Raw genomic sequence first — 72,089 nt, forward strand, 5'->3', positions numbered from 1 at the left:
TTGGACACCTTCGAGTTACCGCTACAGCCAACGACTGCCGCCGCCACCGGGCCGAACCCGCAGAGCATGCAACCGCCAAAAGTGCCGCACCAACAAGAAGGCCTTAGAATGTCGGGGTATGAACTTTCCTTGATTTGCTAACATGTTGAATGGTTTGTCATGCACAATTCGTCTTCCCATCATTTGGAAGTGCTATATGTATCATCGATTTGCTTTTGGTTGTTGGAAATTGATGAAATTCGAGGCTTAGCGGAAAAAGTAGGCGCATTTGGGAACGGGGCTAGCGTTAGGTACGCGGATAAATGGGCTTGTCTGTTTGGGGTTGGAGATACCCTAACAGGAGGGAAGTCAAGGTGGTGTGACATTGTCTCCATGGATTCACATGCAGATTAGAAACCACTAGTGACAAGAAGATGCTAAATATCAGCTAGTTATGATTTGGTGGAATCATGAGAGGAGGGACGAGAGTCATTGGGTTGGTTACACGCAGGTGTTGAGGTGGTGGATGATTTACTATGAGCGGCACCTTGAGTTCATGCCAAATCCAGGTTTTCACTAAGTTAAAAATGAGCATGTTACATATAATCCACACGACACCTACCCTTTTTTGTTGCTAATATAAATACAATAGTTTAGTTAATAAGAATTTATAGAATGGAATGATTCATTATACTTGTCTGTGCAAACCTGATACATTTTGTTGTCACTGTTTATTGGAGAAAGCATATCTCACTTTCGGGCTCTAGAGATACATCGTTGATGATCTTGTGATTGTGTTGCAATGGCATAGGATTCAATACCGATTACCCTTTTATATAGAGGTGCATTCTTCATCGATAAGTTTACAATCTTAAATACAATAAAATACCATACCATACTATCTGATCTCGCTACCAAACTAGGTGTATTTTCTAGGTATGAATATGATAGGAATATGAAGTATTGTACACCATTAACTCCTCCAAATACATACCTTGCTATGACTATGTGCCAGGCCGAGAGATCCTATACACGCATAGGTTCGTAAGGTATGTTCATGCCCATATGGCACTTCTAGCAAAAAATACCTACATTCAAATGAATATCAAATTTGTACAATACAAATACAGGACATGATGATGTATATGTGTGGGTAAGAGACTATGGTTACTACCCGCATTATGGGCCTAAACACTGGTACATCACTCTCGCGTATTTTAAATCTCATTTGGTATCATGGGTGTGTTCCTTATATCACCCAGATTACCTCGTACTACCACATATAGCCATTAATACATGATCAGTGTAAATTATGAATCTATAGCTGGCACCCACAATGGCACTATATTGAGCTCATCTAGGCAAAAAAAATCTGAAATCAATCTCGCCTAGGAAAATGCCTTCCGCGGAATTCTCAATGAGGTCCTTCACTATAGCAGCCTTAGATATATTCTTTTGAAACCGTCCATCCTAGATTTCTTTTGAAACCGGCCATGTGGTTCATGTTCTACAGAAAAGTAACATGCCTCTCAAGACGACCTCATGTTATCATAGAGAAAGTACCAAACAATATGGTGATTGGTTTCTTCTTACTTCTCCTTGGGTATTTTGAAGAGAATTTTTGTGGCAAATACAACAAAATAGTTTATCTCTAAATAAATCCACTCTTATGACTCATGAGTTTGTTGTTTCTCGTTACATGCGGTTGGTACTAGTTCCTGTAGAGGTTAATAAGGTTGCTCAAACAACATTATAAAGATTTGTATATATTTCAACACAAAACAAATATCTGAAGACATTTGAATTATTGAACACATGTCAACATGATAGAACCCCCACACAAAAAGTTGGCATAATAAAAGTGCAATACAATACTTCAAGTACAATACATTATTGCATCCCTTTCAATAAAATCAACTTCACAAAAATAAACACTTAACAACAAACCAAGCTATGACATTTTCGGAGATCATTTTTTAGGATGAATGATCTAGAAAATGTGATGAAGTACTAGGAGAGTCTAATTAAAATATGTCATTTCTATATTGGTATGGATGTCACTTGCAACAATATTGGCATCATGTGCAATACTAGCCAATCCCCTCCTTGCAAATCCGACATTGTAGAGTCCATTTGCACCTTTCCAGTGGTTGGGGAAGTCTTTTTTGGGTATGCCTTCACTATTTAGCATACTCATGTCGTTCTGCATTTATTAAAATATTTTTATAAGAATATTTCAAAAAATATGATACAATGTTTGGAGAAAATTTCTATACTACTATATATAGTGTATGAGTTTTAAGTTTTTGAATCTCAACACCAAAAAGCAGTGTGTCATTCATAAAGTCCATGGTATGGATCAAAATGTTGGGATTTGAAGCTACAGTACGGGATACAATATAGTGAAGATACTACTGATTTCTAGAACCATCGCTATATTTTTAGTGTAGATAAAGTTCACTTGTCAGCTATAATAAATATATGCATGATGGTCATGGCACACGTATTGGTAGCTGGATCGTGAGAATTTGTAGTGTGCATACTAATCGTGTCAACGAGAATTCAAAGTTCTGGTGAAGTTTCTTTAAGCTAGTTGTAGTATAAGATACTAATTCTAAGCATGTAAAGCTTTACATCCAAAACCGAACGGCTACAACAATTGACTCGATGAAGCTTTCCATGCCAAGGTGCAGTGCTTGAAGCAAGCAAGCTTTGTATCCGTGAATTGAGATTTGACGTGTTGTGCACATACCTGCGTACTAGTATGACTATAAGTTGAAACTGATTGTCCTTTTAAGCTAGAAATTTTGGTTGACTTATTTACCATCATACGTTATTCATATTACTATGATGTTATATATAAATAATAATAATAATAATAATGGTGTTCTTTGAGATAAATTGAAATGAATGTCTATATACCTTGAGCCATATATTAGCGGTGCTTTTGTAACCTGTGGCAAACACAATAGCGTCATAGTACCTCTCATTCCCATCTGCAAACTCTATGAGATTTCCTCGAATGCATGATATTGGACCGAATACCTGCCACACAAAATATTTTTAAATTAGTCCATTAGATTCCCCATATAGTATGTATATATTTATACTTATAAGCATGATTTTCCTCTCACCTTGATATCACCTTTTTTACTAGCTTAGTGGTGCCAGTGTCTATGACAGCAGACCGGCTAGTTTTTGCTTTTAGGGTGAGTGGACCAATGTTAGGCCTCACAATACCATACTTTGATAAATCACCTAATAAGATATATGCGAGGATCATAAGAATAAGATCTACAAGCTTCAGTGGAAGGTGCCACGTTGAGAGTACCATGCCTAGGTGGATCAACTCCTTTGTCATAACATGCAACTTCACAATTACCCATGTAAGAACTTGTTTAGTACGACGTCAACCATGATTTTTCTGAGAAACTAAGAAAACAATAGAAGTGGGATCGTGAAATCTACATACCAGACTACAGATAATGATGGAAGTGTTAGCTCCATGCACTGCAAGATCATGGGCAATCTCAAAGCCAGAGTTCCCACATCCAACAACAAGCACGCTTTTCCCAACATAATCATTTCCGGACTTGTAACTTGATGAGTGGATTGTTTCACCAGGAAAGCTTTGTAGGCCAACGATCTGTGGAACATATCCCATACTATTTTCACCTGTTGCTACAACCAAGAACTTGGATGCATACATAGTTGGGCCATCCACCTTGTTATGTGTCATGACAACCCAACATTTCCTCACCTCGTCATACATGCATGACTCAACTAAAGTGTTAACCTTTGGGGATATATTGAAGTGCTTGACATAATCCTCCATATACCTTAAAAATTGATCTTTGGGAAGGTAGGTCGGCCAATCAGTTGGGTATGCCATGTGGGGTAGCTCACAAAACTCTTTGGCGATGTGGAGCTTGAGGCAATCATATGTGTATTTCTGCCATAACGACATAATACAATCTTCACGCTCAACGGTCACTACTAGAAAAAGGCCTACTAATGGCGCACCAGTTTTGCCTACTAATTACTAGTGGCGTGATACTAATGGCACACCAGTAGTGCGCCATTAGTATGCCTAGAGGTGCGCCATTACTATCTGACTTAGTAATGGTGCTCCACATAGAAGTGCGCCATTAGTAATAAAAAAATCATTTTTTTTCAATTTTTTTAAAGAAAATTCAAACTTTTTTATTTTTTTCTTAATCTCGGGTCACTATGGCTTAATCTCGAGTCAATATGCTTAATCTCAGGTCAAATCGCACTCTGTGGTCAAACTTTCCGGAAGGTCACCCATCCTCACACTACTCCAGCCCAAGCACGCTTAACTTCATAGTTCTATTCAACCCCAGCACCACCTCACTTCACAGGCACTTGTTGATATATCTATCATATCAATCCTATTAAACCTTGCTGATGTCTAGGACTTTGTTCATGTTCATGAGTATGATGAAATTTTGAAAAAAATATTTCAAACTTCCCGATCATATTACGTATCATATTTTGAAAAATAATTCAAAAAAAAATTTGAAACCAATTTTTTTTCGGTTACTAGTGGCGCACCTAGCATACGGTGCGCCACTAGTAAGTTTGAAATTTTTTGAATTTTTTTGCCTCCGGATCTTAAAAGCCCCGTAAGTTTTTTTCTGTTAGGTTTTTGGAGATTTTGAAAATGTTTAACGTCGGATGTAACTTTTCGAGTAGATGATTTTTCATATAGAAAAGTTTTTAATCCAAGTTCGTATGCAAAAGTTATGCCCATTTTACAAATTTCAGAGAGATTTTGCAAATAAAGTCAAAATTCATATTTGTAAATTTTTCCAACAACTAGACCACATATCACATGGGAAACTTATTTTCTTTTATTTTTTTAACATTTCCATCATTTTCTTTAATTTTTTTAAACTGAAAAGGCGGTCCGGGGGGGGATGCATTCGGTGGAAGTTTTGGGCCAAGTTAGTAATGATGCACCCTGGGAGTGGTGCGCCATTACTAGTTAAACTAGTAATGGCGCACCACACCCACGGTGTGCCATTACTAGTTTTGAAAAAAAACAAATTCTGATTTTTTTTTTAAAAACTTAGTAATGGCGCACCAGTTGAAAAAAAATGAAAAAAAAATTTGTTACTAATGGCGCACCGTGGATGTGGTGCGCCATTAGTATTTGGACACTAATGGCGCACCAACACATGGTGCGCCATTAGTATATACTAATGGCGCACCACATGTCTGGTGCGCCATTAGTGTCATTTCCATCTATAGCCCTTTTCCTAGTAGTGGATGATATATGGTATAGAGAGTTTGCTTAGGTATGCTGCTGTGGCAAGCCTAGAAGGACCCGCTCCGACGATGAAAAGTTGTACCTTCTCCATGGAAAGACTTGAATATAGGTGTGCAATCAATTTAGTGACACTATTGTTGATATGTGTTTGGGTAACACCTATAGCTATTTATATATACTAATTCAACCTTACTCATATTACTTTCAGTGGCTTGTTTCTTTCTTCCTTAGATGGCTTCTTTCGCTTGCTTTTCTCTTTCTTTTATAGTTATTGGTCTAGTTGTCTCTATGTCAGGCATTGATATTTTGCACATGTTAGCAAACTGCACCTCTCACAAACAATAGTATAGTTTTGTAAAATTGAAAAATATATGTTGTTGTTGTCGATATAAGCATACATTCAAACATCTGATTAGTAAGTGCTTTCAAACAAAGATTTTTATGTTAATAAGATAATTAGCCATCACCTTAAAGTTATTCCATGAATTAATGAAAAGTGCTGGTACATGATATCGAACAATATTTTCCATGTTTTCTAATTAATTGTCAAGCGTTTGATGTGAAGAATAGTGAAAGCATTGAAGCGTAAGTAAACAAAATAACTAAATTTTTTGAAAGGGGTGATATATAATGTTTTTAAAATATAAAATTATTGACTTTATTGGCATATATACATGCTACTGTTTAATTAAGTTTCAAGTGAGATGCTTCTTTTTGTATCTTGCACTTTGGAATAGCTAAGTCGACTGATAAAAGAAATACAAATCAAAATATATAAGAAACACACTTGTCACAAATACTTGGTGGATAAGAATATCTCCTCATTTTGCATGTTCAGAACAACCAAGAAAGTATGTTGATTTAGATAATTGTACTTTTGTTGTATGTTTCTCAATACACTTTTCTAAAAATTGATCACTTTAAAAGATTGTCTTTCTTGAAAGTTAATGTAAACTAAAGTTTTGGGCTTCCATGTATACACAATTTTAGTTGTTGTTGCTGCTATTTGCATGCATGTATTAATTCCTTTATCAACTTATGAAGTACAAGTAAGAAACTGAAACCAGGTTGTAATGTACGAAACTGAAAAAGCAAGATGTAACGTATGAAACTGAAATAGAAAGATGTAAAGTATGAAATTGAACCTGTAAATACAGACTATCTAACGAGTACATGAACATGTGTATATGTAACCAATAGTGTGCAAATATTTGGTTTGTTTGCTGGTTTTAAGATGTCTAATATTACTATTTACTATCAACACACGTGTATGGCTACCCACAAAATGTGTATCAAACAGTAACCAGGTGCACCGTGCTTTTGTTTGTGTGTGCGGCTGCAAGCACATGTTTGTGTATAGTAGGTAAGGTTATGGCTTTACTCTCAATAGATAGGGTAGATGCTGAGGGCACCGACCTACACTTTGGATGGCTTGCTGAGTGATTGGCCTTCCATCGCAAGAACGAAGATCGATCTAAACATGTTTAAACTTTTTAGGCCTTTGGTGACTTCTGTACCTATTGTAAATACTTTGTACACTTATTTATTTATATAATACATCGTAGAAAAATTGTTCTATAGTTCATGGTTCAAAGAAAGATCTAAATGCATCGGCTCTTCCATTCTGCTCCTATCTGTCTAGACTAGCTGGCCTTACAAGCGAACTGTTTTTGTTTCCCGAACCGGTGAGAGCACTGCCTTTTCATATAGAAGAAGAAAATAGATGGTTTATTTACATGGGTGATATGGTTTTGGAAGGAACTTGATGAAAACTCCCTGACACACACTCATGCAATTAACCAATACCCTTGCTGGCTTGCGGCATAGGAAAAGCCATCGCCCTCTAGTTGATATCCTGAGAAGTCAGGGTCGGCACCTCGATGTGGTTCATGCACCTGCCACAAAAGATGTGATGGTTCTGCTCTTTCCAGATGTTCCAAAGGGTGTATAGAAGCATCTCAGCCTTTCATTGCTTAGATTCCTCGAGTCTGGCACGTTGGATATGACCGCCCGCCATGCAAAAAATTCTTGACCCCTTCCCATCCCACACTCCACCCCTCCTCCTCCACTCTATTTTCTCACTCCTAGACCCCGATGTTTCCATCACACCATCTCAGAAAGACAGCCATATAGAGTGTGTAAACCAATGTATAGAGACTTGCTTGCGATGTTTCACTCATGCATGTCCTCGCCGCTGGAGCTTCTGGGTCCCTCTCACATAGTTCTGGTATAACTCCTCACACCAATTTGCTATTGAAATGACTCCTTTCAAAGCTGGTCATGAGCCTAAGCACTGGGGAATTACAACAGATATAACATGTTCGGTATCATTGTTGCACACATGGCTCGAAGAGCATTCGGTCGACCAAGACTTGCTCCATCAGCATCTCCACCGTGCTTGCCAATACATGAAGCTCAATGCTTAGAAGAACCGCTCATTCCACAAGTTTTCGCTGGCTGACAGTGTCTTCCTGAAGTTGTAACCCTATGTGCAGACATTGGTTGCCCCCACGCCAACTATAAGCTCTTTTCCAAGTTCTAGGGGCATTATCCCATCATCGAGAAGATCAACAATGTGGCCTATAAACTAAAGCTGCCACCACAAGCTTTAGTCCATCATGTTTTTCATGTCCCACAACTCTGACAAGCACTTCTCCCTGGTACGGTTGTTGCTCCTGAACTTCATATATGTTCCAACGAATTAGAAATTCCCGTGGAAGAACTATAGTAGTTGATGTGGCACCAGAAGGATGGTTCGATGGTGGAACAAGTCAAGGTGTAGTGGTCGGGCAATGCAGCAATGGGCACTATCTTGGAAGATCGCGCGATGCTCCAAGACCGTTTCCCAAATTTTGTGACCTAGGATCATGCCGCAACTCAATAAGGGGGATGCTAATGCCCTTGACCAGGATGCCCCACTGGCCTCTCCCACTGAACCCGTGGGATCAACGATGCCTCCTATGCCACCCAATCCAATGCCTGATCTGGCTCCAACGAATGACCCGTAGGAACAGACGGTCGACAAACAACTGCGCTTCCCGTTGCTATCCATGGTCGTTTCGCAACGGGTTCAAAGTCAAATATTTCTCCCAAAACGACCTCGAGCCCCACACCGTAGGGCTCAACATATGTCGATAAGCAGATGGGCATGAGGTACATAGAGCGGCGGCGCATCTCAATGGATCCAGGGTGGGTGAAAGACTATATGATAGTTGAGTATGTGGACTTACTGAAAAGCTCTTATATTGACTCTTTCCTATGTTATGATAAATTGCAATTGCTTCAATGACTAAGATTATAGTTTGTTAGTTTTGAATGAAGTTTATGATCCATACTTGAAATTGTGATTGAATTGTTACTCTAGCATAAGAGATCATATGACAAGAATTATATAAGTTGTTGTTCTAAGAATGATCATGATGCCCTCATGTCCGTATTTTATTTTTATCGACACCTCTATCTCTAAACATGTGGACATATTTTTCGATTTCGGCTTTCGCTTGAGGACAAGCGAGGTCTAAGCTTGGGGGAGTTGATACGTCCATTTTGCATCATGCTTTTACATCAACATTTATTGCATTATGGGATGTTATTACACATTATGTCACAATACTTATGCCTATTCTCTCTTATTTTACAAGGTTTACATAAAGAGGGAGAATGCCGGCAGCTGGGATTCTATGCTGGAAAAGGAGCAAATATTGGAGACCTATTCTGCACAGCTCCAAAAGTCCTGAAACTTCACGGAAGTCATTTTTAGAATATATAAAAAATACTGAGCGCAAGAAGTTCCAGAGGGGGGCCACACCCTGCCCATGAGGGTGGGGGGCACGCCCAGATGCCCATCTTCTGCTACATGTAGTATTTCGATAAGGAAAAAATCATAAGCAAGCTTTCAGGAGGAGACTCCACCGCCACGAGGCAGAACCAATCTAGGGCTCCGGCGGAGCTGTTCTGCCGGGGACACTTCCCTCCGGAAGGGGGAAATCATCGCCATCGTCATCACCAATGATCCTCTCATCGGGAGGGGGTCAATCTCCATCAACATCTTCACCAGCACCATCTCCTGTCAAACCCTAGTTCATCTCTTGTATCCAATTCTTGTCTCCAAGTTTGGGATTGGTACATGTGGGTTGCTAGTAGTGTTGATTACTCCTTGTAGTTGATGCTAGTTGGTTTATTTGGTGGAAGATCATATGTTCTGATCCTATATGCATATTAATACCCCTCTAATTATGAACATGAATATGCTTTGTAAGTAGTTACGTTTGTTCCTGAGGACATGGGAGAAGTCTTGCTATTAGTAGTCATGTGAATTTGGTATTCGTTCGATATTTTGATGAGATGTATGTTGTCTCTCCTCTAGTGGTGTTATGTGAACGTCGACTACATGACACTTCACCATTATTTGGGCCTAGAGGAAGGCATTGGGAAGTAATAAGTAGATGATGGGTTGCTAGAGTGACAGAAGCTTAAACCCTAGTTTATGTGTTGCTTCATAAGGGGCTGATTTGGATCCACATGTTTCATGCTATGGTTAGGTTTACCTTAATACTTTTGTTGTAGTTGTGGATGCTTGCAATAGAGGTTAATCATAAGTGGGATGCTTGTCCAAGTAAGGACAGCACCCAAGCACCGGTCCACCCACATACCAAATTATCAAAGTACCGAACGTGAATCATATGATCGTGATGAAACCTAGCTTGACGATAATTCCCATGTGTCCTCGGGAGCGCTTTTATCTGTATAAGAATTTGTCCAGGCTTGTCCTTTGCTACAAAAATGATTGGGCTACCTTGCTGCACTTTATTTACTTTTGTTACTTGTTGCTCGTTACAAATTATCTTATCACAAAACTATCTGTTACCTATAATTTCAGTGCTTGCAGAGAATACCTTGCTGAAAACCGGTTATCATTTCTTTCTGCTCCTCGTTGGGTTCGACACTCTTACTTATCGAAAGGACTATGATAGATCCCATATACTTGTGGGTCATCACTAATACTTGAGAATATTCTTTGGCTCCCCTTGTGTCGAATCAATAAATTTGGGTTGAATACTCTACCCTCGAAAACTGTTGCGATCCCCTATACTTGTGGGTTATCAACTACACGCACAAAGCCTCTACAAATATGTAGGTTGTCAGTGTCACTGCAAACAACAGTTAGTCAGAAAACAGTTGATCTCTCGTGACATTAGAAACCACATACATACACACCATCGATATAGATCTTGATTGATTTCTCTCTGAAGGAAATATGCCCTAGAGGCAATAATAAAGTTGTTATTTTATATTTCCTTATTCACGATAAAGGTTTATTATTCATGCTAGAATTGTATTGATCGGAAACCTAAATACATGTGTGAATACATAAACAAACACTGTGTCCCTAGTGAGCCTCTACTAGACTAGCTCATTGATCAAAGATGGTTAAGGTTCCGTAACCATGGACATGAGTTGTCATTTGATAACGGGATCACATTATTAGGAGAATGATGTGATGGATAATACCCATCTGTTAGCTTAGCATAATGATCGTTCAGTTTTACTGATATTGCTTTCTTCATGTCAAATACATATTCCTTCGACTATGAGATTATGCAACTCCCGGATATCGGAGGAATGCCTTATGTGCTATCAAACGTCACAACATAACTGGGTGATCATAAAGATGTTCTACAGGTATCTCCAAAGGTGTTTGTTGAGTTGACATAGATCGAGATTAGGATTTGTCACTCCGAGTATCGGAGAGGTATCTCTGGGCCCTCTCGGTAATACACATCATAAGCTTGCAAGCAACCAACTAAGGAGTTAGTCATGAGGTGATGTATTATGGAACGAGTAAACAGACTTGCTGGTAACGAGATTGAACTAGGTATGAAGATGCTGACGATCGAATCTCGGGCAAGTAACATACCGATGGACAAAGAGAATTACGTATGTTGTCATAATGGTTCGACCAATAAAGATCTTCGTAGAATATGTAGGAGCCAATATGAGCATCCAGCTTCCGCTATTGGTTATTGACCGGAGAGGTGTCTCGATCATGTCTATGTTGGGGAACGTAGTAATTTCAAAATTTTCCTACGCACACGCAAGATCATGGTGATGCATAGCAACGAGAGGGGAGAGTATCGTCTACATACCCTCGTAGACCGTAAGCGGAAGCGTTGTGAGAACGCGGTTGATGTAGTCATACGTCTTCACGATCCGACCGATCCAAGTACCGAACGTACGGCACCTCCGAGTTAAGCACACGTTCATCTCGGTGACGTCCCACGAACTCCGATCCAGCAGAGCTTCCAGGGAGAATTACGTTAGCACGATGGCGTGATGATGGTGATGATGATGCTACCGACGCAGGGCTTCGCCTAAGCACCGCTACGATACGACCGAGGTGGATTATGGTAGAGGGGGGCACCGCACACGTCTAAAAGATCAACTGATCAACTTGTGTGTCTATGGGGTGCCCCCTGGCCACGTATATAAAGGAGTGGAGGAGGGGGAGAGGCCGTCCCTCCTAGGCGCGCCCCAAGGGGAGTCCTACTCCCACTAGGAGTAGAATTCCCCCCTTCCATGTAGTAGGAGTAGGAGAGAAGGAAAGGGAAAAGAGACGAGAAGGAAGGAGGTGGCGCCGCCCCTCCCCCTAGTCCAATTCGGACTAAGCCTTGGGGGCGTGCAGACTCCCCTCTATCTTTCCCCTAAAGCCCAATAAGGCCCATATAGTCCCCGGCGAATTCCCGTTACTCTCCGGTACTCCGGAAAATACCCGAATCACTAGGAACCTTTCCAATGTCCGAATATAGTCGTCCAATATATCGATCTTTACATCTCGACCATTTTGAGACTCCTCGTCATGTCCCCGATCTCATACGGGACTCCAAACTACCTTTGGTACATCAAAACACATAAGCTCATTTTATCGATCGTCACCGAACGTTAAGCGTGCGGACCCTACGGGTTCGAGAACTATGTAGACATGACCGAGACTCGTGTCCGGTCAATAACCAATATCGGAACCTAGATGCTCATATTGGTTCCTACATATTCTACGAAGATCTTTATCGGTCAAACCGCATAACAACATATGTTGTTCCCTTTGTCATCGGTATGTTACTTGCCCGAGATTCGATCGTCGGTATCTCAATACCTAGTTCATTCTCATTACCGGCTAGTCTCTTTACTCGTTCTGTAATACATCATCCCGCAACTAACTCATTAGTTGCATTGCTTGCAAGGCTTATTATCGGTGTCAAAATCGGGGGATCTCGGGTAGGGGGTCCCGAACTATGTGTCTAAGGCGGATGGTAACAGGAGGCAGGGGACACGATGTTTTACCCAGGTTCGGGCCCTCTTGATGGAGGTAAAACCCTACGTCCTGCTTGATTTATTCTTGATGATATGAGTATTACAAGAGTTGATCTACCACGAGATAGGAGAGGCTAAACCCTAGAAGCTAGCATATGGTATGATTGTATGTTGTCCTATGGACTAAAACCCTCCGGTTTATATAGACACCGGAGGGGGCTAGGGTTACACAAGGTCGGTTACAAAGGAGGAGATATCCATATCCGTACTGCCTAGCTTGCCTTCCACGCCAAGTAGAGTCCCATCCGGACACGATACGAAGTCTTCAATCTTGTATCTTCATAGTCCAACAGTCCGGCCAGAGGATATAGTCCGGCTGTCCGGAGACCCCCTAATCCAGGACTCCCTCAGTAACCCCTGAACCAGGCTTCAATGACGATGAGTCCGGCACGCAGTATTGTCTATGACATTGCAAGGCGGGTTCCTCCTCCGAATACACCAGGAAGAATTTGAATACGAGGATAGTGTCCGACCCTGCAAAATAAGTTCCACATACCACCGTAGAGAGAATAATATTTCCACAAATATAATCTGCTGACATGTTTTGGCAACATGACATTATGCCATGGCCCGGTGATTATTCAAACCGTTTCCTTTAACTAGCCCTGCACATAACGCGAGGCAGTTTCTTGACACGTCTTGTCAAAGCAGAGATCGTGTCCCCCTTATTACGGGATTCTCATCAATATGGGCGTGGGTAACCCAACTGCGCCATCGATTACGGCGCTTGGGGGATAAGCGAGTTTTACCAGGCTAGTGGGGGCACATAGTTTTGGCCGCCCTTATAAAGGGACAAGGTTTAACCTTTTTCTACCCACGCCTTCTTCCTCCTTGCTCATCCATTCTTGCGCACTTGAGCTCCAACGCCCAAATCCACATCCTTCCCCTCAACCTTCTCCAATCATGTCCGGAGCGGGAGGCAAATGGATGGCTTCCACCGTTACGGAGGGACACATCAAGAAGCTGCGCGGAGCCGGATACTTAGCCGCGAATATCGCGCATCGGCTCCCTGCTGCGGGGCAGATCGTTCCTACCCCTGAACCTCATGAGAGGGTAGTTTTCCTCCACCACTTTCTCCGCGGACTAGGGTTTCCCCTCCATCCATTCGTCCGTGGCCTCATGTTCTACTACGGGCTGGACTTCCATGATCTGGCCCCGAACTTCATCCTCAACATTTCTGCGTTCATCGTTGTGTGTGAGGCTTTCCTCCGCATCCGGCCCCACTTCGGCCTGTGGTTAAAGACCTTCAATATCAAGCCGAAGGTGGTGGGAGGCCAACAAGCAGAATGCGGCAGAGCCATGGTGGGCAATATGCCCAATGTTATATGGCTTGAAGGCTCCTTCGTGGAGACCATAAAGGGGTGGCAATCGGCGTGGTTCTACATCACCGAGCCGCGCGACACCAACTGGGTGGCTGCCCCTGAGTTTCGATCCGGAATCCCCACGCGGCTCACCTCCTGGAAAGAGAAGGGCATGTCCTGGGGTTCATCGATGGAGCTGGACGGACACCAGAAATGTATCCGGAATATGGCAGGCAAGAAACTCAAGCTCGTCAACATAGTCCAGGTCATGCTCATCCGCCGGATCCTCCCGTGTCAAGAGCGAGATTTCAACTTGTGGGAGTTCGACCCGGCCCAGCACCAGACTCTGAGCGAGCTCTTCGACACGATGCACAAGGACGTCTGGAGGGTGCTGTTCAAGGGCGCCAAGGTCCCTCCGTCTCTCACCGAGGACCGCGGGCTAAGCGCGAAGCGCCTAGCGCATTCGGTGAGTTCTATACATCTGGTAGGATATTTATTTCCCCTAGATTAACCAAGTGCGGGGTGTGAGCTCCATGCCTTTGACAGGACTGGGTGGAGACGTCGGGGCAGATTAACTACCCGGCCCCTCTGCCCGAAGACACTATGGACGCTCTCCCGACGGAGATGCTGACTCCGGCTCCTTACAAGGTGCCGGAGAAGACCAAGAAGGCCAAGGGAACCCGAAAGAGTTCCCGACGCTAGGTGTTATCGGACTCATCGTTCGATAACTCCGCGATGCACTCCTCCCCCGAAGACGAGGAGGAAGATGAAGATGGTCCCCCTCCAGTCGGGGGAGACAAGAAAAGGAAGGTTGCCCCAACCGGGGGGTGAAGGGTCCAAGAAGGGAAGGACTCTCCTTCCGGACTACTCCACCACCGCCGCCGAAGGCGAAGACGAGTGGCTGCTCAGGGCCAAGCCCCTGGCGAAGTCGTAAGTATTCGGATGCCAGAGTAACTCATAGCATACCTTTGTTGCACTGCTTCTCCTAACACCGAATTATGATTATGCAGACCGCCACGAGCCCGTATTGATGTATCGTTGGACGGCTCCCCAGGCTCGTCGAATATGGATAGCGATCCACTTCTGACCACCACCTCCCCTTACCCTACGTACAATGCCGAGGTATTGTCTCAAGAGGCACCGGGTAGAGGGGAGACAGTCCCGGAGGCGCCTCGAGGCGACCTTCCGGATTCCGGGAGCAGAGGGAGCAAGGCTCCCGAGGGCTCCATCGGTCCTCAGCCAAACACCGCGCCAGAACCTCCAGTGGTTCCGGAGTCAGGCGGGCGGCCTCCTTCCAAAAGGGGCAAGACGCCTGTGTCGGTGACCTCTGTCCATCCAGAGGCACCGGACAGTCTGCTGGGAGCGCTTCGTAGCGCTTCCATCGACGAAGAGCACCGCACTATTATGAGTGCGGTGATCCAGAAGGTTCAGTCCGCCAAGAGCGGACTGACTGAAGCCTGTGCCAGCCTTCTGACAGGCTTTGAGGTAAGTATTTGAAATATAGGAAAAATATTACCGCATAGACAGTAGCCCCTGATGCTCTGTTCGATGTTCACAAAGAAAAGCCGAACAGAGGATCAAACAATATCGCAGGAGTCTAATATAAGTATGTCTATATGCGTATGCAGGCTTCGCTGCTGGCCTCTGCCGCACTGACTGCGGAGGTTGCCGCACTGAAGCGGGACCTCGAAGGGTCCAAGGAAGAGCTCAGCCTTGCCGAGAGGCAGCTCGAGGAGAACAAAGGTAAGTAGTGCCTAGTCTATGGATATATATAAAAAGAATGCGATTGCAAAATGACAGGATCATCGTAAATTTGCTAGGGGCCACGACCGAGGTGGCGACCCTGAAGCAAGCGCTATCCGAGGCCGAAAACAAAGCGGCCAAGGAGCGCACCGAGCGGGAAAGGCATGAGGCACGGGTGGGCGAGGTGCAGCAAGAGCTCCACGCTCTCGTGACGAAGCACGAGGCGTTGGAGCTTGACTTGAAGACGCGAGAGTCTGAGCTTTCCACGGCCCTTGAGAGTGCAAAGAGTGCCAAGGCTGAAGCCCAAAAGGCCCTCCAGGAGATTGATGCGATGAAGAAGATAGCGGCGGGTAAGGCATTCTATATGCAAAGCAAGCATGTGAAAGTGAATTACTTGTTACTTACCCGAATCCGGAGCTCTCCAGGAGCATTCGCAGATTTGCCTCGCAGCGTGTCGGATGCCGCACAGTTTTACCAGGCCGAGGAGGGAAGCTCAACGGAGAAGTTGTTCTGGTCTCAGTATACTGGGACCGAACACCCGATGCCTCTGAGCGACCAGCTGAAGCAACTGGTCGAGCTTGTTGGAGATACCCCCTAGAGGCAATCATGTGATGATGATATTTCCCTATGTATTCATGGGTCCTTGTATTGTCCTTGAACATCATCAATGATATGTATCAGTAAGTATGTGACTTGTTTGTGGACTATGTATTGTATGATGATTGTTTTAATGGTCCCTAGTTGATAAGGTTATGCGGACACATATCCTTGACTAGTATACAATTCGGTTGATGACTATGTTTCACAAGTCATGTGCATGGAGATGCTAAACCGATAGTATGGGCTCGTGGATGGAGATCACCGAGCCGGACAGACCCACTTTGAGACGCAGTGAGATATAGTCATCTGTTAGTCTCAAGTGCAATGTCTATGCCATGTCCTAGACCTGAGGTCCTCACATGTTCTCGGGATGAGGATCGACTCACTTAGGGTTTATCAGACGCTACTCCGTAACTGGGTAGTTATAAAGGTAGCTTTCGGGTGAGTCGTGAGACATGCCGCGAGACATGGTTGACCAAGATGGAATTTGCCCCTCCTATTTGGAGAGATATTCTCTGGGCCCTCTCGAGTGAACAGATTCGGAAAGCATGGCCATACGACTTGGGTTAAGTGTTAACCCAGTTCGGGAATCTGTATCATGGTTTCAAGAACAGAGGTCGAGCTAACACAAGGGTGACAAGTACTCGCCTTGAGCTCGACAACAAATATCATGAGGCAAAAGGAATGTTGCATATGCCACATTGTTGAGGTTCGTCAAACGACTTTACGCCCACATGGGAGTTGGCACGTTCTGCTAGGTTCCGCTACCAACTATCGACTCTAGTCGTGTCCATGTGTACGTGAACATATAGGGTCGCACACTTAAGGGGCTGCAGCCCATTCGGATTGGATCTCAGTGGAAAATGGATGTGGACTCCTAGTGGGCTCAAGTTTTGAGCCCACCTCAGAGGTCTATATAAAGGGGAGTGGGCGCACCACTTAGGGTTGATCGAATTGAACCCTGGTCAACCACCGCCACTCCCCATGCCCATGCCGCGCGACCGGACCTAGCAGTCCGCCGCTCGACGCTGCTCCCCGTACGTGTAGATACCTTGGAGGCATCGCATCTGCGGTGCTTGGACGGACCGTTTGAGGGAACCACAAGGTGTCATTCATGGGAGATCACCATTCACGGTTCTTCACTGTTCGCGGGAGATCGGCAACGTGAGGAGGAGACGGCCTGGGAGATCGGCTACACGCATCACCAACTCTACTTCCACTGCGGTGACTGCGCGTCTAGTGGTAAACCCGATCCCGTGATCTATTTCCAGCAGCATGATCTTGGGTGCACGGTAGAAAATTTTATTTGGCGCTAGCGTAGCATACCGCGTGTTCCAACAGAGCTGCACAAGGCGGCCGAACAGGCCATGAAGGGCTTTATAGTCCGGATGTGGCCTGGCGACGCCCTTCCCAATAGCTACTTCGGCCTGGTGAGGCGGCTTGTGGATGCCTGCCCATGGCTGGAAGTCATCAAGTGGTCCGTCTGCATCGAAGGTGCACGCCGGGCTTTCGCCCGTGTGAAGGTGCAATGGGCCAAGATGGACGCCATGAAGCTGGTGAAGGAAGGGCCGTCGCAGGGCAAGGAGCATCGCCACCCCAAGATGTACTATGAAGGTGTCCTGAAGGGTGCCCGTCTCATAGCGGACGAGTGTGCAAAAGATGTAATATTTGAACGAACTTGCTCGTGTAATCCTGTATTATGAAAACTTGTTCATATGCGCTATGCAACGCTTGTCTGAATTTAAAATATTACCTTCTGTTCAGTTGTTTATCAAATCTGAGAGATGGCTAGTCGTCGGCTTCTGCCCCCATGCCACGAGTGCTGGGGTGTTCGGGATAAACCTGAGCACTCTTGTTCCCATTGTTGGGTCCTTCGAGGGAGGTGCTCAGCACAACGAACAAGGCAATTGGACCATAATGCGTTATCACTCTCACTTAGCCATAGAATTCTATAATTTTAAATTTCGGCAAAGCCCCTAGTATTCGGAAGGCCGAATTCGGGGCGCGATACACGCCTTAAGCCGGACAGGGCCGACTCCTCGCTCTAAGCGGCATAAGTCTTTAGGGACTTGAAACCTCTCGAACAGCGACCAGTCTCTCGCCTTATCATGACAGTCAGTTTTAGCTTTCTCTACTGAGGTGCTTAGCCCAGCAGAACCGGGGCACAATCGCAGTAGTTCTCCCAGTGCTACCTTAGTCGATAGAGCGGAACGTAAGGTACCAAAACATGGGAGCCGGGCAAACCCAACTATTGACCCAAGACATGATTCGGAGCTGATGCATATAATGCTATAAGTTCGGGGTGCCGCACTATCGAAAGTGTTCGGACTTCTCACGTCGTATTATGGGGTATGCTTAAGCCCCTAGCGTATTGGCCGTACCATAGTGTACAGGTGCTAGATGTCATGAATGAACATATATGTATAGAAAGGAAGAATGCAATAATAGTCATAATGCTATGCATTGTTTTATTCAAAAGGGTGTGTTAAAGCAGAATTATACAAGTAGAGCGATAAGCAAAAAGTAGGACTGTTCGACATGTCCCTTCCAAGGGCAAGCTGAAGAATAGTATTAAAGCAAATATTTAACTCGTTATCGTAATCCACCTGGGAGTTCCGTGGTGTGACGTAGCTTTCTGCCTCCTAGGTTGCTGCATCATATGTTCGGCAATCATGCTTCCGGATAGGGTTTCCAGAGATTAAAGTCCTGGAAGAGAAAAAATAACAAAGCGGGAAGCCCCTAGTGCGGTTTAAGCCGCGTCTTGGGGCGTGCCGTAGTTGTGCCCCCTTCCCCGCCTGTGCCCATGGTATTTCTAATGCGTAATTATGTACGCATGACACGGATTTCGCCGTTTGGCTGGGACTTGAAGTTGATTACTCCGGGCCGCATTGCTATGCGAGCTCGGAATGTGCCAGGCGGTCCAGTTGCCGATTACTCCGGGCGCGCTTGAAGTTGTCCGGGTCCTTAATCGCTGAACTAGTGGATTGCCTTAAGAGGCTGCTTTGTGCTTCTGCTGCGAGGGCCACAGTGTGCTCCTCCGTGCGGAGAGAGCACTTTATGTTTCCATTGACTGTGATGACCCCCCGAGGTCCTGGCATCTTGAGCTTGAGATATGCATAATGTGGTACCGCATTGAATCTTGCGAATGCGGTTCGCCCGAGCAGTGCATGGTAGCCACTGCGGAACGGGACTATGTTGAAGATTAACTCTTCGCTTCGGAAGTTATCCGGGGATCCGAAGACCACTTCCAGTGTGACTGAGCCTGTGCAATGGGCCTCTACACCTGGTATGATGCCTTTAAAGGTCGTTTTGTGGGTTTGATCCTTGAGGGGTCGATACCCATTTTGCGCACTGTGTCCTGATAAAGCAGGTTCAGGCTGCTGCCGCCATCCATAAGGACTCGAGTGAGGTGAAATCCGTCAATGATTGGGTCTAGGACCAGTGCGGCGAATTCGCCATGATGGATACTAGTGGGGTGGTCCCTGCGATCGAATGTGATCGGACAGGAAGACCATGGGTTGAATTTTGGGGCGACTGGCTCCAATGCATATACGTCCCTGAGCGCACACTTCCGCTCCCTCTTTGGGATGTGGGTTGTGTATATCATGTTCACCGTCCGCACTTGTGGGGGGAACCTCTTCTGTCCTCCGGTGTTCAGCTGCCGGGGCTCCTCCTCGTCATTGCTATGTGACCCCTTATCTTTGTTTTTGGCATTTAACTTGCCGGCCTGCTTGAACACCCAACAATCCCTGTTGGTGTGGTTGGCTGGCTTGTCGGGGGTTCCGTGTATTTGACACGAGCGATCGAGTATATGGTCCAAACTGGACGGGCCCGGAGTGCTTATTTTGAATGGCTTTTTCCGCTGACCGGGTTTAGAGCCCTTGAATCCGGCATTAACTGTCGTATCCTCGGTATTGTCGCTGTTAATGTGGCGCTTATGCTTGTTGCGACGTGATCTGCCATTGCTATCCTTGGTATTCGAAGTACCATGGTTTTTTGATATGTTATTGCTGCGAGCCAGCCAGCTGTCTTCTCCCGCACAAAAGCGGGTCATGAGTGTCGTGAGGGCTGCCATAAATTTTGGCTTTTCCTGACCAAGGTGCCGGGCTAGCCACTTGTCGCGGATGTTGTGCTTGAAAGCTGCTAGGGCGTCTGCATCCGGACAGTCGACGATTTGATTTTTCTTTGTTAGGAACCATGTCCAGAATTGCCTGGACGATTCCTCTGGCTGCTGAATTATGTGGCTCAAGTCATCGGCATCTGGTGGTCGCACATAAGTTCCCTGAAAGTTGTCGAGGAATGCGGCTTCTAGATCTTCCCAACAGCCTATGGACTCTGCTGGCAAGCTGTTGAGCCAATGATGCGCTGGTCCTTTGAGTTTTAGTGGGAGGTATTTGATGGCGTGTAGGTCATCACCGTGGGACATGTGGATGTGCAGGAGGAAATCCTATATCCATACCGCAGGATCTGTTGTGCCGTCGTATGATTCTATATTTACGGGTTTGAAACCCTCTGGGATTTGATGATCCATTACTTCGTCTGTGAAGCATAAGGAGTGTGCGGCGCCTCTGTACTGGGCTATATCGCGACGCAGCTCGAATGAGTCTTGCCCGCTGTGTTCGGCCCGTCCGGACTTACTTTTACTGTATCCGGCGTGACGATTATCGTCTCGCATAGTGGTGCGCCCTCATGATCCGTAGATCGATCTTGCAAGTTTTGCTTTCTCCTCCAGTACGTCTCTCGGGTCTGGCGTATTTCCCCATGCCTTTTTATTTGAATGGCATCGGGGTGCGGGCTGAGCTTTTGGCTGGAATGTTTCTCTGTCGCGGCCACGAGGTGGCCGATCAGCCGCGTCGTACGCCGTGGATGTAGGTTTCGGTGCTTCCTCCTCCAGTCGGGGTAGCAACCTGCACTTTGGGTAACTCTTGGAGGGGCGTTCAAGTTTATATTCCTCGGCCGCCAGGACTTCAGTCCATCTGTCGGCTAGCAAATCTTGATCAGCTTGAAGCTGCTGCTGCTTTTCCTTAAGGCTATTTGCCATGGCTATAACCCGGTGCTTGAAGCGCTCTTGTTCGACGGGATCCTCCGGCACGACGAATTCATCATCGTCGAGGCTTGCCTCGTCTTCAGAGGGAGGCATGTAATTATCGTCCTCCGCATCTCCATCTGCCGCTCTCTCAGGAGGGATGGCTCCTCCATCCTCCTTCTCTAAATCTTGCTGGAGGGGATTGTTGTTGTCTTCGGCACTGTCCGGAGTGCTATTATATTTGGTGTCGGTATCACCACTTTTGCCTTGGCGGGACTTAGAGCGGCGCCGCTGACGCCGGCGCTTAGGTTGCTTCTTGGAGGGGTCATCCTCCATTGTCTCATCGCCATTGCCTTCTTTGGGTGTGTCCACCATGTATGTATCGTATGATGAGGTGGCTACCCAGTGCCCTGTGGGCAGTGCTTCCTCTTAGACTCCCGCATCGTCGTCCATACCGTCGATGTCTTCGGAGTCGAAGTCGAGCATGTCGGTTAAGTCATCGACAGTGGTTACTAAGTGGGTGGTGGGTGGGCGGCGAATTTCTTCGTCATCCGCATCCCAATCCTGCCGGACGTAGTTCGGCCAGGCCTCTCCTAACAAGGAGAGAGACCTTAATGAGTTCAGTATGTCTCCAAAGGGTGAGTGCTGAAAAATATCCACAAAGGTAAACTCCATGATCGGCGCCCAATCGGATTCGACAGGAACGGGCGTAGGCGGTTCGGAGTCCGTGGCCGGAGAAGGATCCAGCAGTTTGGCAACATGGCTCTCATGAAGGGTAAGGTCAATATTCGGCTCGATCGCCGCTGAGGATACGGCCTCCATGACGGGGTCCATCCACCCGTCCATGGATGGCGCAACTAGCTCCGAATTGAGGCTCGGAGCGGCTGCCGGTGCGATCTCCTGAATACGGTCCGATGGTAGAGCTAAATCGTACTCATCGTGACCGCACGGCGCACAAGGCAGGGGCTCGAATCCGTCGAAGATCAAGTATCCATGATATCGGTCATGTAGTTTAAGCTTCCAAACCTGACCTGGTGGCCAGGGGCGTAACTTTCGATCTGCTCCAGATGGCCAAGCGAGTTGGCCCGCAGTGCGAAGCCGCCGAACACAAAGATCTGTCCGGGGAGAAAAGTCTCACCCTAGACTGCATCACTATCGATGATAGTAGGAGCCATCAAGCCTAACGGCGACGACACAGAGGAACTCTCAATGAAAGAACCAATGTCGGTGTCAAAACCGGCGGATCTCGGGTAGGGGGTCCCGAACTGTGCGTCTAAGGCGGATGGTAACAGGAGGCAGGGGACATGATGTTTTACCCAGGTTCGGGCCCTCTTGATGGAGGTAAAACCCTACGTCCTGCTTGATTTATTCTTGATGATATGAGTATTACAAGAGTTGATCTACCACGAGATCAGAGAGGCTAAACCCTAGAAGCTAGCCTATGGTATGATTGTATGTTGTCCTATGGACTAAAACCCTCCGGTTTATATAGACACCGAAGGGGGCTAGGGTTACACAAGGTCGGTTACAAAGGAGGAGATATCCATATCCGTACTGCCTAGCTTCCCTTCCACGCCAAGTAGATTCCCATCCGGACACGAGACGAAGTCTTCAATCTTGTATCTTCATAGTCCAACAGTCCGGCTAGAGGATATAGTCCGGCTGTCCGGAGACCCCCTAATCCAGGACTCCCTCGCTTATAGTGATGTGCATTACAGAGAGGGTCGGAGTGACAAATCCTAATATCGATCTATGCCAACTCAACAAGTACCACCGGAGACACCTATAGAGCACCTTTATAATCACCCAATTAGGTTGTGACGTTTGGTAGCACACAAAGTCAGAGGAACATGTATAAGTCATGAAGAAAGCAGTAGCAATAAACTAAACGATCATCGTGCTAAGCTAACGGAATGGTTCAAATCAATTACATCATTCTCTAATGATGTGATCCCGTTAATCAAATGACAACTCATGTCTATGGCTAGGAAACTTAACCATCTTTGATTCAATGAGCTAGTCAAGTAGAGGCATACTAGTGACACTCTGTTTGTCTATGTATTCACACATGTACTAAGTTTCTCGTTAATACAGTTCTAGCATGAATAATAAATATTTATCATGATATAAGGAAATAAATAATAACTTTATTATTTCCTCTAGGGCATATTTCCTTCAGTCTCCGACTTGCACTAGAGTCAATAATCTAGTTCACATCTTTACGTGATTAGTTCACATCTCCATGTGACAAATACCCAAAGGGTTCACTAGAGTCAATAATCTAGTTCACATTGCTATGTGATTAACACCCAAAGAGTGATCATGTTTTGTTTGTGAGAAAAGTTTAGTCTGCGGGTCTGCAACATTCAGATCCGTATGTATTTCGCAAATTTCTATGTCTACAATGCTCTGCACGGAGCTACTCTAGCTAATTGCTCCCACTTTCAATATGTATCCAGATCAAGACTTAGAGTCATCTACATCGAAGTAAAAAGCTTGCATCGACGTAACTCTTTACGATGAACTCTTTTATCACCTCCATAACTGAGAAATATTTCCTTAGTCCTCTAAGGATAATTTTTAACCGCTGTCCAGTGACCTACTCCTAGATCACTATTGTACTCCCTTGCCAGAATCATGCTAAGGTGTACAATAGGACTGGTAAACAACATAACATACTTTATAGAACCTATGACTGAGGCATAGGGAATGACTTTTCATTCTCTTACTATTTTCTGCTGTGGTCGGGTTTTGAGTCTTTACTCAACTTCACACCTTGCAACACAGGCCAGAACTCCTTCTTTGACTGTTTCATTTTGAACTACTTCAAAATCTTGTCAAGGTATGTACTCATTGAAAAAACTTATCAAGCATCTTGTTCTATCTCTATATATCTTGATGATCAATGTGTAAGCAGCTTCATCGAGGTCTTTCTTTGAAAAACTCTTTTCAAACACTCCTTTATGCTTTCCAGAAAATTCTACATTATTTCCGATCAACAATATGTCATTCACATATACTTATCAGAAATGTTGTAGTGCTCCCACTCACTTTCTTGTAAATATAGGCTTCACTGCAAGTCTGTATAAAACTATATGCTTTGATCACTTTATCAAAGCATATATTCCAACTCCGAGATGCTTGCACCAGTCCATAGATGGATCGCTGGAGCTTGCTCACTTTGTTAGCACCTTTAGTATCGACAAAACCTTCGGGTTGCATCATATACAACTCTTCTTTAAGAAATCCATTAAGGAATGCAGTTTTGACATCCATTTGCCAGATTTCATAAAATGCGGCAACTGCTAACATGATTCGGACAGACTTTTGAGCATCGATACGAGTGAGAAAATCTCATCGTAGTCAACACCTTGAACTTGTCGAAAACATTTTGCGACAATTCGAGCGTTGTAGATAGTGACACTACTATCAACGTCCGTCTTCCTATTGAAGATCCATTTATTCTTAATGACTTACCGACCATCGGCAAGTCAATCAAAGTCCATACTTTCTCATACATGGATCCCAACTCAGATTTCATGGCCTCAAGCCATTTTGCAGAATCTGGGCTCATCATTGCTTCCTCATAGTTCGTAGGTTCGTCATGGTCAAGTAACATGACCTCTAGAATAGGATTACCGTACCACTCTAGTGTGGATCTCACTCTGGTTAACCTACGAGGTTCGGTAGTAACTTGATCTGAAGTTACATGATCATCATCATTAGCTTCCTCACTTATTGGTGTAGGAGTCACGGGAACAGATTTTTGAGATGAACTATTTTCCAATAATGGAGCAGGTACAGTTACCTTGTCAAGTTCTACTTTCCTCCCACTCACTTCTTTCGAGAGAAACTCCTTCTCTAGAAAGGATCCATTCTTAGCAATGAAGGTCTTGCCTTCGGATCTGTGATAGAAGGTGTACCCAACAATCTCCTTTGGGTATCCTATGAAGACACATTTCTCCTATTTGGGTTTGAGCTTATCAGGATGAAACTTTTTCACATAAGCATCGCAACCCCAAATTTTAAGAAACGACAACTTTGGTTTCTTGCCAAACCACGGTTCATATGGTGTTGTCTCAACGGATTTAGATGGTGCCCTATTTAACGTGAATGCAGCTGTCTCTAATGCATAACCCCAAAACGATAATGGTAAATCGTTAAGCGACATCATAGGTTGCACTATATCTAATAAAGTACGGCTACGATGTTCGGACACACCATTATGCTGTGGTGTTCCAGGTGGCATGAGTTGCGAAACTATTCCGCATTGTTTCAAATGAAGACCAAACTCGTAACTCAAATATTCTCCTCCACGATCAGATCATAGAAACTTTATTTTCTTGTTACGATGATTTTCCACTTCACTCCGAAATTCTTTGAACTTTTCAAATGTTTTAGATTTATGTTTCATCAAGAAGATATACCCATATCTTACTCAAATCATTTGTGAAGGTCGGAAAATAACGATACCTGCTGCGAGCCTCAACACTCATCAGACTGCATACATCAGTATGTATTATTTCCAACAAGTCTGTTGCTCACTCCATTGTTCCGGAGAACGGAGTCTTAGTCATCTTGCCCATGAGGCATGGTTCGCAATCATCAACTGATTCATAATCAAGTGATTCCAAAAGCCCATCGGCATGGATTTTCTTCATGTGCTTTACACCAATATGACCTAAACAACAGTGCCACAAATAACTTGCACTATCATTATTAACTTTGCATCTTTTGCCTTCAATATTATGAATATGTGTATCACTATGATCGAGATTGAGTAAACTATTCACCTTGGGTGTATGACCATTGAAGGTTTTATTCATGTAAACAGAACAACAATTATTCTCTGACTTTAAATGAATAAGCATATTGCAATAAACATGATCAAATCATATTCATGCTTAACGCAAACACCAAATAACATTTATTTAGGTTCAACACTAATCCCGAAAGTATAGGGAGTGTGTGATGATGATCATATCAATCTTGGAACAATTTCCAACACACATCATCACTTCACCCTTAACTAGTCTCTGTTCATTCTGCAACTCCTGTTTCGAGTTACTAATCCTAGTAACTGAACTAGTATCAAATACTGAGGGGTTGCTATAAACACTAGTAAAGTACACATCAATAACATGTATAACAAATATACCTTTGTTCACTTTGCCATCCTTCTTATCCGCCAAATACTTGGGGCAGTTCTGCTTCCAGTGACCAGTCCCTTTGCAGTAGAAGCACCTAGTCTCAGGCTTAGGTCTGGACTTGGGCTTATTCACTTGAGCAGCAACTTGCTTGCCATTCTTCTTGAAGTTCCCCTTCTTCCCTTTGCCCTTTTCTTGAAACTAGTGGTCTTGTCAACCATCAACACTTGATGCTTTTCTTGATTTCTACCTTCGTCGATTTCAGCATCACGAAGAGCTTGGGAATCGTTTCCGTTATCCCTTGCATATTATAGTTCATCATGAAGTTCTAGTAATTTGGTGATAGTGACTAGAGAACTCTGTCAATCACTATCTTATCTGGAAGATTAACTCCCACTTGATTCAAGTGATTATAGTACTTAGGCATTCTGACCACATGCTCACTAGCTGAGCTATTCTCCTCCATCTCGTAGGCAAAGTGTTTGTCAAAGGTCTCAAACCTTTCGACATGGGCATGAGTCTGAAATACTAATTTCAACTCTTGGAACATCTCATATGCTCTGATTCTAAGCCGTAAAGCATGGTGCACTAAACTATCAAGTAGTCATCATATCAAGCTTGTCAAACGTTCATAACGCTTGCATCTTCTCTTGCAATCAGTCTGTCACCTAGCGGTGCATCAAGGACATAATTCTTATATGCAGCAATGAGGATAATCCTCAGATCACGGATCCAATCCGCATCATTGCTACTAACATCTTTCTAAGTTTTCTCTAGGAACATATCAAAAATAAAACTAGGGGAGCTAAACGCGAGCTATTGATCTACAACATATATATGCTAATACTACCAGGACTAAGTTCATGATAAATTAAAGTTCAATTAATCAAATTACTTAAGAACTCACACTTAGATAGACATCCCTCTAATCATCTAAGTGATCACGTGATCCATATCAACTAAACCATGTCTGATCATCACGTGAGATGGAGTAGTTTTCAATGGTGAACATCACTATGTTGATCATATCTACTATATGATTCACGCTCGACCTTTCGGTCTCAGTGTTCCGAGGCCATATCTTCATATGCTAGGCTCGTTAAGTTTAACCTGAGTATTTCTGCGTGTGCAAAACTGGCTTGCACCCGTTGTATATGAACGTAGAGCTTATCACACCTGATCATCACGTGGTGTCCCGGCACGACGAACTTTGGCAACAGTGCATACTCAGGGAGAACACTTGTACCTTGAAATTTAGTGAGAGATCATCTTATAATGCTACCGTCAATCAAAGCAGAATAAGATGCATAAAAGATAAACATCACATGCAATCAATATAAATGAAATGATATGGCCATCATCATCTTCTGCCTTTGATCTCCATCTCCAAAGCACCGCCATGATCACCATCGTCACCAGCGCGACACCTTGATGTCCATCGTAGCATCGTTGTCGTCTCACCAACTATTGCTTCTACGACTATCGCTACCGCTTAGTGATAAAGTAAAGCAATTACAGGGCGATTGCATTGCATACAATAAAGCGACAACCATATGGCTCCTGCCAGTTGCCGATAACACTGTTACAAAACATGATCATCTCATACAATAAAATATAGCATCATGCTTTGACCATATCGTATCATAACATGCCCTGCAAATACAAGTTAGACGTCCTCTACTTTGTTGTTACAAGTTTTACGTGGCTTCTACGGGATGAGCAAGAACCGTTCTTACCTACGCATCAAAACCACAACGATATTTCGTCAAGTTAGTGATGTTTTAACCTTCAACAAGGACCGGCCGTAGTCACACTCGGTTCAACTAAAGTTGAAGAAACTGACACCCGCTAGCCACCTGTGTGCGAAGCACGTCGGTAGAACCAGTCTCGCGTAAGCGTACGCGTAATGTCGGTCCGGGCCGCTTCATCCAACAATACCGTCGAACCAAAGTATGACATGCTAGTAAGCAGTATGACTTGTATCGCCCACAACTCACTTGTGTTCTACTCGTGCATATAACATCTACGCATAAAACTGGCTCGGATGCCACTGTTGGGGAACGTAGTAATTTCAAAATTTTCCTACGCACACGCAAGATCATGGTGATGAATAGCAACAAGAGGGGAGAGTATCGTCTATGTACCCTTGTAGACCATAAGCGGAAGCGTTATGAGAATGCGATTGATGTAGTCGTACGTCTTCACGATCCGACCGATCCAAGTACCGAACGTACGACACCTCCGAGCTCAGCACACGTTCTGCTCGGTGACGTCCCACGAACTCCGATCCAGTAGAGCTTCGAGGGAGAGTTCTGTCAGCACGACGGCGTGATGACGGTGATGATGATGCTACCGACGCAGGGCTTCGCCTAAGCACCGATACGATACGACCGAGGTGGATTATGGTGGAGGGGGCACCGCACACGGCTAAAAGATCAACTGATCAACTTGTGTGTCTATGGGGTGCCCCCTGGCCACGTATATAAAGGAGTGGAGAAGGGGGAGAGGCCAGCCCTCCTAGGCGCACCCAAAGGGGAGTCCTACTCCCATTGGGAGTAGGATTCCCCCCCCCCTTCCATGTAGTAGGAGTAGGAGAGAAGGAAAGGGAAAAGAGAAGAGCAGGAAAGAGGGGGGCCGCCCCTCCCCCTAGTCCAATTCGGACTAAGCCTTGGGGGCGCGCGCGGCCTCCCCTCTCTCTTTCCCCTGAAGCCCAATAAGGCCCATATAGTCCCTGGTGAATTCCCGTAACTCTCTGGTAATCCGAAAAATACCCGAATCACTCGGAACCTTTCCGATGTCTGAATATAGTCGTCTAATATATCCATCTCTACGTCTCGACCATTTTGAGATTCCTCGTCATGTCCCCGATCTCATCCGGGACTCCGAACTACCTTCGGTATATCAAAACACATGAGCTCATATTAACGATCGTCACCGAACGTTAAGCATGCGGACCCTATGGGTTCGAGAACTATGTAGACATGACCGAGACTCGTCTCTGGTCAATAACCAATAGCGCAACCTAGATGCTCATATTGGTTCCTACATATTCTACGAAGATCTTTATCGGTCAAACCGCATAACAACATATGTTGTTCCCTTTGTCATCGATATGTTACTTGCCCGAGATTCGATCGTCGGTATCTCAATAACTAGTTCAATCTCGTTATCGGCAAGTCTCTTTACTCGTTCCGTAATACATCATCCCGCAACTAACTCATTAGTTGCATTGCTTGCAAGGCTTATAGTGATGTGCATTACCGAGAGGGCCCAGAGATACCTCTCCGACAATCGGAGTGACAAATCCTAATCTCGATCTATGCCAACTCAACAAGTACCATCAAAGAAACCTGTAGAGCACCTTTACAATCACCCAGTTATGTTGTGATGTTTGGTAGCACACAAAGTGTTCCTCTGGTATTCAGGAGTTGCATAATCTCATAGTCAGAGGAACATGTCTAAGTCATGAAGAAAGCAGTAGTAACAAACTAAACGATCATCGTGCTAAGCTAATGGAATGGGTCGAGTCAATCACATCATTCTCTAATGATGTGATCCCGTTAATCAAATGACAACTCATGTCTATGGCTAGGAAACTTAACCATCTTTGATTCAACGAGCTAGTCAAGTAGAGGCATACAAGTGACACTCTGTTTGTCTATGTATTCACACATGTACTAAGTTTCCAGTTAAAACAATTCTAGCATGAATAATAAACATTTATCATGATATAAGGAAATAAATAATAACTTTATTATTGCCTCTAGGGCATATTTCCTTCAGTCTACATAGTTCTCGAACCCGTAGGGTCCGCACGCTTAACGTTCATTTACGATATAGTATTATATGAGTTATGTGATTTGGTGACCGAATGTTGTTCTAAGTCTCGGATGAGACCAAGAACATGATGAGGAGTCTCGAAATGGTCGAGAGGTAAAGATTTATATATATATATATATATATATATATATATATATATATATATATATATATATAGGACGATGGTATTCGGACACCAGAAGTGTTCCGGAGGGTACCGGGTAGTTGCACCCCTACAAAGGCCAGCCCTATGAGGAGGAGAAGGAAAGAGGGGAGGGCAAGGAAAGTGTGGATTAGGATTCCGACTTCCTTCCCTCCCCCCCCTCTTTTCTTCCCGCTCGGTTATATATGGCAGGGGACACGCGCGGCTTGGGAGGGACTCCAAGTAGGATTCCTCCTACTTGGGCACCTCCTATGGCTGCTCCTCCCTCCCTCCCGCCTATATATATGTGGAGAGGGGGCGCCTAGCACAGACCAGACAATTGCCTAGCCGTGTGCGGCGCCCCCCTCATAGTTTACACCCCCGGTCATATTTTCGCGGTGCTTAGGTGAAGCCCTGCGAGGATCACTTCACCATCACTGTCACCACACCGTCGTGCTGACGGTACTCATCTACTACCTCCATGTCTTGCTGGATCAAGAAGGCGAGGGACGTCACCGAGCTGAAGGTGTGCAGAACTCGGAGATGTCGTACGTTCGGTACTCGAACGGTGGAGCGCGAAGAAAGTTCTACTACATCAACCGCGTTGTGAAACGCTTCCGCTTACGGTCTACTAGGGTACGTAGACACACTCTTCCCCCTCGTTGCTATGCATCTCCATGGATAGATCATTGCATGTGCGTAGAAAATTTTTGTTTTCCATGCAACGTTCCCCAACACTCTATCATCTCGGCCGGCCATGAGGAGCTTTGTGCACATGCCAGCCACGGTAGAGGCGCTGCTAGGCCACCCGGTGGCAGCCCTGTCGGAGAGGCCAGTGTCGCATCTAACACGGCTACTGGTGAACGTGACGGTGGAGCAGAGCCTATGGCAGGTGCATGTGCTGATGGCCACCGACGCCACCGTTGCCGACATCCCTTGTGTCGCCGTCATTGTTAGCCCAAACTACTGTGATAGTGGTGTACTATGGGTGGTAGAGGTTCTACCTTATATGTGGTAGGGGTCCTGGTTTGGACTACAGGGGTATTTTATGAGTGGTAGATTACAACGAAGGGATTACAAGTCCTTTTATAGGAAAAATGAAGCCGCAGTTCATACTGTAATGATATGTGCTCTTAATTACCAGATGACTTGCATTTGTTTGTGATGTTTTGTTTCTTCCGATTCTAATGAGGTAAGGTCACACACGGTAGGTTTACAACATTCAGCATGACAGATAGGAATGCAATCTCTGTACCTGTCATGGTACTAGTGACAGAAGCTATCATTTCAATTTCAGTACTAGCTGGGCAGATGATGTTGTGTACCGCCGTGTGCGTGGACTGTCTAGCCGTGCACAAAAAAAGGTTGTTTCCAAACGGCAGCCACTCTGCTCAAAATGGATTACAAAATAGGAGAAGAATCGACACTGCACTTGAACCAACAAAGCTACTCAAAGCCTAACGTTGGAGACGCCTCACGGTATGCTGCAAACTGAAGGCAAGGAGCACAATTCTGGACAAGGGGAGTGGTCAAACCAGAAGAAATATTTTCTTTAAGCTAGGTAATGATAGAAACATGTGTTTCAATAGTACAATACCACCTTTTTCTAAGAAGTATTATTGTAATTCTTTATTAATATTACTTTGAATGTAGTTTCAAATAAAATTATGCAACAGAGCTCATATCAGACAAGGCTCAGAACAAAAAACATGGGTGATATGTAGACTTATAGACTATCACAGAATTTCTTGAAACCGGCCATGTAGCTCATATTCCACGGAAAACTGAGATACTTCCCAAGATGACCTCGTGTTATCATAGGGAAAGTACCAAACAATATGGTGATTAGTTTCTTCTTACTTCTCTTTGGGTATTTTGAGGAGAATTTTTATGGTGAGTGCAACAAAATAGGTTGTCTTTAAATAAATCCACTCTTATGAGTTACTAGTTTGTTGTTTCTTGTTATGTGTGGTTGGTACTAGTTCCTCTAGAGGTTAATAAGCTTCGTCAAACAACATTATTAAGATTTTGCATATATTTGAATCAACACAGAACAAATCTCTGAAGACATTTGAATTAGTGAACACATGTCAACATGATAGCAGCCCCACACAAGAAGTTGGCATAATAAAAGTACAATACAATACTTCAAGCATAATACATTACTGCGTCCCTTTCAATAAAATCAACTTCACCCAAATAAACACTTAACAACAAACCAAGCTATGACATTTTCAAAGATCATTTTTCAAGATGAATGATCTAGAAAATGTGATGAAGTACTAGGAGAGCCTAATTAAAATATGCCATTTCCATGTTGGCATGGATGTCACTTGCAACGATATTGGCATCATGTGCAATACCGGCCAATCCCCTCCTTCCAAATCCGATGCAATAGAGTCCATTTGCACCTTTCCAATGGTTGGGGAAGTCATTTCTGGGTATGCCATCACTACTTAGCATACTCATGTCGTTCTACATTTATAAAAATATTTTATAAGATTATTTTTAAAAATGTTATACAATGTTTGGAGAAAATTTCTATACTACTATATATAGTGTACAAGTTTAAAACGTTTGAATCTCACCACAAAAAAGCATTGACGGAGTCCATGGTATGGCTCAAAATGATGGGATTTGCAGCTACAGTACGGGCTACAATTCCAGCAAAGGTACTACTGATTTCTAGAATCATCACTATATGCCAATGTAGGTAAAGTTCACTCGTCAATTGTAATCCATTCATGCATGTAGCTGGTCATGGCACACACACTGGTAGACAGAGTTGGAAGTTCTGGTGGAGTTTCTTTAAGCTGGTTGTAGTGTAAGATACTAATTCTAAGAATCTAAAGCTTTACATACAAAACTGAACGGCTACAACAATGGACTTGATGAAGCTTTACATGCCAAGGTGCAGTGCTTGAAGCAAGCAAGCTTTGTATCCATGAACCGAAATGTGCACGTGTTGTGCACATACCCGTGTACTAGCATAACTATAAGTTGAAACCGATTGTTCCTTTATGCAAGGAATTTGGTTGACTTCTACAATCATATGATATTCATATTACTATGATGTTATATATAAATAATAATAAATGTCTATATACCTTGAGCCACATATTAGCAGTGCTTTTGTAACCTGTGGCAAACACAATGGCGTAATAGTATCTCTCATTCCCATCCGCAAACTCTACGAGATTTGCTTGAATGCAAGATATTGGACCGAATACCTACCATAAAAAATATTTTTAAATCAGTCTATCACATTCGCCATATGGTATGTATATATTTATATTTATAGGCATGATTTTGCTCTCACCTTGATATCACCATTTTTTATTAGCTCAGTGGTGCCGGTGTCTATGACAGCGGACCGATCAGTTTTTTGCTTTTAGCGTGAGTGGGCCAATATTAGGCCTCACAATTCCTTACTTTGATAAATCACCAAATAATACATATGCGAGGATCATGAGAATAAAATCTACAAGCTTCAGTGGAAGGTGCCACGTTGAGAGTACCATGCCCACATGGATCAACTCCTTTGTCATAACATGCAACTTCACAATTACCAATGTAAGAACATCTTTAATAGAATGTCAACCAGGATTTTTCTCAGAAAAACAAAGAAAATAGTAGAAGTGGGATCGTTAAATGTATGTACGTACCGGACTACGGATAATGATGGAAGTGTTAGCTCCGTGCACTGCAAGATCATGGGCAATCTCCAAGCCAGAGTTCCCACATCCAACAATAAGCACGCTTTTCCCAACATAATCATTTCCGGACTTGTAACTTGATGAGTGGATTGTTTCACCAGGAAAGCTTTGTAGGCCAACGATCTCTGGAACATATCCCACAACATTTTCACTTGTTGCTAAAACTAAGAACTTGGATGCATAAATAATTGGGACATCCACTTTGTTATGCGTCATCACAACCCAACATTTCCTCACCTCACCATACATGCATGACTCAGCTGATGTGTTAAACTTTGGGGATATATTTAAGTGCTTGACATAATCCTCCATATACCTTTAAAACTGATCTCTGGAAAGGTAGGTAGGCAAATCATTTGGGTATGCCATGTGGGTAGCTCACAAAACTCTTTGGGGATGTGGAGCTGGAGGCAATCATATGTGTGTCTGTGCCACAATGACACAATACAATCTTCACGCTCAGCGATGGTATATGGTATAGAGAGTTTGCTTAGGCATGCTGTCGTGGCAAGCCTAGATGGACCTGCTCCGACGATGAAAACTTGTACCTTCTCCATGGAAAGACTTGAATATAGGTGTGCAATCAATTTAGTGACACTATTGTGTTGAAGTTGTCCTTGTTGGTATGTGTTGGGGTAACACCTATAGCTATTTATATATACAAATATCAGTCATTACTATATATTACTTTTAGTGGTTTATTTTGTTCTTCCTTAGATGGCTCTTGTTTCTTGCTTCTTTCACTGGCTTGTCTCTTTCTTTTACCGTTATTTGTCTAGTTGTCACTATGTGAGGCATTGGCATTGTTCTACACATGTGAGCAAACTGCGCCTCTCATGGATAGTGGTATAGTTCCCTAAAATTGATAAATATACATTGTTGTTAATATAAGCGTACGTTCAAACATCCGATTAGTAAGTGCTTTCAAACAAAGATTTTTTTTATGTTAATAAGATAATTAACCACCGCCTTAAAGTTATTCCATGAATTAATGAGTAGTGTTGAACTGTTGATACATGATATCGAACAATATTTTCCATGTTTTTCTAATTAATTGTCAAGTATTTAATGTGAAGAATAGAAAGCATTGAATCATGAGTAAACAAAAGAACTGGAATTTCACAAAATGGGATGATATATAATGTTTTTATAGATCAATTCATGCACTAGATGTGCCTATGCTGTTATCTCAAATATAAAATTCTTGACTTTATTGGCATGCGTACATGCTACTATATAATTAAAATGGTACTTTTGTTGTATGTTGCTCAATACATTTTTCTAAAAAGTGATCACTTTATGAAGAGATTGTCTTTCTTGCAAGTTAACGTAAATTAAACTTTTGGGCTTCCATGTATAAACAATTTTAGCTTTTGTTGTTGCTATTTGCACGCATGTATTAATTCCTTCATCAACTTATGAAGTACAAGTAAGAAACTGAAACGAGGTTGTAAAGTATGAAACTGAAGTAGCAAGATGTAAAGTATGAAACTGAAATCGCAAGATGTAAAGTATGAAGTTGAACCTGTAAATATGGACTATCTAATGAGTACATGGACAGGTGTTTACGCAGCCTATAGTGTGCAAATATTTGTTGGTATGCTAGTTTTAAGATGTCTTTTTTTGCGAGAAAAACTTCCAATCTATTCATCTTCAATCATGGTAGTATAACGAACACTAGAAATAATAAAAATTACATCAAGATCCGTAGACCACCTAGCGACGACTACAAGCACTGAAGCGAGCCAAAGGCGCACCGCTGTCACCGCCCCTCCCTCGCCAGAGCTGGGCAAACCTTGTTGTAGTACACAGTCAGGAAGTCGTCGTGTTAAGGTCCCATAAAACCAACGTACCAGAACAGCAACCGCCGCGGATGAAGAGTGTAGATCAAAAGGATCCAACCTGAAAACATACGAACAAAGACGAAAGATGAACAGATCCGAGCAAATCCACCAAAGAAAGATCTGCCGGAGACACATCTTCACATGCCCACCGATGATGCTAGATGCATCACCAGAATGGGGGCTAGGCAGGAAGACCTTTATTCTATCTTCAGGGAGCCGCCGCCGTCTCGCCTTCCTGAGCAGAACACAAACCTTAACAAAGCTCGAAAAAAGATCTAAAAACGGAGCCCTCCCACCGGCAGGGGCCGAGATCCACTCCGCCTCCATGGCCCTAAGGCCACGGAGACGGGACGGACCGGCGCCGGCGCCGGCGGGAGGTAGAGAACGCTGGCTTTTTTTAGAGGCGGCGGCTAGCTAGGTCGTAGCCACACTATTCATTGGTTAGTTTTAAGATGTCAACTATTACTATTTACTATCAACACACGTGTATGGTTACCCACAAAAATGTGTATATAATAGTAACTAGGTGAGTCGTGCTTGTGTGTGTGTGCGTGCGGCTGCGCACGCGTGTTTGTGTGTAGTAGGGTTTTTTTCTATAAAGGGTGGATTTTACTTTCAAGAGATGGGATAGACGAGGAGGGCACCTACCTACACTTTGGATGGCTAGTTAAGTGATTGGCCTTCCATCACAGGAACGAAGATCGGTCTAAACATGTTTTAAGCTTTTTAGGCCTTTGGTGACTTATGTCACTATTGTACTTCTGCTGTCACTATTATTGTAAATATTGTGTACACTTATTTATTTATATAATACATAATAGAACATTTTTTCTACAGTTCATGGTTAAAAAAACATCGGTCTAAACGCATCCAAATGGCTCTTCCATTCTGCTCCTATTCCTTTCCCGAACCGACAGGAGCACTGCCTTTTTGTATAGAAGAAGAAATAGACGGTTTATTTACAGGGGTGACATGTTTTTGGAGGGAACTTGGCGAAAACCCCTGACACACACTCATTCAAATTAATCAATACCCTTGCTGGCTTGTGGCTTAGGAAAAGCTGCCCTCTCGTTGATATCCTCAAAAGTCAGGGCCGCCACCTTGGTGTGGTTCATGCACGTGCCACAGAAAATGCGACGGTTCCAATCTTTCTAGATGTTCCAAAGGGTATATAGACTCATCCCACTCCGCCGCCGCTTAGATTCTTCGAGTCTGGCACATTGTATCTGACAGCCCGGTTCCACACACACAAAATTCCGGACCCCTCCCTGTCCCACACTCCACCCCTCCACTCTCTTTTCCTGCTCCTAGACCCCGATGTTGCCATCACACCCACCTCATGCCCCGCCGCCGCTACAACAGATCTTCCTAGACCCACAGAATAGTCCATGTTGGACACCTTTGAGTTATCGCTACGGCCAACGACTACCGCCGCCACCGGGCCGAACCCGCAGAGCATGGAACCGCCAAAAGTGCCGCACCAACAAGAAGGCCTTAGAATGTCGGGGTATGAACTTTCCTTGATTTGCTAACATGTTGAATGGTTTGTCATGCACAATTCATCTTCCCATCATTTGGAAGTGCTATATGTATCATCGATTTGCTTTTGGTTGTTGGAAATTGATGAAATTCGAGGCTTAGCGGAAAAAGTAGGCAAATTTGGGAACGGGGCTAGCGTTAGGTACGCGGATAAATGGGCTTGTCTGTTTGGGGTTGGAGATACCCTAACAGGAGGGAAGTCAAGGTGGTGTGACATTGTCGCCATGGATTCACATGCAGATTAGAAACCACTAGTGACAAGAAGGTGCTAAATATCAGCTAGTTATGATTTGGTGGAATCGTGAGAGGAGGGACGAGAGTCATTGGGTTGGTTACACGCAGGTGTTGAGGTGGTGGATTATTTACTATGAGCGGCACCTTGAGTTGATGCCAAATCCAGGTTTTCACTAAGGTAAAAAATGAGCATGTTACATATAATCCACACGACACCTACCCTTTTTTGTTGCTAATATAAATAGAATAGTTTAGTTAATAAGAATTTATAGAATGGAATGATTCATTATACTTGTCTGCGCAAACCTGATACATTTTGTTGTCACTGTTTATTGGAGAAAGCACATCTCACTTCCGGGCTCTAGAGATACATCGTTGATGATCTTGTGATTGTGTTGCAATGGCGTAGGATTCAATACCGATTACCCTTTTATATAGAGGTGCATTCTTCATCGATAAGTTTACAATCTTAAATACAATAAAATACCATACCATACTATCTGATCTCGCTACCAAACTAGGTGTATCTTCTAGGTATGAATATGATAGGAATATGAAGTAGTGTACACCATTAACTCCTCCGAGTACATACCTTGCTATGACTATGTGCCAGGCCGAGAGATCCTAGGCACGCATAGGTTCGTAAGGTACGTTCATGCCCATATGGCACTTCTAACAAAAAAATACCTACATTAAAATGAATATCAAATTTGTACAATACAAATACAGGACATGATGATGTATGTGTGTGGGTAAGAGACTATGGTTACTACCCGCATTGTGGGCCTAAACACTGGTACATCACTCTTGCGTATTTTAAATCTCATTTGGTATCATGGGTGTGTTCCTTATATCACCCAGATTACCTCGTACTACCACATATAGCCATTAATACATGATCAGTGTAAATTATGAATCTATAGCTGGCACCCACAATGGCGCTATATTGAGCTCATCTAGGCAAAAAAATCTGAAATCAATCTCGCCTAGGAAAATGCCTTCCGCGGGATTCTCAATGAGGTCCTTCACTATAGCAGCCTTAGATATATTCTTTTGAAACCGGCCATCCCAGATTTCTTTTGAAACCGGCCATGTAGTTCATGTTCTACGGAAAAGTAACATGCCTCTCAAGACGACCTCATCTTATCATAGAGAAAGTACCAAACAATATGGTGATTGGTTTCTTCTTACTTCTCCTTGGGTATTTTGAAGAGAACTTTTGTGGCAAATACAACAAAATAGTTTATCTCTAAATAAATCCACTCTTATGACTTATGAGTTTGTTGTTTCTCATTACATGCGGTTGGTACTAGTTCCTGTAGAGGTTAATAAGGTTTCTCAAACAACATTAAAAAGATTTGTATATATTTCAACACAAAACAAATATCTGGAGACATTTGAATTATTGAACACATGTCAACATGATAGAACCCCCACACAAAAAGTTGGCATAATAAAAGTGCAATACAATACTGTTGGGTTTCGTAGTAATTTCAAAAAATTTCCTACGCACACGCAAGACCATGGTGATGCATAGCAACGAGAGGGGAGAGTATGATCTACGTACCCTTGTAGATCGACAACGGAAGCGTTTGGTTGATGTAGTCGTACGTCTCCACGGCCCGACTGATCAAGCACCGAAACTACGGCACCTCCGAGTTCTAGCACACGTTCAGCTCGATGACGATCCCCGGACTCCGATCCAGCAAAGTGTCGGGGAAGAGTTCCGTCAGCACGATGGCGTGGTGACGATCTTGATGTACTACCGTCGCAGGGCTTCGCCTAAGCACCGCTACAATATTATCGAGGACTATGGTGGAAGGGGGCACCGCACACGGCTAAGAATATGATCACCTGGATCAACTTGTGTCTCTAGGGGGTGCCCCTGCCTCCGTATATAAAGGTTCAAGGGAGGGGGGCCGGCCGGCCAGGAGAGGCGCGCCAGGAGGAGTCCAACTCCTTCTGGGAGTAGGACTCCCTCCCTTTCCTAGTTGGAATAGGATTCATGGAGGGGGGGAAAGAGGAGAGAGAGGAGGAAGGGGGCCGGCCCCCTCTCCTTGTCCAATTTGGACCAAGGGGGGAGGGGCGCGCGGCCCAGCCCTGGCTGCCTCTTCTCTTCTTCCACTAAGGCCCACTAAGGCCCATATACCTCCCGGGGGGTTCCGGTAACCTCCCGGTACTCCGGTAAAATCCCGATTTCACCCGGAACACTTCCGATATCCAAACATAGGCTTCCAATATATCAATCTTTATGTCTCGACCATTTTGAGACTCCTCGTCATGTCCGTGATCACATCCAGGACTCCAAACAACCTTCGGTACATCAAAATGCATAAACTCATAATATAACTGTCATCGTAACCTTAAGCGTGCGGACCCTATGGGTTCGAGAACAATGTAGACATGACCGAGACACGTCTCCGGTCAATAACCAATAGAGGAACCTGGATGCTCATATTGGCTCCTACATATTCTACGAAGATCTTTTATCGGTCAGACCGCATAACAACATACGTTGTTCCCTTTGTCATCGGTATGTTACTTGCCCGAGATTCGATCGTCGGTATCCCATACCTAGTTCAATCTCATTACCGGCAAGTCTCTTTACTCGTTCTGTAATACATCATCCCGCAACTAACTCATTAGTTGCAATGCTTGCAAGGCTTAAGTGATGTGCATTACCGAGAGGGCCCAGAGATACCTCTCCGACAATCGGAGTGACAAATCCTAATCTCAAAATACGCCAACCCAACATGTATCTTTGGAGACACCTCTAGAGCTCCTTTATAATCACCCAGTTACGTTGTGACGTTTGGTAGCACACAAAGTGCTCCTCTGGCAAACGGGAGTTGCATAATCTCATAGTCATAGGAACATGTATAAGTCATGAAGAAAGCAATAGCAACATACTAAACGATCGGGTGCTAAGCTAATGGAATGGGTCATGTCAATCAGATCATTCAACTAATGATGTGATCCCGTTAATCAAATGAAAACTCTTTGTCCATGGTTAGGAAACATAACCATATTTGATTAACAAGCTAGTCTAGTAGAGGCATACTAGTGACACTTTGTTTGTCTATGTATTCACACATGTATTATGTTTCCGGTTAATACAATTCAAGCATGAATAATAAACATTTATCATGATTATAAGGAAATAAATAATAACTTTATTATTGCCTCTAGGGCATATTTTAGTGACACTCTGTTTGTCTATGTATTCACACATGTATTATGTTTCCGGTTAATACAATTCTAGCATGAATAATAAACATTTATCATGATTATAAGGAAATAAATAATAACTTTATTATTGCCTCTAGGGCATGCCATAGAGGCAATAATAAAGTTATTATTTATTTCCTTATAATCATGATAAATGTTTATTATTCATGCTAGAATTGTATTAACCGGAAACATAATACATGTGTGAATACATAGACAAACAAAGTGTCACTAGTATGCCTCTACTTGACTAGCTCGTTAATCAAAGATGGTTATGTTTCCTAACCATGAACAATGAGTTGTTATTTGATTAACGAGATCACATCATTGAGAGAATGATCTGATTGACATGACCCATTCCATTAGCTTAGCACCCGATCGTTTAGTATGTTACTATTGCTTTCTTCATGACTTATACATGTTCCTATAACTATGAGATTATGCAACTCCCGTTTACCAGAGGAACACTTTGGGTACTACCAACCGTCACAACGTAACTGGGTGATTATAAAGGAGTACTACAGGTGTCTCCAAAGGTACATGTTGGGTTGGCATATTTCGAGATTAGGTTTTGTCACTCCGATTGTCGGAGAGGTATCTCTGGGCCCTCTCAGTAATGCACATCATTTAAGACTTGCAAGCATTGCAACTAAATGAGTTAGTTGCGGGATGATGTATTACAGAACGAGTAAAGAGACTTGCCGGCAACTAGATTGAACTAGGTATTGGAATACCGACGATCGAATCTCGGGCAAGTAACATACCGATGACAAAGGGAACGACGTATGTTGTTATGCGGTCTGACCGATAAAGATCTTCGTAGAATATGTAGGAGCCAATATGGGCATCCAGGTCCCGCTATTGGTTATTGACCGGAGATGTGTCTCGGTCATGTCTACATTGTTCTCGAACCCGTAGGGTCCGCACGCTTAAGGTTACGATGGCAGTTATATTATGAGTTTATGCATTTTGATGTACCGAAGGTTGTTCGGAGTCCCGGATGTGATCACGGACATGACGAGGAGTCTCGAAATGGTCGAGACATAAAGATTGATATATTGGAAGCCTATGTTTGGATATCGAAAGTGTTCCGGGTGAAATCGGGATTTTACCGGAGTACCGGGAGGTTACCGGAACCCCCCGGGGAGCTAGATGGTCCTTATTGGGCCTTAGTGGAAATGAGAAGAGGCAGCCCATAGTGGACCGCGCGCCCCTCCCCTCCCTTGGTCCGAATTGGACAAGGAGAGGGGGCCAGCCCCTCTCTCTCTTTTCCCCCCTCCGCGAGTCCTATTCCAACTAGGATTGGGGGGGAATCCTACTCCCAGAGGGAGTAGGACTCTCCTGGCGCGCCCCTCATGGCCGGCCAGCCTTCCCCCCTTTAGTCCTTTATATACGGAGGCAGGGGCACCCCAGAAACACAGAAGTTGATCCACGTGATCTTTTCCTTAGCCGTGTGCGGCGCCCCAGCCACCATAGTCCTCGATAATATTGTAGCGGAGTTTAGGCGAAGCCCTGCTACTGTAGTACATCAAGATCGTCACCACGCCGTCGTGCTGACGGAACTCTTCCCCGACACTTTGCTGGATCGGAGTCCGGGGATCGTCATCGAGCTGAACGTGTGCTAGAACTCGGAGGTGTCGTAGTTTCGGTGCTTGATCGATCGGATCGTGAAGACGTACGACTACATCAACCAAACGCTTCCGTTGTCGATCTACTAGGTATGTAGATCACACTCCCCCCTTCTCGTTGCTAGGCATCACATGATCTTGCGTGTGCGTAGGAAAAATTTTGAAATTACTACGAAACCCAACAGTGGTATTAGAGCCTAGGTTTTATATGTTGATGTTATATGCACGAGTAGAACACAAGTGAATTGTGGGCGATATAAGTCATACTGCCTACCAGCATGTCAAACTTTGGTTCGGCGGTATTGTTGGATGAAGCGGCCCAGACCGACATTATGCGTACGCTTACGCAAGACCGGTTCTCCCGACGCGCTTTGCACAGAGGTGGCTTGTGGGTGACAGTTTCTCCAACTTTAGTTGAACCAAGTGTGGCTACGCCCGGTCCTTGCGATGGTTAAAACAGAGTCAAATTGACAAACTATCGTTGTGGTTTTGATGCGTAGGTGAGATTTGTTCTTACTTAAGCCCGTAGCAGCCACGTAATACTTGCAACAACAAAGTAGAGGACGTCTAACTTGTTTTTGCAGGGCATGTTGTGATGTGATATGGTCAAGACATGATACTGAATTTTATTGTATGAGATGATCATGTTTTGTAACCGAGTTATCGGCAACCGGCAGGAGCCATATGGTTGTCGCTTTATTGTATGCAATGCAATCGCGATGTAATGCTTTACTTTATCACTAAACGGTAGCGATAGTCGTGGAAGCACAAGCTTGGCGAGACGACAATGATGCTACGATGGAGATGAAGGTGTCACGCCGATGACGATGGTGATCACGACGGTGCTTCGGAGATGGAGATCACAAGCACAAGGTGATGATGGCCATATCATATCACTTATATTGATTGCATGTGATGTTTATCTTTTTATGCATCTTATCTTGCTTTGATTGACGGTAGCATTATAAGATGATCTCTCACTAAATTATCAAGAAGTGTTCTCCCTGAGTATGCACCGTTGCCAAAGTTCGTCGTGCCCAGACACCACGTGATGATCGGGTGTGATAAGCTCTACGTCCATCTACAATGGGTGCAAGCCAGTTTTGCACACGCAGAATACTCGGGTTATACTTGACGAGCCTAGCATATGCAGATATGGCCTTGGAACACGGAGACTGAAAGGTCGAGCGTGAATCATATAGTAGATATGATCAACATAACGATGTTCACCATTGAAAACTACTCCATATCACATGATGATCGGTTATGGTTTAGTTGATTTGGATCACGTGATCACTTAGAGGATTAGAGGGATGTCCGTCTAAGTGGGAGTTCTTTAAGTAATTTGACTAATTGAACTTAAATTTATCATGAACTTAGTACCTGATAGTATCTTGCTTATGTATGTTTGATTGTAGATAGATGGCCCATGCTGTTGTTCCGTTGAATTTTAATGCGTTCCTTGAGAAAGCAAAGTTGAAAGATGATGGTAGCAATTACATGGATTGGGTCCGTAACTTGAGGATTATCCTCATTGCTGCACAGAAGAATTACGTCCTGGAAGCACCGCTGGGTGCCAGGCCTGCTGCAGGAGCAACACCAGATGTTATGAATGTCTGGCAGAGCAAAGCTGATGACTACTCGATAGTTCAGTGTGCCATGCTTTACGGCTTAGAATCGGGACTTCAACGACGTTTTGAACGTCATGGAGCATATGAGATGTTCCAGGAGTTGAAGTTAATATTTCAAGCAAATGCCCGAATTGAGAGATATGAAGTCTCCAATAAGTTCTATAGCTGCAAGATGGAGGAGAACAGTTCTGTCAGTGAGCATATACTCAAAATGTCTGGGTATAATAATCACTTGATTCAATTGGGAGTTAATATTCTAGATGATTGCGTCATTGACAGAATTCTCCAATCACTGCCACCAAGCTACAAGAGCTTCGTGATGAACTATAATATGCAAGGGATGAATAAGACTATTCCTGAGCTCTTCTCAATGCTGAAAGCCGCGGAGGTAGAAATCAAGAAGGAGCATCAAGTGTTGATGGTCAACAAGACCACTAGTTTCAAGAAAAAGGGCAAAGGAAAGAAGAAGGGGAACTTCAAAAAGAACGGCAAGCAAGTTGCTACTCAAGAGAAGAAACCCAAGTCTGGACCTAAGCCTGAAACTGAGTGCTTCTACTGCAAGCAGACTGGTCACTGGAAGCGGAACTGCCCCAAGTATTTGGCGAATAAGAAGGATGGCAAGGTGAACAAAGGTATATGTGATATACATGTTATTGATGTGTACCTTACTAGAGCTCGCAGTAGCACCTGGGTATTTGATACTGGTTCTGTTGCTAATATTTGCAACTCGAAACAGGGACTACGGATTAAGCGAACACTGGCAAAGGACGAGGTGACGATGCGCGTGGGAAACGGTTCCAAAGTCGATGTGATCACGGTCGGCACGCTACCTCTACATCTACCTTCGGGATTAGTATTAGACCTAAATAATTGTTATTTGGTGCCAGCGTTGAGCATGAACATTATATCTGGATCTTGTTTGATGCGAGAAGGTTATTCATTTAAATCAGAGAATAATGGTTGTTCTATTTATATGAGTAATATCTTTTATGGTCATGCACCTTTGAAGAGTGGTCTATTTTTGATGAATCTCGATAGTAGTAACACACATATTCATAATGTTGAAGCCAAAAGATGCAGAGTTGATAATGAGAGTGCAACTTATTTGTGGCACTGCCGTTTAGGTCATATCGGTGTAAAGCGCATGAAGAAACTCCATACTGATGGACTTTTGGAGCCACTTGATTATGAATCACTTGGTACTTGCGAACCGTGCCTCATGGGCAAGATGACTAAAACGCCGTTCTCCGGTACTATGGAGAGAGCAACAGATTTGTTGGAAATCATACATACAGATGTATGTGGTCCGATGAATATTGAGGCTCATGGCGGATATCGTTATTTTCTCACCTTCACAGATGATTTAAGCAGATATGGGTATATCTACTTAATGAAACATAAGTCTGAAACATTTAAAAAGTTCAAAGAATTTTAGAGTGAAGTTGAAAATCATCGTAACAAGAAAATAAAGTTTCTACAATCTGATCGTGGAGGAGAATATTTGAGTTACGAGTTTGGTGTACATTTGAAACAATGCGGAATAGTTTCGCAACTCACGCCACCCGGAACACCACAGCGTAATGGTGTGTCCGAACGTCGTAATCGTACTTTACTAGATATGGTGCGATCTATGATGTCTCTTACTGATTTACCGCTATCGTTTTGGGGTTATGCTTTAGAGACGGCCGCATTCACGTTAAATAGGGCACCATCAAAATCCGTTGAGACGACGCCTTATGAACTATGGTTTGGCAAGAAACCAAAGTTGTCATTTCTTAAAATTTGGGGCTGCGATGCTTATGTGAAAAAACTTCAACCTGATAAGCTCGAACCCAAATCGGAGAAATGTATCTTCATAGGATACCCAAAGGAGAGTGTTGGGTACACCTTCTATCACAGATCCAAAGGCAAGACATTCGTTGCTAAGAATGGATCCTTTCTAGAGAAGGAGTTTCTCTCAAAAGAAGTGAGTAAGAGGAAAGTAGAACTTGACAAGGTAACTGTACCTGCTCCCTTATTGGAAAGTAGTACATCACAGAAACCTGTTTCTACGACACCTACACCGATTAGTGAGGAAGCTAATGATAATGATCATGAAACTTTAGAACAAGATACTACTGAACCTCGTAGATCAACCAGAGTAAGATCCGCACCAGAGTGGTACGGTAATCCTGTTCTGGAAGTCATGCTACTAGATCATGATGAACCTACGAACTATGAAGAAGCAATGGTGAGCCCAGATTCCGCAAAGTGGCTTGAAGCCATGAAATCTGAGATGGGATCCATGTATGAAAACAAAGTATGGACTTTGGTTGACTTGCCCGATGATCGGCAACCAATTGAGAATAAATGGATCTTCAAGAAGAAGACTGACGCCGACGGTAATATTATTGTCTACAAAGCTCAACTTGTCGCAAAAGGTTTTTGGCAAGTTCAAGGGATTGACTACGATGAGACCATCTCACCTGTAGTGATGCTTAAGTCTGTCCGAATCATGTTAGCAATTGCCGCATTTTATGATTATGAAATTTGGCAGATGGATGTCAAAACTGCATTCCTGAATGGATTTCTGGAAGAAGAGTTGTATATGATGCAACCAGAGGGTTTTGTCGATCCAAAGGGAGCTAACAAAGTGTGCAAGCTCCAGCGATCCATTTATGGACTGGTGCAAGCCTCTCGGAGTTGGAATAAACGTTTTGATAGTGTGATCAAAGCATTTGGTTTTATACAGACTTTTGGAGAAGCCTGTATTTACAAGAAAGTGAGTGGGAGCTCTGTAGCATTTCTGATATTATATGTGGATGACATATTACTAATTGGAAATGATGTAGAATTTCTGGATAGCATAAAGGGATACTTGAATAAAAGTTTTTCAATGAAAGACCTCGGTGAAGCTGCTTACATATTAGGCATTAAGATCTATAGAGATAGAACAAGATGCTTAATTGGACTTTCACAAACCACATACCTTGACAAAGTTTTGAAAAAGTTCAAAATGGATCAAGCAAAGAAAGGATTCTTGCCTGTGTTACAAGGTGTGAAGTTGAGTAAGACTCAATGCCCGACCACTGCAGAAGATAGAGAGAATATGAAAGATGTTCCCTATGCATCCTCCATAGGATCTATCATGTATGCAATGCTGTGTACTAGACCTGATGTGTGCCTTGCTATAAGTCTAGCAGGGAGGTACCAAAGTAGTCCAGGAGTGGATCACTGGACAGCGGTCAAGAACATCCTGAAATACCTGAAAAGGACTAAGGATATGTTTCTCGTATATGGAGGTGACAAAGAGCTCATCGTAAACGGTTACGTTGATGCAAGCTTTGACACTGATCCGGACGATTCTAAATCGCAAACCGGATATTTGTTTACATTAAACGGTGGAGCTGTCAGTTGGTGCAGTTCTAAACAAAGCGTTGGGGCGGGATCTACATGTGAAGCGGAGTACATAGCTGCTTCGGAAGCAGCAAACGAGGGAGACTAGATGAAGGAGTTCATATCCGATCTACGTGTCATACCTAGTGCATCGGGTCCAATGAAAATCTTTTGTGACAATACTGGTGCAATTGCCTTGGCAAAGGAATCCAAATTTCACAAGAGAACCAAGCACATCAAGAGACGCTTCAATTCCATCCGGGATCTAGTCCAGGTGGAAGACATAGAGATTTGCAAGATACATACGGATCTGAATATTGCAAACCCGTTGACTAAGCCTCTTCCACGGGCAAAACATGATCAGCACCAAGGCTCCATGGGTGTTAGAATCATTACTGTATAATCTAGATTATTGACTCTAGTGCAAGTGGGAGACTGAAGGAAATATGCCCTAGAGGCAATAATAATGTTATTATTTATTTCCTTGTAATTATGATAAATGTTTATTATTCATGCTAGAATTGTATTAACCGGAAACATAATACATGTGTGAATACATAGAGAAACAAAGTGTCACTAGTATGCCTCTACTTGACTAGCTCGTTAATCAAAGATGGTTATGTTTCCTAACCATGAACAATGAGTTGTTATTTGATTAACGAGATCACATCATTGAGAGAATGATCTGATTGACATGACCCATTCCATTAGCTTAGCACCCGATCGTTTAGTATGTTGCTATTGCTTTCTTCATGACTTATACATGTTCCTATAACTATGAGATTATGCAACTCCCGTTTACCAAAGGAACACTTTGGGTACTACCAAACGTCACAACGTAACTGGGTGATTATAAAGGAGTACTACAGGTGTCTCCAAAGGTACATGTTGGGTTGGCGTATTTCGACATTAGGTTTTGTCACTCCGATTGTCGGAGAGGTATCTCTGGGCCCTCTCGGTAATGCACATCATTTAAGCCTTGCAAGCATTACAACTAAATGAGTTAGTTGCGGGATGATGTATTACAGAGCGAGTAAAGAGACTTGCCGGCAACGAGATTGAACTAGGTATTGGAATACCGACGATCGAATCTCGGGCAAGTAACATACCGATGACAAAGGGAACGACGTATGTTGTTATGCGGTATGACCGATAAAGATCTTCGTAGAATATGTTGGAGCCAATATGGGCATCCAGGTCCCGCTATTGGTTATTGACCGGAGACGTGTCTCGGTCATGTCTACATTGTTCTCGAACCCGTAGGGTCCGCACGCTTAAGGTTACGATGACAGTTATATTATGAGTTTATGCATTTTGATGTACCGAAGGTTGTTCGGAGTCCCGGATGTGATCACAGACATGACGAGGAGTCTCGAAATGGTCGAGACATAAAGATTGATATATTGGAAGCCTATGTTTGGATATCGGAAGTGTTCCGGGTGAAATCGGGATTTTACCGGAGTACCGGGAGGTTACCGGAACCCCCCGGGGAGCTAGATGGGCCTTATTGGGCCTTAGTGGAAAAGAGAAGCGGCAGCCCATAGTGGGCCGCGCGCCCCTCCCCTCCCTTGGTCCGAATTGGACAAGGAGAGGGGGCCGGCCCCTCTCTCTCTCTTTTCCCCCCTCCGCGAGTCCTATTCCAACTAGGATTGGAGGGGGAATCCTACTCCCAGAGGGAGTAGGACTCTCCTGGCGCGCCCCTCATGGCCGGCCAGCCTTCCCCCCTTTAGTCCTTTATATACGGAGGCAGGGGCACCCCAGAAACACAGAAGTTGATCCACGTGATCTTTTCCTTAGCTGTGTGCGGCGCCCCAGTCACCATAGTCCTCGATAATATTGTAGCAGAGTTTAGGCGAAGCCCTGCTGCTGTAGTACATCAAGATCGTCACCATGCCGTCGTGCTGACGGAACTCTTCCCCGACACTTTGCTGGATCGGAGTCCGGGGATCGTCATCGAGCTAAACGTGTGCTAGAACTCGGAGGTGCCGTAGTTTCGGTGCTTGATCGGTCGGATCGTGAAGACGTACGACTACATCAACCAAACGCTTCCGTTGCCGATCTACTAGGTATGTAGATCACACTCCCCCCTTCTCGTTGCTATGCATCACATGATCTTGCGTGTGCGTAGGAAAATTTTTGAAATTACTACGAAACCCAACAATATTTCCTTCAGTCTCCCACTTGCACTAGAGTCAATAATCTAGATTACACAGTAATGATTCTAACACCCATGGAGCCTTGGTGCTGATCATTTTTTGCTCGTGGAAGAGGCGTAGTCAACGGGTCTGCAACATTCAGATCCGTATGTATCTTGCAAATCTCTATGTCTCCCACCTGGACTAGATCCTGGATGGAATTGAAGCGTCTCTTGATGTGCTTGGTTCTCTTGTGAAATCTGGATTCCTTCGCCAAGGCAATTGCACCAGTATTGTCACAAAAGATTTTCATTGGACCCGATGCACTAGGTATGACACCTAGATCGGATATGAACTCCTTCATTCGTTGCTTCCAAAGCAGCTATGTATTCCGCTTCACACGTAGATCCCGCCACGATGCTTTGTTTAGAACTGCACCAACTGACAGCTCCACCGTTTAATGTAAACACGTATCCGGTTTGCGATTTAGAATCGTCCGGATCAGTGTCAAAGCTTGCATCAACGTAACCGTTTAGGATGAGCTCTTTGTCACCTCCATATACGAGAAACATATCCTTAGTCCTTTTCAGGTACTTCAGGATGTTCTTGACCGCTGTCCAGTGATCCACTCCTGGATTACTTTGGTACCTCCCTGCTAGACTTATAGCAAGGCACACATCAGGTCTGGTACACAGCATTGCATACATGATAGAGCCTATGGCTGAAGCATAGGGAACATCTTTCATCTTCTCTCTATCTTCTGCAGTGGTCGGGCATTGAGTCCGACTCAGCTTCACACCTTGTAACACAGGCAAGAACCCTTTCTTTGCTTGATCCATTTTGAACTTCTTCAAAATCTTGTCAAGGTATGTGCTTTGTGAAAGTCCAATTAAACGTCTTGATCTATCTCTATAGATCTTTATGCCTAATATGTAAGCAGCTTCACCGAGGTCTTTCATTGAAAAACTCTTATTCAAGTATCCCTTTATGCTATCCAGAAATTCTATATCATTTCCGATCAGTAATATGTCATCCACATATAATATCAGAAATGCTACATAGCTCCCACTCACTTTCTTGTAAATACAGGCTTCTCCAAAAGTCTGTATAAAACCAAATGCTTTGATCACACTATCAAAGCGTTTATTCCAACTCCGAGAGGCTTGCACCAGTCCATAAATGGATCGCTGGAGCTTGCACACTTTGTTAGCTCCCTTTGGATCGACAAAACCTTCCGGTTGCATCATATACAACTCTTCTTCCAGAAATCCATTCAGGAATGCAGCTTTGACATCCATCTGCCAAATTTCATAATCATAAAATGCGGCAATTGCTAACATGATTCGGACAGACTTAAGCATCGCTACGGGTGAGAAGGTCTCATCGTAGTCAATCCCTTGAACTTGCCGAAACCCTTTTGCGACAAGTCGAGCTTTGTAGACAATAATATTACCGTCGGCGTCAGTCTTCTTCTTGAAGATCCATTTATTCTCGATTGCTTGCCGATCATTGGGCAAGTCAACCAAAGTCCACACTTTGTTCTCATACATGGATCCCATCTCAGATTTCATGGCTTCAAGCCATTTTGCGGAATCTGGGCTCACCATCGCTTCTTCATAGTTCATAGGTTCATCATGATCTAGTAGCATGACTTTCAGAACAGGATTACTGTACCACTCTGGTGCGGATCTTACTCTGGTTGATCTACGAGGTTCAGTAGTATCTTGTTCTGAAGTTTCATGATCATTATGATTAGCTTCCTCACTAATTGGTGTAGGTGCCACAGAAACAGTTTTCTGTGATGCACTACTTTCCAATAAGGGAGCAGGTATAGTTACCTCGTCAAGTTCTACTTTCCTCCCACTCACTTCTTTCGAGAGAAACTCCTTCTCTAGAAAGTTTCCGAACTTAGCTACAAAAGTCTTGCCTTCGGATCTGTGATAGAAGGTGTATCCTATAGTCTCCTTTGGATATCCTATGAAGACACATTTCTCCGATTTGGGTTCGAGCTTATCAGGTTGAAGCTTTTTCACATAAGCATCGCAGCCCCAAACTTTCAGAAACGACAACTTTGGTTTCTTGCCAAACCATAGTTCATAAGGCGTCGTCTCAACGGATTTTGATGGTGCCCTATTTAACGTGAATGCGGCCGTCTCCAAAGCATAACCCCAAAACGATAGCGGTAAATCAGTAAGAGACATCATAGATCGCACCATATCTAGTAAAGTACGATTACGACGTTCGGACACACCATTACACTGTGGTGTTCCGGGTGGCGTGAGTTGCGAAACTATTCCGCATTGTTTCAAATGTACACCAAACTCGTAACTCAAATATTCTCCTCCACGATCAGATCGTAGAAACTTTATTTTCTTGTTACGATGATTTTCAACTTCACTCTGAAATTTTTTGAACTTTTCAAATGTCTCAGACTTATGTTTCATTAAGTAGATATACCCATATCTGCTTAAGTCATCTGTGAAGGTGAGAAAATAACGATATCCGCCACGAGCCTCAATATTCATCGGACCACATACATCTGTATTTATGATTTCCAACAAATCTGTTGCTCTCTCTATAGTACCGGAGAACGGCGTTTTAGTCATCTTGCCCATGAGGCACGGTTCGCAAGTACCAAGTGATTCATAATCAAGTGGTTCCAAAAGTCCATCAGTATGGAGTTTCTTCATGCGCTTTAAACCGATATGACCTAAATGGCAGTGCCACAAATAAGTTGCACTATCATTATCAACTCTGCATCTTTTGGCTTCAACATTATGAATATGTGTGTTACTACTATCGAGATTCAATAAGAATAGACCACTCTTCAAGGGTGCATGACCATAAAAAATATTACTCATATAAATAGAACAACCATTATTCTCTGATTTAAATGAATAACCGTCTCGCATCAAACAAGATCCAGATATAATGTTCATGCTTAACGCTGGCACCAAATAACATTTATTTAGGTCTAATATTAATCCCGAAGGTAGATGTAGAGGTAGCGTGCCGACTGCGATCACATCGACTTTGGAACCGTTTCCCACGCGCATCGTCACCTCGTCCTTAGCCAATCTTCGCTTAATCCGTAGTTCCTGTTTCGAGTTGCAAATATTAGCAACAGAAGCAGTATCAAATACCCAGGTGCTACTACGAGCATTAATAAGGTACACATCAATAACATGTATATCACATATACCTTTGTTCACCTTGCCATCCTTCTTATCCACCAAATACTTGGGGCAGTTCTGCTTCCAGTGACCAGTTTGCTTGCAGTAGAAGCACTCAGTTTCAGGATTAGGTCCGGACTTGGGTTTCTTCTCTTGAGCAGCAACTTGCTTGCTGTTCTTCTTGAAGTTCCCCTTCTTCTTCCCTTTGCCCTTTTTCTTGAAACTAGTGGTCTTGTTGACCATCAACACTTGATGCTCCTTTTTGATTTCTACCTCCGCAGCTTTCAGCATTGCGAAGAGCTCAGGAATAGTTTTATTCATTCCTTGCATATTATAGTTCATCACGAAGCTCTTGTAGCTTGGTGGCAGTGATTGGAGAATTCTGTCAATGATGCAATCATCTGGAAGATTAACTCCCATTTGAATCAAGTGATTATTATACCCAGACATTTTGAGTATATGCTCACTGACAGAACTGTTCTCCTCCATCTTGCAGCTATAGAACTTATTGGAGACTTCATATCTCTCAATCCGGGCATTTGCTTGAAATATTAACTTCAACTCCTGGAACATCTCATATGCTCCATGACGTTCAAAACGTCGTTGAAGTCCCGGTTCTAAGCCGTAAAGCATGGCACACTAAACTATCGAGTAGTCATCAGCTTTGCTCTGCCAGACGTTCACAACATCTGGTGTTGCTCCAGCAGCAGGCCTGGCACCCAGCGGTGCTTCCAGGACGTAATTCTTCTGTGCAGCAATGAGGATAATCCTCAAGTTACGGACCCAGTCCGTGTAATTGCTACCATCATCTTTCAACTTTGCTTTCTCAAGGAACGCATTAAAATTCAACGGAACAACAGCACGGGCCATTTATCTACAATCATACATAAACAAGCAAGATACTATCAGGTACTAAGTTCATGATAAATTTAGGTTCAGTTAATCACATTACTTAAAGAACTCCCACTTAGATAGACATCCCTCTAATCATCTAAGTGATTACGTGATCCAAATCAACTAAACCATGTCCGATCATCACGTGAGATGGAGTAGTTTCATTGGTGAACATCACTATGTTGATCATATCCACTATATGATTCACGCTCGACCTTTCGGTCTCCGTGTTCCGAGGCCTTATCTGTATATGCTTGGCTCGTAAAGTATAACCTGAGTATTCCGCGTGTGCAACTGTTTTGCACCCGTTATATTTGAACGTAGAGCCTATCACACCCGATCATCATGTGGTGTCTCAGCACGAAGAACTTTCGCAACGGTGCATACTCAGGGAGAACACTTCTTGATAATTTAGTGAGAGATCATCTTATAATGCTACCGTCAATCAAAGCAAGATAAGATGCATAAAAGATAAACATCACATGCAATCAATATAAGTGATATGATATGGCCATCATCATCTTGTGCTTGTGATCTCCATCTCCGAAGCACCGTCATCATCACCATCATCACCGGCGCGACACCTTGATCTCCATCGTAGCATCGTTGTCGTCTCGCCAATCTTATGCTTCCACGACTATCGCTACCGCTTAGTGATAAAGTAAAGCATTACAGCGCGATTGCATTGCATACAATAAAGCGACAACCATATGGCTCCTGCCAGTTGCCGATAACTCGGTTACAAAACATGATCATCTCATACAATAAAATTTAGCATCATGTCTTGACCATATCACATCACAACATGCCCTGCAAAAACAAGTTAGACGTCCTCTACTTTGTTGTTGCATGTTTTACGTGGCTGCTACGGGCTTAAGCAAGAACCAATCTTACCTACACATCAAAACCACAACGATAGTTTGTCAAGTTGGTGCTGTTTTAACCTTCGCAAGGACCGGGCGTAGCCACACTCGGTTCAACTAAAGTTGGAGAAACTGTCACCCGCAAGCCACCTATGTGCAAAGCACGTCGGGAGAACCGGTCTCGCGTAAGCGTACGCGTAATGTCGGTCCAGGCCGCTTCGTCCAACAATACTGCCGAACCAAAGTATGACATGCTGGTAAGCAATATGACTTATATCGCCCACAACTCACTTGTGTTCTACTCGTGCATATAACATCAACATATAAAACCTAGGCTCGGATGCCACTGTTGGGTTTTGTAGTAATTTCAAAAAAATTCCTACGCACACGCAAGATCATGGTGATGCATAGCAACGAGAGGGGAGAGTATGATCTACGTACCCTTGTAGATCGACAACGGAAGCGTTTGGTTGATGTAATCGTACGTCTCCACGGCCCGACCGATCAAGCACCGAAACTATGGCACCTCCGAGTTCTAGCACACGTTCAGCTCGATGACGATCCCCGGACTCCGATCCAGCAAAGTGTCGGGGAAGAGTTCCGTCAGCACGACAGCGTGGTGACGATCTTGATGTACTACCGTCGTAGGGCTTCACCTAAGCACCGCTACAATATTATCGAGGACTATGGTGGAAGGGGGCACCGCACATGGCTAAGAATATGATCACCTGGATCAACTTGTGTCTCTAGGGGGTGCCCCTGCCTCCGTATATAAAGGTTCAAGGGAGGGGGGCCGGCCGGCCAGGAGAGGCGCGCCAGGAGGAGTCCTACTCCTTCTGGGAGTAGGACTCCCCCCCTTTCCTAGTTGGAATAGGATTCATGGAGGGGGGGAAAGAGGAGAGAGAGGAGGAAGGGGGGCCGGCCCCCTCTCCTTGTACAATTCGGACCAAGGGGGGGAGGGGCGCGCGGCCCAGCCCTGGCTGCCTCTTCTCTTCTTCCACTAAGGCCCACTAAGGCCCATATACCTCCCGGGGGGTTCCGGTAACCTCCCGGTACTCCGGTAAAATTCCGATTTCACCCGGAACACTTCCGATATCCAAACATAGGCTTCCAATATATCAATCTTTATGTCTCGACCATTTCGAGACTCCTCGTCATGTCCGTGATCACATCCGGGACTTCGAACAACCTTCGGTACATCAAAATGCATAAAGTCATAATATAACTGTCATCGTAACCTTAAGCGTGCGGACCCTATGGGTTCGAGAATAATGTAGACATGACCGAGACACGTCTCCGGTCAATAACCAATAGCGGAACCTGGATGCTCATATTGGCTCCTACATATTCTACGAAGATCTTTTATCGGTCAGACCGCATAACAACATATGTTGTTCCCTTTGTCATCGGTATGTTACTTGCCCGAGATTCGATCGTCGATATCCCATACCTAGTTCAATCTCGTTACCGGCAAGTCTCTTTACTCGTTCTGTAATACATCATCCCGCAACTAACTCATTAGTTGCAATGCTTGCAAGGCTTAAGTGATGTGCATTACCGAGAGGGCCCAGAGATACCTCTCCGACAATCGGAGTGACAAATCCTAATCTCGAAATACGCCAACCCAACATGTACCTTTGGAGACACCTGTAGAGCTCCTTTATAATCACCCAGTTACGTTGTGAATTTTGGTAGCACACAAAGTGTTCCTCTGGCAAACGGGAGTTGCATAATCTCATAGTCATAGGAACATGTATAAGTCATGAAGAAAGCAATAGCAACATACTAAACGATCGGGTGCTAAGCTAATGGAATGGGTCATGTCAATCAGATCATTCAACTAATGATGTGATCCCGTTAATCAAATGACAACTCTTTGTCCATGGTTAGGAAACATAACCATCTTTGATTAACAAGCTAGTCTAGTAGAGGCATACTAGTGACACTATGTTTGTCTATGTATTCACACATGTATCATATTTCCGGTTTAATACAATTCTAGCATGAATAATAAACTTTTATCATGATATATAAGGAAATAAATAATAACTTTATTATTGCCTCAAGGGCATATTTCCTTCAAATACTTCAAGTACAATACATTATTGCATCCCTTTCAATAAAATCAACTTCACAAAAATAAACACTTAACAACAAACCAAGCTATGACATTTTCGGAGATCATTTTTTAGGATGAATGATCTAGAAAATGTGATGAAGTACTAGGAGAGTCTAATTAAAATATGTCATTTCTATGTTGGTATGGATGTCACTTGCAACAATATTGGCATCATGTGCAATACCAGCCAACCCCCTCCTTGCAAATCCGACATTGTAGAGTCCATTTGCACCTTTCCAGTGGTTGGGGAAGTCTTTTTTGGGTATGCCATCACTATTTAGCATACTCATGTCGTTCTGCATTTATTAAAATATTTTTATAAGAATATTTCAAAAAATATGATACAATGTTTGGAGAAAATTTCTATACTACTATATATAGTGTATGAGTTTTAAACTTTTGAATCTCAACACCAAAAAGCAGCGTGTCATTCATAAAGTCCATGGTATGGCTCAAAATGTTGGGATTTGAAGCTACAGTACAGGATACAGTATAGCGAAGATACTGCTGATTTCTAGAACCATCGCTATATTTTTAGTGTAGATAAAGTTCACTTGTCAGCTATAATAAATATATGCATGCTGGTCATGGCACACGTATTGGTAGCTGGATCGTGAGAATTTGTAGTGTGCATACTAATCGTGTCAACGAGAATTGAAAGTTCTGATGAAGTTTCTTTAAGCTAGTTGTAGTATAAGATACTAATTCTAAGCATGTAAAGCTTTACATCCAAAACCGAACGGCTACAACAATTGACTCGATGAAGCTTTCCATGCCAAGGTGCAGTGCTTGAAGCAAGCAAGCTTTGTATCCGTGAATTGAGATTTGACGTGTTGTGCACATACCTGTGTACTAGTATGACTATAAGTTGAAACCGATTGTCCTTTTAAGCTAGAAATTTTGTTTGACTTATTTACCATCATACGTTATTCATATTACTATGATGTTATATATAAATAATATTAATAATAATAATAATGGTGTTCTTTGAGATAAATTGAAATGAATGTCTATATACCTTGAGCCATATATTAGTGGTGCTTTTGTAACCTGTGGCAAACACAATAGCGTCATAGTACCTCTCATTCCCATCTGCAAACTCTATGAGATTTCCTCGAATGCATGATATTGGACCGAATACCTGCCACACAAAATATTTTTAAATTAGTCTGTTAGATTCCCCATATAGTATGTATATATTTATACTTATAAGCATGATTTTCCTCTCACCTTGATATCACCTTTTTTTATTAGCTTAGTGGTTCCAGTGTCTATGACAGCAGACCGACCAGTTTTTGCTTTTAGGGTGAGTGGACCAATATTAGGCCTCACAATTCCATACTTTGATAAATCACCTAATAAGATATATGCGAGGATCATAAGAATAAGATCTACAAGCTTCAGTGGAAGGTGCCACGTTGAGAGTACCATGCCCAGGTGGATCAACTCCTTTGTCATAACATGCAACTTCACAATTACCCATGTAAGAACTTGTTTAGTACAACGTCAACCATGATTTTTCTGAGAAACTAAGAAAACAATAGAAGTGGGATCGTGAAATCTACGTACCGGACTACGGATAATGATGGAAGTGTTAGCTCCATGCACTGCAAGATCATGGGCGATCTCAAAGCCAGAGTTCCCACATCCAACAACAAGCACGCTTTTCCCAACATAATCATTTCCGGACTTGTAACTTGATGAGTGGATTGTTTCACCAGGAAAGCTTTGTAGGCCAACGATCTCTGGAACATATCCCATACTATTTTCACCTGTTGCTACAACCAAGAACTTGGATGCATACATAGTTGGGCCATCCACCTTGTTATGTGTCATGACAACCCAACATTTCCTCACCTCGTCATACATGCATGACTCAACTAAAGTGTTAAACTTTGGGGATATATTGAAGTGCTTGACATAATCCTCCATATACCTTAGAAATTGATCTTTGGGAAGGTAGGTCGGCCAATCAGTTGGGTATGCCATGTGGGGTAGCTCACAAAACTCTTTGGCGATGTGGAGCTTGAGGCGATCATATGTGTATTTCTGCCATAACGACATAATACAATCTTCACGCTCAGCGATGATATATGGTATAGAGAGTTTGCGTAGGCATGCTGCTGTGGCAAGCCCAGAAGGACCCGCTCCGACGATGAAAACTTGGACCTTCTCCATGGAAAGACTTGAATATAGGTGCGCAATCAATTTAGTGACACTATTGTATTAAAGTTGTCCTTGTTGATATGTGTTTGGGTAACACCTATAGCTATTTATATATACTAATATCAACCGTTACTCATATTACTTTTAGTGGCTTGTTTCTTTATTCCTTAGATGGCTTCTTTCACTTGCTTTTCTCTTTCTTTTATAGTTATTGGTCTAGTTGTCTCTATGTGAGGCATTGACATTGTTTTGCACATGTTAGCAAACTGCACCTCTCACAGACAATAGTATAGTTTTGTAAAATTGAAAATTATATGTTGTTGTTGTTGATATAAGCATACATTCAAACATCTGATTAGTAAGTGCTTTCAAACAAAGATTTTTATGTTAATAAGATAATTAGCCATCACCTTAAAGTTATTCCATGAATTAATGAAAAGTGCTGGTACATGATATCGAACAATATTTTCCATGTTTTCTAATTAATTGTCAAGCGTTTGATGTGAAGAATAGTGAAAGCATTGAAGCGTAAGTAAACAAAATAACTAAATTTTTTGAAAGGGGTGATATATAATATTTTTAAAATATAAAATTATTGACTTTATTGGCATATATACATGCTACTGTATAATTAAGTTTCAAGTGAGATGCTTCTTTTTGTATCTTGCACTTTGGAATAGCTAAGTCGATTGATAAAAGAAATGCAAATCAAAATATATAAGAAACACACATGTCACAAATACTTGGTGGATGAGAATATCTCCTCATTTTGCATGTTCAGCACAACCAAGAAAGTATGTTGATTTAGATAATTGTACTTTTGTTGTATGTTGCTCAATACACTTTTCTAAAAAGTGATCACTTTAAAAGATTGTCTTTCTTGAAAGTTAACGTAAACTAAAGTTTTGGGCTTCCATGTATACACAATTTTAGTTGTTGTTGTTGCTATTTGCATGCATGTATTAATTCCTTTATCAACTTATGAAGTACAAGTAAGAAACTGAAACCAGGTTGTAAAGTACGAAACTGAAATAGCAAGATGTAAAGTATGAAACTGAAATAGAAAGATGTAAAGTATGAAATTGAACCTGTAAATACAGACTATCTAACGAGTACATGAACATGTGTATACGTAACCAATAGTGTGCAAATATTTGGTTTGTTTGCTGGTTTTAAGATGTCTAATATTACTGTTTACTATCAACACACGTGTATGGCTACCCACAAAATGTGTATCAAACAGTAACCAGGTGCATCGTGCTTTTGTTTGTGTGTGTGCGGCTCCAAGCACATGTTTGTGTATAGTAGGTAAGGTTATGGCTTTACTCTCAAGAGATAGGGTAGATGATGAGGGCACCGACCTACACTTTGGATGGCTTGCTGAGTGATTGGCCTTCCATCGCAAGAACGAAGATCGATCTAAACATGTTTAAACTTTTTTAGGCCTTTGGTGACTTCTGTACCTATTGTAAATACTTTGTACACTTATTTATTTATATAATACACCGTAGAAAAATTGTTCTACAGTTCATGGTTCAAAGAAAGATCTAAATGCATCGGCTCTTCCATTCTGCTCCTATCTGTCTAGACTAGCTGGCCTTACAAGCGAATTTTTTTTGTTTCCCGAACCGGTGAGAGCACTGCCTTTTCATATAGAAGAAGAAAATAGATGGTTTATTTACATGGTTGATATGGTTTTGGAAGGAACTTGATGAAAACTCCCCGACACACACTCATGCAATTAACCAATACCCTTGCTGGCTTGTGGCATAGGAAAAGCCATCGCCCTCTAGTTGATATCCTGAGAAGTCAGGGTCGGCACCTCGATGTGGTTCATGCACCTGCCACAAAAGATGCGATGGTTCTGCTCTTTCCAGATGTTCCAAAGGGTGTATAGAAGCATCTCAGCACTCCTCCTCCACTCTATTTTCTCACTCCTAGACCCCCATGTTGCCATCACACCATCTCAGAAAGACGGCCATATAGAGTGTGTAAACCAATGTATAGAGATTTTCTTGCGATGTTTCACTCATGCATGTCCTCGCCGCTGGAGCTTCTGGGTCCCTCTCACATAGTTCTGGTATAACTCCTCACACCAATTTGCTATTGAAATGACTCCTTTCAAAGCTGGTCATAAGCCTAAGCACTGGGGAATTACAACAGATATAACATGTTCGGTGTCATTGTTGCACACATGGCTCGAAGAGCGTTCGGTCGTCCAAGACTTGCTCCAGCAGCATCTCCACCATGCTTGCCAATACATGAAGCTCAATGCTTAGAAGAAACGCTCATTCCACAAGTTTTCGTTGGCTGACAGTGTCTTCCTGAAGCTGTAACCCTATGTGCAGACATCGGTTGCCCCCGCGCCAACTATAAGCTCTTTTCCAAGTTCTAGGGGCATTATCCCATCATCGAGAAGATCAACAATGTAGCCTATAAACTACAGCTGCCGCTACAAGCTTTAGTCCATCATGTTTTTCATGTCCCACAACTCTGACAAGCACTTCTCCCTGGTACGGTTGTTGCTCCTGAACTTCATATACGTTCCAACGAACTAGAAATTCCCGTGGAAGAACTATAGTTGATGTGGCACCAGAAGGATGGTTCGATGGTGGAACAAGTCAAGGTGTAGTGGTCTGGCAATGCAGCAATGGGCACTATCTTGGAAGATCGCGCGATGCTCCAAGACCGTTTCCCAAATTTTGCGACCTAGGATCATGCCGCAACTCAATAAGGGCGATGCTAATGCCCTTGACCAGGAGGCCCCACTGGCCTCTCCCGCTGAACCCGTGGGATCAACGATGCCTCCTACGCCGCCCAATCCAATGCCTGATCTGGCTCCAACGAATGACCCGTTAGGAACAGACGGTCGACAAACAACTGCGCTTCCCGTTGCTATCCATGGTCGTTTCGCCACGGGTTCAAAGTCAAATATTTCTCCCAAAACAACCTCGAGCCCCACACCGTAGGGCTCAACATATGTCGACAAGCAGATGGGCATGAGGGACATAGAGCGGCGGCGCATCTCAATGGATCCAGGGTGGGTGATGGGTGGTGGGCGGCGAATGGGGGCGAGGGCTGGCTGCTGGGGTCATGAGAGCCCAACTTGCTCAAACAATAAGGCTCCAATCATCACATCACATAATTTCATGTCAGACAATTACACATAGACAAAGAAAGACAAACATCAAAATGTTTTTTAGGTCAACATGCTTATATTAATAAAACAACAAGGTTACAACTAATCCACGCAGAAATAACAGGAGAGCATGAGAGAATACAACCTTGTTGAAACTCTGCAGAAAACACCTCCAACAAGAAATAACTAAGTATCTGAAAGTCCCTGCATATGGAACCAAAACTGCCTACCACCGAAAAACCAGCGACGACCAGACGTCCACCGGAGATCCATTGGAACCGGAATGCACCATCACCTATGGGCTTTCTGGCTCGATGAAGAGGGCCAGCACGAACACCCAAGCCCATGTCTTTGTGGCGCGTGGAACATGAATATTTTCTGTGCTTCCCCGATCCCGAATCCGCCAGAACAAACTGATCTTATCGGTGAACGGCACCGGATCCGCCTTCCAACAACCACTTGTCCAGTTCCAGCACGGTCGGAACCTTGCACGAGCCAACGTTGCCATCAACTAGTAGGACAATCGCCAGCCATGCTTCTGAAACGAACTTCACTAACTCCACCATTACGACGGAGGAGATGCCGCAACAACAGGGTCGGAGACGAAGGAAACATACCCTGATGCAGCTGTCGTCGTCGCCTCACCGGGCTACTGTAGCGAGCCTGTGTGGGCCGGGCCGGGAAAACGGCCTGCAGGCCCACCTTCTGCCCACAGCCCGGGACGGCGACCTTGAAATACCTAGCTTTGGCGCCCAGCGTAACCGCCTCAACCAACAGCTTTCGCCTCGCCGTCGCCGGAGCCCCAGCAAACCAAGAACCTCTCATCCCCACCGCCCTCCACCGCCGGAGACCGACAGATGGACCAGTTCCCAGACTGGCACCACGTGCGGCTGCGGAACCGCGCGCTCGGCGGGTACCTCCACGCCGCCGACGACGGGGAGAGCGTCGTCCTCCGCCGTGGGCGCGCCTCGCTGAACGCGGTGTGGGCGGTGCACCTCCGCCCCGACGGAGGCCGCGGCGTGCACCTGCTCCTTCACAGCGCCGCCTACGGCCGCTACCTCGCCAGCACGGCCGCGCCGGCGCCGCCCGGCCACCGCGGCTCCCGCGCCGGGCAGCGCGACTACGACCATCCGGTGGTTCCGGACATCATGTGGGAGGTCGTCAGGGCGGGCTCCCAGGGCGACGTCCTGCTCCGCACCGTCGGTGGCCGCTACCTCCGCGCCAACGGCAGGTACCGCCGCTGGAACACCGGCGTCAGCGTCGACGGCGACTACATCAGCACCATGGCGCGCTGGGCCGTCGAGCGCATTCCCCGCAGAGAGGCCGCTCCCGACCTTCCACCCCCGATTCCGGTGAGCTCGCTCGCTCGCCATGACTCTTCTCGCCTCTCGATTGCAATTCCTGGTCGCATTTGGGCTTCTTTGATCTCCTCAAATGCCGCAGATCCGCGTGCTGGGACGCTTCTCCGGGATCATCTTCGGGCCGCCAGAGCGAGAGGCATGGCGGACGATCCGGTTCTTCACCGAGAACGGCTTTTCCCAGGGGTTGTACCCGGAGAACGGCTGGAACGTGTTCCCGTTCCTCGGGAGGTCCGTCTTCCACCTGAACGAGGAACTGGACATACGCGTCGGCGTCCTCAACGGGAGACCTGCCCCGCGGCTTCGTCATGTGGTGCCTTCTTTCGGAGAGGCGGACCTGCCCGACGGCTTCATCATGTGCGTCCGAGCCGGCCGCCACGGGAGGCTCACCCCGCTCGTCATCGACCTGCCCCGCGGCGGCGACGGCGAGACCCTCGGGATTATCGTGGCGCTCTCCGGGACCCAAGGTGCAGAGCCTCCCTCTCTCTCTCTCTCTCTCCATGGCACAACTTCTGTCCTTGATTCAGATGTTCAAAGTGTTCGTTTCTGCACATGAGCTGTATTGTTTTCAGGTTTTGTATCTTAGGTTCTTAGCTGTATTATTGGTCTTGCCTTTTATTTTAGAAAACTCTGAGATTTAGATTGTTGATCTGCTTCCTACACTGATCTTCTTTGGCAAGAAATGCACTGGTGGTCTCGAATCTGTTGTGCACAATGCACAGATGTAGGTGTAGATACTGCTAACTACATGAACATGACATTCAGAGTCTTTACTTTAGTGGAGTTCTAATCTGATCATGATATTATCTTCTGTTAGGATTGCGGACTTGTATGAAACTGATATAGTCTTGTAGAATGGTAAAAGTACCTGAATGGGAATAGTAGTAGGTGTCGATGTCATGTGGATTTATCAGTATGACAGTCTGTAGTGTACACCTGGTAAATGATAGTCTGAACTCTGAACCTAGTAGCATGGTTCCACGCTCCTTTTCTCGATTCAGATAATTCAGTTTGTCTCAACTTTGAAGGTGGTAGAAATTATTATGGAACCTAAAATGCCAAACCAAGTTTAGTCATCTCATTCCTTCTTTGCAGAGAATATACCAAGGTTCTATCCTGTGAACAAAATTCAGTTTGTATCCTACTACAATAGATAGTGCATAGAAGCTTAGTTACTTGCATTTCTTGATGTTCTCATTATATTGTTATATCGATTATTGGCCTGCCGCCTAACTGCCTCATTATTTCTGCTGATCCAGTCTATCATGAGCTGCGACACCCGGATGTTGACGCAGCGTAGAGAAAGATCAAAACAGGACTCCTGAAAGTTCACCTGTTCACAAGTTTCGCCGCCTCGGATACAATGACAGCAGAACTGGACACCTACTTTTGCCTATAGGTAGATAATATAGGCTGAGAAAACTCGGCAATACTCGTGTTTCTTCTGCCTGTTAAATTTTCTCTGTTCCTCAGGCAGGGCAGGGGTAACCCCTGTCATTTTGACCTCCGGTGGCTGAACAATTTTGTAGTGATGCTCGTCGTAGTAGTCGCTGCTGTAGTGTCGCTCTTCTGACATTCATCCCTGTGATGTGATTGCCACTGCTTAGTAGACGATGCATTTCACTGAAGGGTTTCCTGCAATGAGTTGATGATCCTGCAACTTTTTGTAGATCATGCATTTTATCATAACTGGAAAAGGTAGTGGTTTCCTGCAATGAGTGGATGATCCTGCAACTTTCCTGCATTCCTTTTAGACTATGCATTTCGCGTGTAAATGAAAACCGTGGTCTGTTCTTCCTGTGAGCTATTGATGGTGTTTTTAGCTATGCTGTTTTGTGTGTCGGCCAAGGGGGCAGGAAAGGGATTTCTAATGTGTTAACAAGATTCAGATGTTATCAAGGAGTTCTCCATGAAAGCTAGTTTATACTGTACACATTACACCTGTTTTCAGGTTTTGTACATCAGCTGCATCCTTTGTCTTTTATTAATGTCTTGTTTTAGCAACAGATTGTTGAGAATTCAGAACAACGCCTGAAAACCCAGCAGCTCGTGTGTTTCAGACTTTCAGCTATCTAAACTTGATTCATTCTCCGGACAGGAGGAACCTATCTGTTCTGCACTTGCGGTTCTAAACTTGAGAGCCTGTGTGAACAATTATACAGTGGCATTGGTTTGTAATAGTTGCCATCTTATCCGCTTAATCGTCGCTTAGATGAAGCATCTTTTAATATCAACACCGATCTGGTGGTTCTTGCTGTGAGTTGAGCACCTGAGTTCAGATGTTTGCTGCTGTCATTTGGTTGTTCTTGCTGTGTTCTCTTTAGCAATTCACTCTTTCGTTTGAGATCCGTCGTACTTGATAGGGGTTTCCTGAAAAAGAAACGTTCGCAAGTTTTCTAAACAAAATTCACCAAACTGAATTTGCTCCTCTCTTCCTACTATTGGGACAATTACCCACTCAGGCTTAAGAAATGTCTGTGAGGCTCACACAGGCAACTAAGTGTGTAACTGGTACTGTAATATGTGCTGTTAATTACCAGATGGCAGCATTTGTCAGTGATGTTTTTTCCTCTTCCGAATTCTGATGGCAGTATGGTCACACAGTCGGTAGCACCACATCATTCAGCATAACTACGGCCTGTGGCAGATAGGGATGTAAGCTATGTTCAAGTTCATACTAGTTGGGTACAGCAAGACGAGAAGAGAAGAGCTTAATTTTTAGTCGCAGGGGCCAAACTGTTACAAAGATGATACACTGCGTGTTGTTGTGTGAATTGAATGCAGTTGTTTCTATGAGATCCTGCAGTAGGAAAGTACAATACTTGTATTAGCAATATGAGAATGAAACCAAAGTACATATATTTTTTTATATTGGATTACTATATACTTCCTCCGTTCCTAAATATAAGTCTTTCTAGAGATTCCAACAAGTGACTACATACGGAACAAAATAAGTGAATCTACACTCTAAAATATGTCTACATACATCCGTATGTTGTAGTCCATTTGAAATGTCTAAAAGACTTATATTTAGGAATACTCCCTCCGTTTCTAAATATTTGTCTTTTTAGAGATTTCGAATGGACTACCACATACAGATGTATACAGACATATTTTAGAGTGTAGATTCACTTATTTTGCTCCGTATTGTAGTCATTTATTGAAATCTCTAGAAAGACAAATATTTAAGAACGGAGGGAGTATTAATTAAATATGAGCAGCATGCACCGGCTTGTTAGGGCATGCACCGGCTTGTTAGGGTGGATATTTTCCATGGACGATGACATGGCGAAGTGGCATAGTTGCATGATAAGAGGATTAAATTTAGTGGGGTATGCATGATAGCATGTTAAGATAATGGGTGAAGTGCATTGTAGGCCTCTAAACTATTTCAAGTTATCATATAAGTCATCAAACTATGAAAATTGGCATTTAGGTCATCAAAGTGCAGTAGATGTGTCATTCTGGTCTAAAATCCATCTGACCCCACCTGACCAGCCAGCTAGCACCGTTGCCCGTGACATGACGGACAGGGGCCCCCGCAAGGTAACGGCTGGTGACGAAAAATATGCAAATAAATTCCAGGGCATGATAAGCCAAATAAATTCAAATTCATGGTTTCAGAAAATGTCCACGGATATCGAAAAAATGTTCACGGCTTTAAAAAATGTACGGGGATGATAAATTTGAAAATGTGTTTGTGAACCAACATTTAAAGTCACGACCTGTAAATTTGAAAATGTTAACAATATTTTTAAAGTTGTGAACATTTTTCCATATTCGTGAACATCTTTTGTGGTTCCTGAACATATTTTCCAATTTATCCTTCGCGAACATATTTTATTTTCTTTGAAAATTTATTGTCTGAATTTTTTTTCCAAATTCATTGTTCTCGAAATTTTCTCAAATTCATCGTTCGAGCATTTTTTTTAAAGCCGCGGGCATTTTTTCCATATTCACAAACAATATTTGTGGTTCACAAACATATTTCCAAATTTATTGTTTGTGAATACTTTTCAAAGTTGCGAACACTTATCTCATATTCGCGTTTTTTTTGTTCGTGAACATATTTCCAAATTTATCATTCGTGAACATATTTTCTTTTCCAATAAAATTTATTGTTCGCAAACATTTTCTTAAAGGTGCGAACATTTTTTCTAAATTCATCGTTTGCGAACTTTTTTTCAAATTCATTGTCGCAAACTTTTTTTAAGTCGCCAACTTTTTTTAAGTCGCCAACTTTTTTCCATATTCGCGAAATTTGAGGAGTAACTTCTTAAAATTTTGAGTTGCTAAAGATTTGAGGTATGGGCTAGCAGAGGCTTAAGTCCTGTTAGCAAAAAAAACAGCCATGGAGGCGGCGGCAATATGCAAGCAATGTGGAGGAAGCCAAGCGGTTGCGCAACGAGCGTTAGGTGGCAGCCAATCAGGACTATCGCGACCCCTATCAGTTCCGCCGCTGGATGGACCATGGCGCCAATGACTCTGACGGGGACAACGATGGAGTGGGTGACAATGGAGGTCCCGCTGGCCAGGCTGGGCATGCTTACGAGGTTATCGTTTGGTACCTCGCTTAGTTTTTTCTAGGTTTTTAAATTTTCAGTTGAATTTGTCCAATTTCTCTACTTTTAATGGACGAATTGGTTGAATAGTCCCCCCACTTTCAACCGGTTTATTTTCAACCGGTTTTTTTTCAACCGGTTTTTCTTCGTCCCACCTCCCACCACCCCCCTTCCACCGGTTTTTCTCTTTCTCGTCTGGCCGACAATACCCAATGTATTTATGGTAATCAATCACAATTAATCCACGTATGGTAAGGCTATAAACTTAGAAATCTCAAATATGATAATTATAGTAATAAATCAATCCATGTATGGTAAGGCTATAACTAAGGAAATTTCGAATATGGTAATTATCACCAGAATCAAAGTTTTCCAAAAAAGTTCTTCTTGCCATACCCTAATCGTGACCTCCTCATCCTGAGGCATTATCTCTATTCTTAATGGAGCAGTTGCTAGGATTGCGTCCACTATTATTATTCGTCTGGTTTATTTTTGTCCGGTTTATTTTCGTCTTTCCTTCCATCATCCCATGTACCGAAAGCCAAACGGATCAGAACTTTCCATGTGGACACAAATTATTTAGTAATGTCTTTATGGGAGAGAATCAATCACGGTTAATCTCTAATCAATATTTAAAAATCAAATCTAAATTAATTAACTTACCATAAGTCGGTCAATCACTGATTAATCTTTCCATACGTAGTCAAATTACATCAAAGGAAATGTTTCGATTATAGCAATACCCTGCTACAAACCGAGCGAGTCGGGCTTTCACCCCGCACCGCACGACTCTTCTCTCCCCCTCGCCGCCTCCCGCCTCGGGCCGCTCGCCGTTCGTCTTCCCGAGGGACGCAGCCGCACCACGCGCTCAGCTGCTCCCTCACCTCCCCCGCCGTCCTCACCCGTAGGACGCCGCCGCACCTCTCCTCTGCATCACCCTGTTGGCGGGATCCAGGTCACGGGGCTGATGACCTCATCATCTCTGACGGCGGATCTGGTCATCGGCGAGGAGGCCGAGCCTCATGCTTCGGCCACAGCCACCCCGACCTCGTTGTATGTTCGCCTCCTCATCCACCCCCTTCCCTGTCCAATTTTGCTTTATTTTGGTTCGTCTTTCATCCCGTCCAAACCGGACTTTTTACCTTACGATGCCCGCCTCCTATGTTTCTGCATTAACTAACACGGCGTCGCGTGATCGTGGAGCAGCAGGGTTGAGAGGATGGGTCTCAGTGACGGGCGGATGGCGTTCGTCGTGTGAGCGAAAATAGTATGTAACTCATGGAGTGCAAGCTGTTGTGCGGCTACATGGCGACGCTCGACTGTAGCGTTGAGACGTAGGGCACGTGCGCCATGATGTCGTGCTTCACCATCGCCTCGCTTAGCTTTCTCTCAAGGCATCGTGGTCTCGATGGGTTGGGGCTCGCCTCCCGCACTCCTCTTTGTCATGTACAAAAACCAAGGTGACCCCTAGGTACTCTCAACGCTTGGTCTAGAAATCCCTCGAATTCGTTGCCCAAGCCGAGTGTTGTGATCTGACGGTCGGTCATCGTGCAGGTGTCGAATTATTGAGGGAGGCTTCAGATCGTCCTGGGCATGGAGATGAGGCTGGCCATTAAGGATGTGGGTGAAGGTCACGTCGTTTCTTCTCCTGGCTCCAATATCCACTGCTGATATTTTGAGTTCTTTGATCTGAGAAAGAACCATGGGAACGTAAGGTTTTTAACCCAACATGATTTAATTACCCTTTTCACTTTTGTATTTTATAAGTACATAAGCATTCAGTTCTTCTATCCTTTGTACGAGGATGCAATTCACTCCAAACATGTAAACAGTGTCACATCTTACAGAAGCTTCTAATTTCTTACAATGAGTATGGTACATAAATCAATGTGCTTGGGTTGTGCTTTGTGTTTCAGTCATGCCTTGTCTTTAGAAGGCACCGTGATGAATGCTAATTTAATAGAGGAGAATCAAGCAAGCGATGTGCAATGATTTTAATGATTTTAATGACCATATTCTACACTTAATGATGATTGATAGTCGATTTATGGTTTCTCCCACTTTAGTAAGAAAGATGTGGTGTACAGAATCTTGCAAAAATGGAGGATATGGATTTGGGGCGCGAACTGTCCCGACCACGGCGGTGCTGCCTACCAACACCATGTGCAAGACTGCCTGACTTGTCCTCTATCTTAATGGTAAGTTTCTCTCTTTTTCTATCTCATGGTCTCCTTGATTTGTCTTTCGAGAAAGGATTGAAAGTAGTTTGGGTGGTTCAATTAATTCAATGCCCAACAATATCATCAGTTGTCAGCAAGAAGTTACTCCAAATTCCATCGCCTAACAATATCATCAGTTGTAAGAAGTTAGGAGTTTGGTACGTACCCCGGTGCAAGAGACCATGGATGCAAAAGGTACTTCTGCTAGAGTAAGATTAGATAGTCAAATTGTAGACAAACAGCAGTGTGCATTGGCATTGCAACTTCTGACATGGGATATTTGTGTAGTCAGATAATTAGGAACCTGGACTACAAGGGCAAATGGGAGGCACCTTTCATCGACATTCAGCCCAGGGAACCTCAACTTTCCCACTGTTGTACATTCATACTACTGTCCATGTATCGCTTCTGCTCAACTATAATACACGGAAACATGAAAGCTCATGTTTTCCCCTTGTTTGTGCAGAGTACAAGGATGATTCCTACATCTATGCATTGATATGCTGAACCACATTGGCATTGAGCCAAGCCAGGTTAGTGCTCAAAAATTCTAAAAAAATCTGTGAAATGTTGTTGACACTTTGTTAAGTATTTGGTTTAACTATGTATGTTTGATTCTTATCCTATGAAGCATAATTAAAGTGTTGACTCTGTTTGACATTTTGATGTATTATGTCTAATTAGTAGCATTTGACTTTTGTTTCATTTCAGATGTCTGATGTAGACAACTAAGGCAATGGCTATTGCATTGTAGGACGAGAAGGTCCAACGCGGTGGCGGTGGGTACATACCCAACGCGGCGACCCGTGGGCGCACCGGTTCTAGGGCCTTGAGAGCTGGGGCCGGCATCCAGGCGGTGAACATGGATGGTGGCGTGTGGAAGTGGGCGGTGGTGGGCAGGGAACAATGTGGCCCTGTCGGCGTCCTCTTCGTTTAGCTTGACATGATCGTCGTTCAGCTGAAAACAAGATTACCTAAGGGATATTAAGACTAGAACATGAATGCACAATACTTTTCCAATGTGATTTTTGTAAATGGAATTAACTTTGTAGAGTTGGCATGACATGCGCCTTCACTAGCGTTAATAATAGACCCTCCCTCCTTCCAAATTCCTGACCAATCATTGTTTTTGTAAGGATCCTTCTCGACTTTTGTTAGTTGTTCATCTATTGTTCATCTATGAATGAATTTAACCATGTGGTCTAACTGATTGGTCATATGAACTTATGAAGTAGTTGTCGTGTGTACTAATTGCGACAAATGGAATCCTTTGCTTTTTGCATTGTTCACTAATATCATTAATAGATATGCATGTGTTACCGATATTTCTTAATTTGGCTGACTGAGCATTATTAGGCTATAATTCTTTGTGACTTTTGATTTTGTTTGTTGTTCTGATCCTATGTCGAATCAATCCCGATCCATGGGGAAGAAGATACAAGGGGACCGACCACTGAGTCGATGATGCCGATGATCGAGGACGGCAAACATAATCATTTTGGTGTCATAGGTTCATTGGAGCTGATGCCGCCACCTCCTCGCCCCTTGGTCTCGGAGGTTGTGATGGCCAGGTCAGCGACATGGCCACGTAGTATGCCTCATTTTCTCCTATTGCGTTGTTTCTTTTTTATCATGTGATTTCTATTTTGTTTCTGTTAGCAATAATTACAGCTCCATGAAGCAAAAGAAAGCTTGAGAAATCATTTTTGTTTATACTCAAAGGCTTGGCTACCTAGGGGTGTTATTGACTCCCTACCGAAAGTTGTGTTTATACTCAAAGGCTTATGCATGCTTTCTAAAAAATATGTTGCACAATCACTGTAATTATGGTGTTATGTGAGTTAGAAG

General features: G+C 43.7%; 2 protein-coding genes, 1 long non-coding RNA gene and 2 pseudogenes across 3 annotated transcripts; 2 read left to right on the plus strand and 3 right to left on the minus strand.

Annotated features, from left to right (window-relative positions):
- Positions 1 to 1,999: 1,999 nt before the first annotated feature.
- On the minus strand, positions 2,000 to 5,363 carry LOC119330158 (annotated as a pseudogene).
- Positions 5,364 to 32,710: 27,347 nt separating this feature from the next.
- Positions 32,711 to 34,691, minus strand: LOC119330449 (annotated as a pseudogene).
- Positions 34,692 to 34,717: 26 nt separating this feature from the next.
- Positions 34,718 to 58,786, minus strand: LOC119333007 (probable indole-3-pyruvate monooxygenase YUCCA10). The gene is made up of 8 exons (XM_037606052.1): positions 58,367 to 58,786; positions 58,028 to 58,246; positions 57,816 to 57,938; positions 56,982 to 57,093; positions 38,344 to 38,438; positions 37,315 to 37,497; positions 36,110 to 36,230; positions 34,718 to 34,782 (listed from the first exon to the last, which is right to left on the minus strand). The coding sequence occupies exons 1-8, from the start codon at positions 58,784 to 58,786 to the stop codon at positions 34,718 to 34,720; spliced, it is 1,338 nt and encodes a 445-aa protein (XP_037461949.1).
- A 4,173-nt stretch (positions 58,787 to 62,959) lies between these two features.
- Positions 62,960 to 64,016, plus strand: LOC119333008. The gene is made up of 2 exons (XM_037606053.1): positions 62,960 to 63,454; positions 63,546 to 64,016. The coding sequence occupies exons 1-2, from the start codon at positions 62,960 to 62,962 to the stop codon at positions 64,014 to 64,016; spliced, it is 966 nt and encodes a 321-aa protein (XP_037461950.1).
- Positions 64,017 to 70,075: 6,059 nt separating this feature from the next.
- Positions 70,076 to 70,673, plus strand: LOC119328968. The gene is made up of 3 exons (XR_005159249.1): positions 70,076 to 70,220; positions 70,330 to 70,436; positions 70,530 to 70,673. It is a non-coding gene; the product is annotated as an uncharacterized LOC119328968 (long non-coding RNA).
- Positions 70,674 to 72,089: the final 1,416 nt, after the last annotated feature.

Source organism: Triticum dicoccoides, chromosome 7A, assembly GCF_002162155.2.
Source record: "Triticum dicoccoides isolate Atlit2015 ecotype Zavitan chromosome 7A, WEW_v2.0, whole genome shotgun sequence".
Classification (NCBI taxonomy): Eukaryota; Viridiplantae; Streptophyta; class Magnoliopsida; order Poales; family Poaceae; genus Triticum; species Triticum dicoccoides.

What these genes read in the sequence shown, in the direction of transcription:
- LOC119333007 (XM_037606052.1), bottom strand. Translation starts at nt 58,786, where the DNA reads ATGGCATACCCAACTGATTGGCCGACCTACCTTCCCAAAGATCAATTT. An exon ending in CCATCATTATCCGTAGTCCG is followed by an intron (nt 58,247 to 58,366) that starts GTACGTAGATTT and finishes GTTATGACAAAG; the next exon opens with GAGTTGATCCACCTGGGCAT. An exon ending in TAAAAAAAGGTGATATCAAG is followed by an intron (nt 57,939 to 58,027) that starts GTGAGAGGAAAA and finishes TTTGTGTGGCAG; the next exon opens with GTATTCGGTCCAATATCATG.
- LOC119333008 (XM_037606053.1), top strand. Translation starts at nt 62,960, where the DNA reads ATGGACCAGTTCCCAGACTGGCACCACGTGCGGCTGCGGAACCGCGCG. An exon ending in ACCTTCCACCCCCGATTCCG is followed by an intron (nt 63,455 to 63,545) that starts GTGAGCTCGCTC and finishes CAAATGCCGCAG; the next exon opens with ATCCGCGTGCTGGGACGCTT.